Source organism: Hetaerina americana, unplaced genomic scaffold (assembly GCF_022747635.1).
Source record: "Hetaerina americana unplaced genomic scaffold, ioHetAmer1.1.p SCAF_307, whole genome shotgun sequence".
In the NCBI taxonomy this organism is placed as follows: Eukaryota; Metazoa; Arthropoda; class Insecta; order Odonata; family Calopterygidae; genus Hetaerina; species Hetaerina americana.
The window spans coordinates 153,469-224,763 of NW_027286883.1; the positions used below are offsets into that span (position 1 = coordinate 153,469).

Genomic DNA, 71,295 nt, shown 5'->3' on the forward strand with positions numbered 1-71,295 from the left:
AAATATGGGCTATCTTAATATTAGTTGATGTAAAAAAATTCATATTCATAATAGAAAAGTATTTTGAAGATGCATGTTGAAACATAATTTGTTTTCATTGAGTATATGCTGAAAATATTTCAGATTTAAATTACAATCATACATCTTTACACAATATTAAATTCCATTTTTGATAATTAGAAGGACATTAGTGGACTTTATGGCATCTGTATTTTCTATATCTGTAATGTTTGTGATTTTTCAGGACCATTCACAACATTACAAATTAGGCTTATCAACTGATGAAGAAAAGGTTATTAAGAAGGAGTGGGAAGTAAATGATCCTCAGGAGGAAGGCGGCCTGGAAGGAGATGCATTGCAGTTACAAGGTAGGGAGGGCTCAGAAGTCTACTGCATTTTTATTTTGGCTCATTCATGATGATTTGAAACTGTTGGTTTTTAAAGTTCTTAGCACCACTGAAATCTGAGGCAATGAGTTAGTTAATGCTGCCCTATTTAAGATAAATTAAATTAATTAATGTTTTTTTATTTTGCTGTTGTTTTATACATGCATGTATATGCATATATATATATATATATATATATATATATATATATATATATATATATGTATATATATATATATATATATATATATATATATATATTTATATTTATATATATATATATATATATGGGCTGTGACAGTCCATGAGGTAAAGTCTTAGACTACTGACCATAGGGTCTTGGGTTTGATTCCTGGGCAAGGCTCTCTGGGTACCTGCAGCTCCACCCAAGCTAAAGTGATTTTTTGGGTACCAGGTCTTCTTGGGAAACCATAACCTGCACAGGGAAAGGAACTGGCCCCCCTTATTACCCAGATGTGTGAATTTCACATGCCGTATAGGGCTTAGTACTAGGTGATCTCTACCTCACCTACTAAACCAACCTTTGAGTTGATAAATATATTTATGGTTTATATATATATATATATATATATCTCTGTGTGTGTGTATATATATATATGTATATTAATATATCTTCAATGTGTTACATATATATATTTTGTTCAAGCTAATTTTTGTTATAAATATTCTGCTGTGTATATATATATATTATTATTATTATTAGGTTATCTACCCGTTAAGGTAAGTTTTTGGATATATAAAATTACTAATTCATTAATTTGTAACCCCCAGCAAAACAAAACATATTCCTGTGCATCAGGTTCCTCTTGATCTCAGAGTACTTTCTTCCTCCCTTCATCTCATCCAACATCTCTATCCTCTTCCTTCCCTTTCCTCTTTTGCCTATTATTCCCCCCTCCATTACAGTCTTAAAAATCCCACTGCTGGTCGATATCCCTTTCATCTACTTCTGCCTCCATATGATTTCTCCCAAAAAACCTCTATCTTCGCCCACCACCAAGTATTTCCTCATTTGTTTACTTCTCTTTCCACTTCATCTTCTGTATTCTTCTCCACATCCACATTTAAAAAGCCTTCAGTCCACATCTATCCTGCTTCAATGACCACGTTTCTGTGCTGTACATAGCTACGCTCCTTATCAAAGTTTTTATGAATCTTTTCATAATATCCTTACTCAACTTAATTAGCCGCTGACCAAGCTTTAGTTTGTCAGCCAGCCAGGGATTGCAGGCATTGTTAATCTATATGGAAATTCAATGCAACAGGTATGAGATGAAAATCAATATTAATAAAACAAAGATTATGCAATTTTCTAGAAGGAAAAAGGCTAGGCTAAACATTAAAATAGGAAGGCAAAACTAGAGCAGATAAAACAGTATGTATCTCGGTAGTGTTTTGGACCAACTCGGTGAAAGTAGTAGGGCGGTAAGGAAAAGAATTGCAATAGGCAATGAGGCTTTCACAGGGAAAGGGTTGATGACAAATACAAAAGACATGATTGGAACCATTAAAGGGAAAATGACTAAGAAATCTAGGATCATGGATAAGTATAGAATATATAGATCAGTATAGAATAATATATAGTTGCAGGGATGAGGGCTAACAAGTGAATGCAATAGTATCAAATAAAGAGGTAAGAAGAAGCGTAGTCAACATAGGGCATGAAACAGATAGGTTATTACTAATAGAGATAAAAGCAGAACTGGCAAACTTGGTAATTATTCAGGTATATATGCCACCGAGCAACCATAAAGAATAAGATGTCAATCAAAGAGACTTTCACAAGGAAGTGAGAGTTGATGAGAGGGACATTGAGTAAGGATGTAATGAAAAGAAGCGTAAATCCGTGATATGGAGCGTGGCTTTGTACGGCGTGGAAACGTGGTCATTGAAGCAGGAGGATAGACGTAAACTGGGCGCTTTTAAAATGTGGATATGAAGAATAATAGGGAAGATAAAATGGACGGAGAAGAAAACAAATGAGAACATACCTGGCATGATGAGCAAAGAAAGAGGTTTGTTTGGATAAATCCTATGGAGGCAGGAAAAGTGGATGAAGGGGCTATTGACCTGCTGTAGGATGTTGAGGACTGTAATAGAGGGGTGAATGTTAGGCAAACAAGGCAAAAGAAGGAACAAGATAAGGATATTGGACAGGATAAAGGGAGGAAAAAAGTATTCAGAGATGAAGAGGGACCCGATGTAGAGTGAGATGTTATGTTGTTTTGCTGGGAGTCACAAAATGTTCCATTAGTAATTTTGTCCATCCCAAAACCTACCTTTACAGGTAGATTACCTAATAATAATATAAATATGTATAAAGGAGAGTGTTTGTTTGTATGTATGTAATTTGTTTACTTTTTTGCTGTCATAGAAACACAACAACCTCCTGTAATCCATCTAACCCAAAAACATTATGGGAAAAATATAAAGAATCAATGAGTGAGGATATACTGGCTAAAGTTCGAAGTGAAAATCCTACATTGGATGTTACGTTTAACTCCGACATTTTTAATAAAACTTTGATTATTTTGGAGGAAAAGTGTATCACCATGGTTAACAAGACTTTAGTGGAACTCAGTCTTTTTGCACCTGTACAAGATCAACAGGGTGTATTTTATCCAGATCATATACGTGAAACTAGCTACAATGTCTTAGACTTAGAAGCATACATCGCGGATAAAAAGCCACTTCTTAATGAAGATCAGAAATTCGCGTACGAAACAATAATGGATCAAGTAGATAAACAAGAAGGAGGTATCATTTTTCTTGATGCTGCTGGTGGCACGGGAAAAACATTTTTAATTAATTTAGTTCTCGCTGAAATCAGGGTTCATGGAGAAATTGCTCTAGCCATTGCATCATCAGGTATTGCAGCGACATTAATGGAAGGAGGAAGAACAGCCCACTCGGCCTCTAAGTTGCCACTTAATATTTCTCGACAAGAAAATCCCACATGTCATATAAATAAAACAGGCGGCCAGGCACAAGTTCTTATAGAATGTAAATTGATAGTATGGGATGAGTGTACGATGGCTCATAAAAAATCTCTTGAGGCCCTCAACGCAACACTTCAAGATCTTAGAGGAAACTGCAGTTTAATGGGAGGAGCTCTGGTACTCCTGTGTGGAGACTTCCGTCAAACTCTGCCTGTCATTCCAAAATCGACTCCAGCCAATGAAATTTATGCCTGTTTAAAACATTCTGTTCTATGGAATCATGTCCATAAAATTAGCCTTAAACAAAACATGCGAATCCTCTTAAGAGATGGGAATGCTCAAAACTTTGCAAATATACTTTTGGAGATTGGAGAAGATAGATTAGTTATTGAAGCATCTGGTATGATAAAATTGTCATCAGATTTATGTGTATCGGTGAAAACTGTCCGCGATATGATACAAGCAGTCTATCCCAATGTTAATCAAAATTATAAAAATTTAGAATGGTTGCGAGAAAGAGCCATTCTTGCTCCTAAGAATGATGATGTTAATGAAATTAACAAGGAGATACTAGCCATTCTGTCAGGAGACGTGATTGAATATAAATCGGTTGATACCGTAGTGGATGCTGACGAAGCCGTCAATTATCCAACGGAATTCCTAAATTCACTTGATCCAGCTGGATTGCCACAACATCGCCCTATACTTAAAGTAGGATCTCCAATCATTTTATTGCGAAATTTAAACCAAAACTCTGCAATGGGACACGATTGTGTGTGACAAAATTAATGAAAAATATAATCCAGGCAGTCATTTTAACTGGAAAAGGTGAAATAATTTTTATTCCACGGATACCTCTAATCCCAACTGATCTTCCCTTCAACTTTAAAAGATTACAGTTTCCAGTCCGGGTAGCTTTTTCAATTACCATTAATAAATCACAGGGACAGTCTTTAAAGTTTTGTGGTGTTGATCTAAGATCGCCATGTTTTAGCCACGGGCAACTTTATGTTGCTTGCTCCAGAGTAGGTTCGCCTAAAAATTTATATATTCTTTCTCCTGGATATGAAACAAAAAATGTAGTTTATAAACAGGTGTTAAATAAAAAAGATTCTTAAATTTGTATGAAGTAGTGTATTATTGTACTTTATAATTTGTTGTTTTTATTTATGTAGTATATTTATATTATTGTTTCTCCCTAACCTGTGCAAAGCCGGGTATTCAGCTAGTATAAATATATATATATATATATATATATATATATATATATATATATATATGCCAACGGACCATTACCTGCCAGCCACGCAGCTTAACCCCCCTCCCTAACCCCTCCCCCTCCCATTAGCCATATATATATATAAATATATATATATATATATATATATATATATTATATATATAATATATATATATAAATATATATATATATAAATATATATATATATAATATATATTATATATATATATATATATATATATATATATAAATATATATATATATTATATATATAATATATATATATATATATATATATATATATATATATATATATATATATATATATATATATATATATATTTATAATTATATATATATATATATATATATATATATATATATATATTTATATATTTATAATTATTTATATATATATATATATATATATATATATATATGGCTAATAGGAGGGGGAGGGGCAAGGGGGGGGGTTAAGCCACGTGGCTGGCCGATAATGGTCCGTTGGCGGGGGGGGGGGAGGGAAGGTGGCATGGGGGAGGTGAAAGAGAAAGGAAGTTTTTGGGGTGATCTAAATGAGGAGGTGGAAATTGGAAATAAAGGTTCTCAAGAACAAAGGAGCAGATCTACAGTTCATCAAAGAATTTGTGAAACTGCTAAAAGTGTGTGTGCATCAAAACTATTTCCAATTCAATGGTGATTTCTATCAACAAAATGAAGGCTTAGTAATGGGATTCCCCTTATCACCGCTCCTTGCTGATTTATTCATGAACAATTTCGAGGAAAAGTTTTTCAATAGTGAATCAATAGGCATCAAGAATTTGTTTTGTTGGTTTAGATATGTCGATGACATCTTTGCCATATGGACAGGAACCGATAGACAACTAGACAGTTTTTTGAACACTTTAAACTCGCGCAACCGCAATTTAAAATTCACATGCGAAAAGGAATCCAACATGAAACTCAAATTCTTGGACATTACAGTCTCAAAACAGAGGAATGGCTTTAGCTTCTCAATTTTTAGAAAAACCACTGCCACAGATCATATCATCCCCTCCGACTCACTTCATCACATAAGCCAAAAGTTATCCACTTTCCACTTCATGATAAAAAGATTACTAAACATCCCCCTTTCAAAAGATAGTTACAAAAAAGAATTGTCAACTATAAAGGAGAACGCATCCAAAATTGGCTATAGTGAAACATCAATCATGAAAATTCTTTATAAAAAACGCCTCGAAAGAACGAGAAAACTTCTTTATAAATCGAGTGAAGCTACGGACGGAAACCTTTGCTGGTATAAACTCCCCTACTACGGCTACATCTCCCAAAAAACAGGTAATTTCCTCCCAAGGGACAAACTTAAGATAGCCTACTACAACATCAATAATCTTGGGTCCTTCCTAAATAATACCAAGGACAAGGTGGATAGGGTCAACAAAAGTGGTATATACAAATTGAAGTGTAATGACTGCAGTGCCACATACATTGGACAGACTGGCAGATCCTTCCTCACACGCGCGGGGGATCACAAACGCAGCCACCACACAGGAAATTTAAAACAATCGCACTTTGCGAAACATTTGTGGGAGGAGGACCACTCCAGCGACTTCAACCCGGAAATACTACACGTCGTGGAAAAGGGAAGAAGAATGGACAAATGGGAAGAACTGGAAATAAGAAGACACATGAAGAGTGGACATTTAGTCAACGAAATTTTATTTGAAAATCACTCCCCAATTTTGGAAATCTTCTTCAGGAAATAACATGTGCCAAAAAAACCCCTGTAACATGCCTCTTTTACCCTCCTCCAACCTCCTCATTTACCCTACCCCAAAAACTTCCTTTCTCTTTCACCTCTCCCATGCCACCTTCCCTCCCCCCCTCCCGCCAATGGACCATTACCTGCCAGCCACGCGGCTTAACCCCCCCCCCCCTAACCCCTCCCCCTCCTATTAGCCATTCACCCCACCCATCCTTCCCCAACATTCCTTTCCGAAGAGTGCATATATATACACTGTGCCCGAAAAATGTTTGTACCTGATGATGATGCCGTTGCATTGAAACCGGTAGTACGAATAAAAATTGTGTGGAAGTTACAAAGTATATTCATTTAAACGAACATGAACCTCCACAAAGTTGAGCCCGAGACCATAGAATTCATGAGCAAAAATTCAGTTGAAAAATGCTGGAGGGAAATGAAGCCTTCTGTATGAGGAATAAAGGTATAAAGCGAGGTCATCAATGATGGCCATAAGTAGGTTAAGAGTGAAAAGAATAGAGACAGAATTTAGACAGTTGAGGAAGTGGTATGTGTCTTTCATGAAGGAGGGCAAGGAGAATGCAAGTGTTAGCAGGTGGTGGTCAAGGAATGCGGAGATTCTTTTGGTGAGAATATTAACTGGAAACTATTAGACAACAGGGCATGTTATGTTTATGTATTTTTGGGAGAAGATATAACTGGGATGTTCTGGGGCTTAAAGATGATGGTAGGAATATGTCTTGGGATATAAGGCCTTCTTCTGGTTCAGAGTGGAAGAGAAAAGACCAAAGTTCTGTTTAGAAAGATGGTGTTGCATTGTTGATAAGAGTGGCATATGTGGATGTATCATTGAGGTGACCAAGGCCTTTGAAAATTTAATCATAGATGTTTATAATTACAACAAAGGAGCCGTGGTGACAAAAATGTTAAGATAAGACTGAAGGGTTTTTAAGGCATGACGTATTTCAGTGGTGAGATAATTTTTTTGTCTGAGGGATTTTATGAAGAATTTATTGGAAACTTTTTCATGAAGGAGGTGTATAAAAATTTTGACAAGATGGTTTATAGAAAGGCATTTTTGTTCTTGAGTTGAAGCCAGGCAGCTGTTGTCAAGTGTTGGATTGGCATTTATATGACTGATACGGTTACTTTGTGATTTCCAGAAGGCATGCTGTTGAAGGTTTGGGCTGAAATTAAGGGTACTGGATGTTTGTGTGGATACTTTTTCATGTAAGTTAGGTAAATAAAAATGGGGAAAGAAAACTCCAATGGCCGTAAAAATTAGTTGCAATTCTCTCATCAGACCAATTGTTATGTTGATTTAACTGGAACCAAGTCAGGGACCAACCACAACCTCTTGACCAGAATATTTTCTGTGGTGATTTATGGGAAATATATATATATATATATATATATATATATATATATATATATATATATATATATATATATATATGTGTGTGTGTGTGTGTGTGTGTCTTTATGTATTTTTGTGTTTATATATATTTATATATATATATATACACATACACACATTTATTCATTGCATAATTCTTTCAGGCACTGATAAAGGACAGGATGTTGTTGGGAATATTTTTCACAAATGCCAAATTTGCAACATTGGATTTGCAGAAAAAGACATCCTTGAAGTTCATACTTTGCTTTTGCATCATGTAAAGCCAGAAGAAATCAGATGTGATGTTGATCCTGAGGCTTTAAATTGCACAAGTGATGTTGAAACAGATGCGATGACTTACAAGTGTGCAATTTGTTTGATAGCATTCTCAGAAAAGTGCAAATTGAAGAGTCACTTGTTACTACACACTAGAGAGGGGCTGTTTAAGTGTGAGAAATGCTCGAAAGGTTTTGATCAGAAACAGCTCCTTGATCATCACATGTTAAGTCATATGGGTGCTGATCACTTTGAATGCCAGACATGCAAACAGATGTTCACTTGCAAAGAACATCTTAGGGATCACATTTGTATTCATGTGGGAGATGACTTGCATAAATGTGAGGTATGTTTAAAAGGTTTCTCAATGATAGGAGATCTTATGCAGCACAAGTTGACACACAGTGATTCTCGGTCTCACAAGTGTGAGACATGTTCGAAGTCATTTTCGAAAAAGGTACATTTACAAAGGCATATGTTGATACACACGGGTGAACGACCTTACAAATGCGAGATATGTTCCAGAGGTTTTCATGAGAAAGAGCATCTTAAATGTCATATGTTGACCCATACTGGAGAAAGGCCACATAAATGTGAATTATGTCTGAAGACTTTCACTTTGAAACAATCCCTGAAAGTTCACATGTTAATCCATACTGGAGAAAAGTCATATGTATGTGAGGTGTGTTCAAAAGCTTTCAAAATGAAACAGCATCTCACGGAGCACAGGTTGACCCACATTGGTGCAAGGCCTTACAAATGTGAGTTATGTTCAAAGGCATTTTCACTGAAGCCAAATCTTAAGAGGCACATGTCGACACACACTGATGAAAGGCCTCACCAATGCGAGACATGTTCAAAAGGTTTTCACCAGAAGCATAACCTTGTGCGTCATATGTTGACCCATTCTGGGAAAAAGCCTTTTAAATGTGAGAAATGCTCAATGGCATTCACTGTCAAGCATCGCCTTAAGGATCACATTTGTAAACCTGTTGGGCAGAAATCCCAGTAATGTAAGGTCAATTCAGATTGCACTCTGGTGTAAACGGTACCAAAAGAAGGACCTGGAAACTACAGAGATAAAGCTCACCAATGCATAGTTTTTTTCAAAAAGATTTATGGAAAGAGGCAGACTCTAAATGTATATAAGAGTGCCCATAGATATCAACCAATTGCAGACTGATGACTTTATAATCACCATTGCACGTTCATTTCCTTCTGGAATAAACAGTGCTATGTGCTTTATTAATGTAGGGCCCTAGGATGCAGAGGATTCATTTGATACCCTAGGTCATGTATCTCTAAGAAATCATACCTAATTCATATATGATAAAATTATATTTATTCTTTTTTCTCAATATGTCAATTCCATTAAAAACTTGTCTAGAAATCAATGTATTAATGGGTGTTCTGTGTAAATATTACATGCAATAACTAACTAATACATGTGCATTTATTGAATAAATATTAAATTAATTATATGATGGATTAAAGTTCATTTCTCCTACCACCTTTTGGATTTCTACCAACAATCCCCACTCTCCGCCCCTCTCTGCACTTCCTTGTTTGTTTTCCTTTTTGTCCACTTTACCCCCTCCATTATTCTCCACATTTACATTTCAAAGGCTCCAAACTATACCTATCATACATTGAGCAGCACAGGTAATGATGTGATATATCCCATGTCATTCATCTCTTCCTACCACTGCCAATTCAAACTCTTCATCCCAAACTTGCAACTTATAATAGTATAAGATAGGTACAGGTTGTGGATTAGCCTCTGATTCCTCCAAACTATTCATTTTTTATTCATTATACTAATTAATTTTCCCTGTTCCTTTCTTTCAAGCAACCATTTGACATCTATGGAAGAGGCAAATACCTTCTGTTTGTATTTTATGTTCCTCTCTGATTGTGATCTAATTACTGTCTTGCCTTTTCCTTCCTTAACTGAAACTGATCATTCCCTTCATATTAATCATTTGTCCTGCAGTCCATCCTTTTGTTGATCCTGTTAACCAACTCAGCTCTGTGAGAATCTAAACTTACAAAAGTAATGTATATTCTTTGTGAAATATAGATTTATTGATTTTGGTCCTGGTACAATTGCTACAAATCTATAAAAAATAGTGCTCTCTCTGCATCTTAACAGTTGAAAAGTTTGCATATGCCATGCTGAGAAGGCTCCTTGAAACTCCTCTCAATGGGAAGTTGCACTACTGTCTTTCCCATTCATGAATACAAACTGATCATTCCTTAAGTATTAATCATTAGCCATTGTTCTACATTATCTTGTAGATGACCTTAAGTATCATGTTAGCAACGTGCAAAGCCAAACTTTCTATATTTCTTTATTCCTGACAAAATTAATCCTTCATCTTACTAGGGAAAAGAACCAATACTGATCTGAGGAACAATTTAGGCCAAATTGCTCACTGATACCAATACTATGAGATAATCTTTGAGTGGTCTTTCTTTTAGATATTCTTATACCCATAACTAGTTTGTATATATTCAAGTAGTTCTTCATATCTGACTTTTCATTATATATGACCATGTGATAGGGATGTAAAAAGGTGTATTCTTGTATGTTCATTGCCAAATAAAGGTTACTAATTTTCACTATTGAGAGTTAAATGATTACTGTTAACTTTGAACCATTCTAAGGTATCTTAATAAACTTCATTCCATTTTTCGATTTAAAAAATGGAACCACTTTTAAAGCGCTCCACTCAAAGAATTATTGGTACCTGGTTTTCCATACCCACTGCAGGGCCTTCAAGAAAGATATCATCAGGAAGGAATTAAATAGACTAATCGCACAGTGGCACTTGGAATATTTTTTAATTGTTCTAAAGATACATGGGCTGATGCATTCATAAATTTGTAGTTATTGTTCAAAGTTGATATCATATATCTAAAGCCTTGCAAATCTTTTGATCCGAATCTTTAAACAAATGAACGGGACATTGAAAAACTGATTCTTTGCATTCATGATGCAATTTTAACATTAAATGAAATGTGTAAAATACTAACACCTCATTAACATCTTAAAAAGTCCAATTACGATTTTCCTTTACCTATTTATGTGATGTAATCTAACCAATATAAGAAATGTGTTCATATGTGTGACCCATATTAAGACCTTCCATTTGATACCAAATGTAATTCACAACAGATATGAAAATAAATGGAACCAATGAAGAACAAAATGCAGGTGCATACGGCCATTTTTTTCGTCTTTGAGTTATTTTACTAGTTTTCAATACTAATTCAAGTAAGTGGTAAAAAATGCCAGTAAACACTTTGCAAAGTGCCACTTTTCCCTAAGGTTTTCCAGGCAATCCTTAGAAGCAAGGTTAACCTTCAGAATGTGCAATAAAACTGAATTTAAAGTCAACAGATTGTGTTTAAAGAGTTGTGGACTTTTGATGAATGTATTTGGCAAGAATACTAAATCACAATTCATGCTGGAAAAGAATATTAAGGACTCAATGTGTATTAAAGTAAATTGTAATTTATCACTATGATATATTGGCTTAAATAATATTTGTAAGAAATCTTCAGTTAAATGATTTAATATTTGTTTGATATACTTGTGCACTATTGTCAAAAAGTATACTCTTATTTGAGAAAAAGGATTTGGTAGTTTCTGTAGTTATTTTCTCTATATGAAATTTTTATTAGGTTATGGAGGATGCAACTTACCCCTGGTTGTTTTCTTCTAACTGCATCGAGAAGATTATGGAATTCGGGCTGTTAATGCATTGATGTGCAAGTGTTTGTCTGTCTTCTACGATTGCATCCAAAGGGGTGCAATTCTGTGGCAAAAGATTGCATAACCAATTGAGAGAAGGTGCGTTTTAACCATTAAAATTAACCAATTCAAAAGTGGGAACATTTTTGGCCAAAAATTAATATTTCATTGTATCTTCTTCAATGAACATGTAGTTAAACCATTTTCTCATCACAGCAATCATTGTAATCAATTGTAAGGATTTTAAAGGCTTGAGGAAGGACTATCTTACAACAAGGGAAAATGGAAGCATTGGAATTCTAATTTAATTTCTCAGAAAAATTATCGGTAAAGATAATTTTCATTGTTTTGGAAGGTTAAAAAATTCAGTTTTACTGACAATTTAAAATGAACATTAAAAATCTCTCAATTGTTGAGTGGAAAAAAGGATTTTTGAATGAATAATATAGGCAACAATTTTCTTTTCTTACTTCCTGAATGAGTTTACTCTTAATTATTGCCTTTAGTACAAGTTCTTTCCATGTACTTGCACTGAGGCTTCCCAATAGTTGTGTTTATCTTAAGTTAATTACCTCATTTTATTTTTTTAGTCTCTACTCTGGTTACCATTGTATTTCTTGGGCTACAATAATAAAATACAACAGCATTGTATTTCTGGGTCTTATCAAAACTTATCTTAAGTTGGAAACTGCCATGTAGTAGCATTTTATCCATTTTATGAATTATGGATGCAAACAATTAAAGTACCTCTAAGAATATATCATATGTTTTTCAACATAGGTGGGTCTGTAATGGTTTTTCTGCCAGAATTATATACATAATTTATTCAGAAGAATTTGTTAACCAAATAATTTTATTTTAAAATGTCTATTTTATGATATTAATGAATTATAACATTTTTGGTATGCAGCTTAGGAATGGCCACCCCTCCCACTAGGAGAGGTGGCCATTCCTATCTTGGGCATCTCCAAAACTTGCTGGTGCCAGAAGGATGGCACATGAATGAAGCCAAACTCCATGCTGCCCTGTATGGAGCCCAGGAGGGCATATTATTGATCAATGAGTTGAATTTGACCAATGTAATTATAAACATTAATTTAGATAATACCAGTGCATTGTATACATTGAAACAGGGAAACGGAGTCATGTTCTGCACCCAGCCATTGTTATGTTCTATGTATTATGAATTAATATAAGAGATAAAGTCACAATTGGTTACCTGGTCCTGGGTGCCCATATCCAAAAATCTGGCATATGATCCCTCTTGGGCTGTGCCGAAACTTTAATGTGTCAGTCGGCCATATTGGTTACATAGGCATATAAATGAGCGGGCACGGGGAAGTGGCAGTCGTGAAAGGAATTTGGTTGTGGCACCTGGGGCCAGCAGGAGGGATCTACATGCATACCCATTCTCAAGAATACCCTATCAGCAAAGACCTATTTATTATGCAGGAACAGACCAAAATAGAACAGCAGACCATCTTTGACTCCTCAATATCCACTGTGGCATTGGGCAAGGACCTATAATTCCAGATCGGCCCTATGGCCAAACAAATTGCTCAATTGACCAAAAGTCTGTGCAACCAAGGTGTCGCCAGGGCTATGCTACTCCTTTGCAGCCATCCTCCCAATATCAGCCAACAGCAGAATGGACCTACCGGCTGACAATGAGGTACTGCAGCTTTTCTAATCTTTAGCAGACAATAAGTCCAGTCACCGGTTAAAAGCAAGAGATTAGCACCAAGTGAGTCTTGCACTGACTATGGCAGCCAGATTGGACACCTTGGCCAATACTCAAAAGAAAGCTTTGTACAACAGGGCCCAGATCCAGCTAGCAGTAGCCACCATAGGATGAACATATGTGCTTTGCATAGCCACAGATGCCTAAATGAACCTGCCTTTCAATGACAGTGACTCGCATCCTAACAAACCAAGTGACAAGGACCATGACCAGAAATTGTATGCATGGATATGGCACCTGGAACTGGACCCCAACACCAGCCCAATCATCCCACAGGAGGACAAGTTCCCTGAGCTCCTCAACCCTATGGTCCAGGAAGAGAGGGTTAATCTGATAAAGGTACAAATAGTGCAGCCCATCTCATCATTCCATTACCATAAAAGGATGAATGAAATGATTGTGCGCATAGGGTCCAGTATGCCAAAGCCAACAGGGGCCCCATGCCTCAGTTTCCGCACCATACCTACACCAATCTTGGATCAATTCATAGCCACAATCCTAGAATCCAGTATTATAGTCAAATGGCCCATTAAGTGTCCCTTTAGATGTTTCACCATTCCCAAACAAGACAGTTGCAACCTCTTCATTCAGGACCTCAACCCATGGACCCAATTTGTCAAGAAACACAGTTCTACCTTTTGGGTCCTGCCAGAGCTCTTGCTCTAATTTTCACTAATGCATACATGGTGAAACTAGACTTAACTTGGGTGTTTTAATATAAATCCATCCACTTCCAAAATTGGAAATTCTATTGCATACATTAATAGGAGGCTAGGTACACATTTACTTAACTTTCCATCGGGCCTAGTCATACTGCAGCCATGGGCATAAGATGTTGCCTAATTCATTCAGGATAAACTCTCAGTGCAAGCTCTTAATCATTTGGATGATTGGCTTCTATTTAGACTATCTAAGTTTTTTGGATACTAAATATTTTAATATTTACAAGAATCAATAGGCTTCTCAGTCAACATGCAGGTTTCCACCCTTGTATGTGTTCAAGAGCTAAAGTACTTAGGGGTCAATGTCAACAGTCCGGCAATCCCTACGGCTAACCATAAAAGCCTTATGCTGAGTTTGTAATCTGATCATCATCATGGCCAGGTAATGTCAATGGACATCCCAAAGGCAGCGGGATCCCTAGCTTGGGCTTTTTGGATCCTGTGCATCCCCGCATATCTTATATCCCAAGTTTACATAAGGGTCAATAGTAGCTGGAAAGAATTGTTAAAAACCGACATCCTAGAGAAGGAAATGTTCCTTTCCTGACCAGCAGAAACCATACAAATTCACATGGATGCCACCTGAAGGCAAGGAGGTGTGGCCATTCTCATCTAGGGCATCTCCCGATCTTTTCTGGTGCCATAAGGATGACACATAATTAAAACCTAACTCTTTGCTGCCCTGTATAGAGGCCAGGAGAGAGTATTATTCCTCAATGACTTGAATTTGACCTATGTAAATATAAACATCAAATAAATAACACCAGTTTATTATATACATTGAAATAGGGAAACAGAGTCATGTGCCGCATTTGGCCGTTATTGTTTTCTATGTATTTTGAATTAATAAAAGAGATACAGTCATTATTGGGGACCTGGTCCTGGTTGACCATGTGTGAAAATATGGCCGCCAAGCCCACTCGGGCCATGCCTCCCTTTTAATGTGTCCTCTGGCCATATTGGTTGCATGGGCATATAAACGCATGGGTATGAGTGAGTGGCAGTCATAAAAAGATTTCTGCTGTGGCATCTGGGGCCAGCAGCAGGCATCTACGTGCAAACCCATTCTCAGGGTGACCCTATCAGCAAAGACATATTCATAATGCAGGAACAGACCAAAGTAGAACAGCAGACCATCTTTGATTCCCCAGCATCTATCCTGGCATTGAGCAAGGATCTAAAATTTAATGTAGGAACACCTTGAGGAAGGAATGCAACTCAGATGTGATATTTGTTCAGATGTATTTAAATTTAAAAAGGACATTCTGAAACATATCAAATTGGTCCATGTGCTGAAAAAGAAAAACCAATGTGAATGCTGCTCCAGAAACTACCAGGAATTGGGCAAAAAGAAAATTCAAATGTGTCAATACATGCTGGAGAAAGTCTTTTCAAATGTGCATTATGTTTGAAAGGATATCCTTCAAAGGCACAACTGCAGAGGCACATGTTGACACACACTGATGAAAGGAGGCAAAAGTGTAGCATATAGTATGGTCAAAAGCATTTGCTCTCAGTAATAATCTTAAAGCAAATATGATGGCATACACTGCTATGAGACCATACACATGTAAGATATGTTCAAAGGCATTTAATCAGATTTCTAAGCTTAAGCTTTCTAAGAGGCACATGTTGACACACACTGGTGAAAGGAGGCAAAAGTGTAGCATATAGTATGGTCAAAAGCATTTGCTCTCAGTAATAATCTTAAAGCAAATATGATGGCACACACTGCTATGAGACCATACACATGTAAGATATGTTAAAAGGCATTTAATCAGATTTCTAAGATTAAGCTTTCTAAGAGGCACATGTTGACACACACTGGTGAAAGGAGGCAAAAGTGTAGCATATAGTATGGTCAAAAGCATTTGCTCTCAGTGATAATCTTAAAGCAAATATGATGGCACACACTGCTATGAGACCATACACATGTAAGATATGTTCAAAGGCATTTAATCAGATTTCTAAGCTAAGGGCACACGTGGTGACATACACTGATGAGAGACCATACAAGTGTGAAATATGCTTAAAGGCATTTACTCTAAGTGGTAATTTAAAGAAGCATATGATGACAAATATTCTTGAGAGGGTTCACAAGTATGAGACATGTTCAAAATCGTTCTCCTTGAAGGAAACCTAAGACAACATATGAAGGTACACACTGTGAGGTATATAGCCTCTTTCTCCCACATTTTCCTAAACATTTCAATATATCCAGGGGTATGTTATCCACCCCCATATCCTTATTTAGTTTCATCTCCCTTAATGCCCTTTCTATCTCCTTGTCTAGTATGCCTGGACCTAAGCTGTCTGCCTCTATGTCATATTCTTTTGCAATGCCTAACTTTGTTGGTCTGAGTTCTTTACTATACAGTTCTTCTATATACTCCTTTAATCTCTCTTGGATCTTTCCTGCGTCAATTATTACCTTACCCGCCTTATCTGTAACTGCTAGCATACATCTCTCTTTTTACTTCTCGATAAAGATTTAACTATACTATATAGCCCATCAATTTCTCCCTTCCTCTGCAGACTTTCCATATCCTCGCACTGCGTCTTCCACCATGCTTCTTTTGCTTTATTTGTTGCCCGCCTTAATTTATTGTTTAATTCTTTGTACTTCAATTTTCCCAACTCTGTATTTACATTTTTCCATTTTCTCCTTTAATTCATCTTTGTAATCATCTCATCCGTGGTCCATGGTTACCTTTCCTTTTTCCATTAATGGTTTCAATAGTGTCTTTTGCAGCTTTCCATAATCCTTTCTTGATACTTTCTCATTTTTCTTCGATAGTACTTAGCTCTTTGCCATCCTCAATGATTTCCTCTACGACCTGTTTGTATTCCTTCCTTTTCAAACCATTTAAAGCATTTACATTCCATTTTCTAACTCGCCACCCTTGCCTTATCTTTTTGAAATGGACGCTACATTTCATAACAACTAAATTGTGGTCAGAGTCCGCATCCACTCCCGGGAGGCTGTGGGAATTTATCGCACTGTTCCTAAACCTGTGTCTAACCAGAATATAATCTAGCTGATACCTTTCTGAGTCACCTGGTATTTTCCATGTGTACCTGCATCTTTTGTGGTGTCTGAACCAAGTATTAGTTTATGAGTTATCCCTGTCTCCTGCAGAACTTGACCGCTTTCTCACCACATTCATACCTCATGCCCCAAGTGTAGTCTCCCACCTCATCACGTTCATTCCACATTCCTATTCTAACTAATATGGTCTTCTTCTCCTGTGTCTTCTGTCCTGTTGCTGCTGGTTTTCTCTGGTAAGGGATTCATGGGATGACGACCGCGGAAGCCTTGCCTCTCCCGCTGCCAGGCACGACACCCGGCCAATTGTGCCGAGCCCCATAGTTGCCAGGACTCAAAATATCTTTATTGTGCATCATATTTACCTTGGGAATGATAATTGAGGTGGTTTCCCATTGCCTTCCTCAATAGTGTTTTTAATGTGACACTATCACTTACTGGCCGTCCCACTGGGGTCAGACACCATTGAAGCTGCCTCACTGAGGAACAGATGCTGCGTGGACTACCTTTCATCGTGCTCTTAACCTTCGACCTATCTGTCATGGGTGACCCTACCAGGAGCAATAATTATTACTCCATGCCAGCACAGCTCTAGGGGTCATTGGAATGCGCAAGCCCTTTCGCCACATCATGGTTGTAGTCCGGGGAGGGCATTGCTAACATAGCATATCTTAAATACGGCATGGCATTTAACAATATTTGGCTTAGAATGAGACTGGAGTAAAAGTACAGGTGGCAAATTACACTTATGAAAATAATATTTGCACTTACCAAATTCACTTCTTCTTTATTATCTGAAGAAAGACTACAACCTTCCTGCATTGATGGGACCATTGACAAACCAATATCCTTTATGGAAGAAGCAGAGCATCCACTGGAAGCACCAACCTCCTCTTTGATAATGATCATGTCATCTTGGACATCCACAGCATTACTGTCATTAATGATTGTGTCATCATCAATATCTTTCTTGATCTCACTGGGAAACTAAAGCAATGCATAAACATGTTATAATTTCATAATGGCAGAGTGTCAACATTTCAAAATAAGCACATCAGGGCAACAAATCCTTCAGGTAAAGCTGTTTTATATAGTAGTAGTAGTGTTGAGGGGAGGCGACCAACTGTTAAGGTCATTTGCACCATAGGGGATGGACAGGAAAGGATAAAGGTTGGAGATAAACCCGGCGTCAGCATTAGCCTACTCTCTACGAAAGGCAACCAGGGGTCTGTAGGTTAATGTCCCATCCAACGGATGGCGTACTCACTCAAAGTGCCCTCCACAAAGCACCTCAAGTAGGGATCGAGATACCTCTGAAAAATATTCAACACCTCTTTGATTTGAACCCAAGCCCTCTGGGTGAGAAGCCAGTACCATAGCCACTGCATTAATCTCGATTCCCTGTTTTATATAATCCTGGCGCCAGAACCATGCTGGAATTACTTATTATGCAAATAAAAATAACACAAAAGACAAATGGCTATTGCTTGAATCAACTGTTCATAAAATGGATGACACATTATTCTATGTCTTCCATTGAGCGTAAGTTTTGGTAGGTACACAAAAAATTAATTATGAATGCTACTTAATCCTGCTTAAAAAGAAATAAAACCTCACACCATCGACACACCTTAAATGGTCAACTTTGGGAAAAATATCATTATTGACTGCAATGCAAAATTGCTGAATTGACTCACCTGAATCTCTACCTCATTGCAATTATTATCAGACATAAAATTTAGCAGATTGCCAGGACTATCAGTGAAGCATTCCAGTTGGAACAGAAGAATCAACAGCTTCTGTGACACTACTCAATGACCAAACTTTGATCAATGTTCCTTCCACAAACTGGGGAAAAGATGCAAAATATGTTCAAATGCATTCACTCAGAAAGGAAATCTAAATTATCATATTTTGACTCACACTGATGAAAGAAAACACACATGTCAGGTTTGTTGTAAAGAATTTGCTCACAAACATCACCTGGAGGTTCAATATTGGACTCATACTGATGAAAGGCCACATAAGTGTTCCATATGCTTGAAAGGATTTAAAAGTAAACCATCCCTTGTTAAACATGAGATTGCTCACAAGCAAGTGAAAGCCAACTGAAGTACCCTAATTCCACTTTCACACCTGTCTCCCAAAGAGTGCCCAAAGAACAGATGATAGATATGCATTAGAATGCAGAAGATACATTCATACTTACAAGCTCTTACAATAAATTTTGTCACACTGCCAAAATGCACACAATAAAACATTTAATATCATTAAATGTGACATTATTCTCCTATTTCATGTAACTTTCTTCAATATGAAATTGTATTTGTTTAATTTTGATAAAGTTGTGTGTATCAATTTTAAATAAAACCAATTCATTCCTCAATAACCCAAATTTCATTAATATATGTATGAGAATCTTTGATTTCCTATCTTCTAATTCCATTTATCAACTCTTGCAATTATTACTAATAATGTGACATATTGAAAATGTTCTATGAACATTCTCTGGTCTCCATGGCTATCTTTAAACTCTGTTGCCAATACATTAATAGTTTTGGGATTGTTATTTATAAGCTGATCAATATTTTGTTACATTAAGCTTGTTGCATAATTACGTATTGTCACAAGAGTAAGATCTCTGGCCAGTATTATCAATTGTAAAAACAAGAATGTATCAAGAGGCAAATTGATTGCTATTCATAAATTGCCTATAGGTTCTATAAGTTATGCACTCACAGAACTTAGTATTTGTAAAAATGGAAGTATACAGTGAAAATAGGGGCCAAATAGTTATCAAATGTGTATAGATGCCAAACATCTGCATAATCTATATACATATCATCTATAAGTAGTCTCCCAAAGAGTGCCCAAAGAACAGATGATTGATATGCATTAGAATGCAGAAGATACATATGTACTTACAAGCTCTTACAATAAATTCTGTCACACTTCCATATATAGCATCATTATGTTGTAGATTTTAACAATATTTTTTTAGATTCATCATAGCCTATAATAGCAGAATGACCATTAAAATATTGATAGTATTTCACGGTAAAATTTTGTTTTGCAAAATATTCTATTACAGGGTTTGTCCGGAAAATAAGTGTACTGAGCTCAGGAAAAAAAATTTATTACACTTTTACATATCTTAAGCTAATATTCCTCAAAATAGGACCCTTGTGAGTCGATACACTTGTTCCAGCAGCGTTCCCATTCCTGGAATGCTCCCGCGAAGGCATCATCAGAAACATCTCGAAGACATGTCGTCAACCTCTTCTGTGCCCTCCACGAACATCTTGTGCCACCGAAAGATCATGTTTCTGGACTTGGCTGACTCCCCATAACCCTGGTTAACCATACGGACAGTTTTGGTAGATGATTTCCCAAGCTTTACTGCAAATTTGATGGAATAACGCTGCTCCAAAAACTTTGGCATCGCATTCCCTGACATGGGTCGAGTGTGGAGGTTCGTGTTAACAGAGCTCCTCACTACACCACAGCTCAGAGCCAACTGCCTTTTTCAGCATCGCTTGCTAACATACCCCCCTCCAATTGCAGCCCATCAGAGTGGTGCTGGGTGCACCTGGAGCGGCGGGAAAAAATCAGTACATTTATTTTCCGGACGAACCCTGTATTAAATATTTTATAGCAATGTGGATTTCAATGGTATTTGGATTTTTGGATATGTCCCTGAGGATGATTGAATAGGCATTGAAATATTGTATCATAAAATATCGTTTTGTGAAATGTATTAGCATCAAATATTGTATAGTGTCCTTGATTTAAAGGTAATATGGTTTTTAGGAATCATCTCAGCCAAGAAAATCAGGAAACCAATAAAATATAAAAGTATTATAAAATATCATATATAATTATGTAATATCATACTGTGAATTATCTCATTGCAACGTCAATTTTAATGTTATTGGGTTTTCTGGATTTGTCTCAGGCCAGAATATAAGAACAATCATTTAAATTTTGTAAAATTATTGTATCATATAATAATGTTTTATGAAATATTTTAAAATATGATAGTGTCATTGATTTTTATGATACATGGTTATTTGGAAACGCCTCAGCCAAGAATAGCAGGATTATTAATAAAATATCACAAAAATATTGCATTGCAATATCATCACATAAAATATCGTATCACAACATCGATATAAATGATATCAGGTTTTTTAGATTCATCTCAGCCCAGAATAGCAGAATAACCTTGATAACATCGAGAAAGCAAGGTGATGTGTTTCCTGGTCATTCCTGGCCATATTAATTAAGTTCATCTGCAAAATAATGAATATTTGTATTTCCAAATGTTACTGGTGAATGTGTAAAAGCCAACATTGTTTGCATCATTACGTACTGTCAATGATGAAATGTGGCCATCATTTTCTGCTCCATATGAAGATATGAAAGCGCTCAATTTGCTTAAAAATGATAATCATTATGACATGAAAATAGCCAAAGCAACTATTTCTGCATCTCCAAGTCAGATATGCATATTATTTATTATCATTCTTTTGACATAGTACCTCTCCTCTAATCAATGGAGAAGATATTTTAATTGAATCCATTTAAGTTCAAGAAATCTTAATATTTAGGTAAATGAGAATAACCAGGCTTTGCTATTGATTGAAGACATCTGTTATCTCACGTGTGGCAGTTTATTAGTGAAGTTAGGAATGCCGGTGCCAGATTGTGGAAAAAATGAAGGATTTATTCAAGAATTGGAACATCAATATGATCAGAGTGAGTTACTAGATGTTAAATTAAGTTTATTAGTTTGTGGAATGTGTTTTTTAAAATTTATGTTTGTAAGATAACTTCAGTTTATTGAATTTCTAGTTGGGTTATATATCCCTTACACTGTTCTTACAAATTATGTTTTTATTTGGGAAAAATGAGTTTTGTGCATTCTTTTTGGTATATCTGATTATGAAATTATATATATTAGGTTGTAGATGATGTGAATCATTCATGATTGCTATGATCTACCTGGATAGAGAAGCTTACAGAATTTTGACTGTTTAAGCACTGAGGTGCAGAATATTTGTTGGTTTTCTAAAATCGCATCCAAAAGGAGTGCAACCCTGCAACAAAAGTCAGAATAACCAACCTAGAAGAGATCAGTAATATCCATTAATATGAATGAAATCAATAGCTAAGGCAAATATGGCCAAAAATTTATATTTTGCTGCATCTTTGATGATTATGCAGAAAAACTATTTTCTTCTCAGCACAATTATTTCTATCAATCATTATTTTAAAGGTAGGAAAATTTAGTATTTTTCTGGAAGATAATGAGAGATTTGTTGAATTTCTAAAATTTAATTTCTTTGAGACTTTATAACAAGAGGATTTTTTAAAATGTATTTTATATATATATTTTTTGAATTCCTAAGTTAAGGATAAGAATCAGGATAACATTTATAAAAAAACTTGGTTTTTTGAATCAGTGATTTCTTCAACAAATTTCAATTCTTGCTCTCATAACGGGTTTTTACCATTCATTTATACATTTGTTCTAAAACAGCACCATGCAAAAAACTGGTCAAAAATCAATTGGTTTTCTTCTTTTTGACTTTTTGTACATTCTTCCATTTTTTTTTTTTCAAATTATGCAGTTGCAATGCATCCCTTCCCAGGAGTCCTCAGGAGTTTGCTGCATTTTCACGTTGGCTAATTTCTGGTGATGTAGAACTGCTGTGGAATGAGGCAAAAAATATACCAAAAAGTTGAAAGTAAGTACCTTGTTTTGGCTGGTAATTTGCAAATACCATCTCAGCTAACCTTTTATTTATTTATGTGAACACATGTTGTGATAAAAGGGAAGTGTTGGGAAAGTAATGTAATTGAATTTCCTGCACCACAACTAAAGCTTTGAGTGGGATGATATTGGTTGAGGGACACTAACCAATATCCCACTATTCCAGAGGGACACTAACCTAAGCTATAGAAACTGACCTCATAGCTATTAAAGCAATGGAAGTGGCAAGATGTCAGTTATTATAAACCTTTACTTGTTGTGTTAAGAAAAATGGAATCGACAATTAATGATACCCCATTGCTAGGTTTTATGTCAAACAGGAAAAATCTCTTCAGGAGTCTCACAAAAGGATTCCTGAAGAATATTGGGATGCCACTCCCTCCTACTCTTAAGTTTGGAGCTTAAAGTGATGCCAGGAATAGGTTCACGGCATAGACCGCTCTGGGCTGCCTTCAACCAGCGAAACCATCAATAATGCAGCTCATTTTTGACCATTGTGGGACTCTGACCATGAGTTGAGTATCAGGATGGTTGCCAATGAACTGATCTTTTTTTCAACTGTTTTGCTTGGCATTGTTACTGAAGGTTTGATAATGAGGAAAGTGCACCAAATTCATGCCCAAGGTGTTTGTCACAATGCTCTACGAGTCTACAACTTCCAGGCCAAACACCAGGTGCCTACACTACCCCACACCACCTGTAGTCTTGATGCCTTCCTAGTGCCATGCCTGGTATTTTGTTTTGTTCCCCTTAAATTAAGACATATCTGAAAGGAACCCATTTTTTACCCATAGAATTAATCCAATCAGTGGTGACGAAAACCTTGCTAGAGGTCACAGAATATGCCTTCCAGGGTGCATTCTGCTCATAGCAGATTTGCTGGAAAAATGTGTGGTGGCCCAAGGATTGAGCCTTGAAATATTTTGACGTGTTTGTGCAAATCTGTTCAAACAATTACTTTTAAAAATAATTGCATTACTTTTGGAATGTACCCAGCAAGGGCATTTCCTTCTTTTGTTATTGTATTTCTTTTTTACTAAAGATCACTCTGATTCTATCTCTCCTACCTAATGTGGTTTTATCCCAGTAGGCTCCTCTCCCCTCCCATGTCATCAGCACTTTCTGATTTATTTTCCATTCTGTCCACTTTATCTGCTGAAAATTTGCTTTTCAAAAGGCATTAATGAATGCCTTTGGTCTTAGTTCAGTGGTTTACCCTTCTTTATTCTTCCCTCTTTCCTACTACCAGGATACCAACTACTATCCTCCCAAATGATGACCACAAGTCCTCATTTTCTCCCCTTGTTTTACATCTCATTTTCCTTATTTACTGTTTGTTAAGGTTTGGTATATTATCCCTTTGTTCCTGCCTACCTTACTCCTTTCCCTTCTTCTTTTTCTCATTCCTCAAACAGGTATAAACATGATGTATCACAATTTGAATCTTGTCTTGTACCTCAAGATAGTTTGATAAACTGAAATGCATTGAAATATAAATATTTTGGAAAAGTACAATTTGGAATTTTTTTATTTCTGTTAGCAAGAGTATCTGTAAAGCAGGTTTTTATGGAGAAGAGTACAATATACACGTAATTGTGCATCCCCCATCTTCAATAACCCTGGAATTTAACTTGCCATACATTTCTAATACTTCAGTTGATATTTAGTTATTTACCCTCATACATTCCAAAGATGACATGAATATTGTTGGCATGTAATTATTTGGTTTATATATTTACAATCCAGTACTGTTTTTCTCATTGCTTAGGCAGGGCTTAATTGGCCTTTCTTAATGGTGTCTTATAAACTTATTTTCTCCATGGATTTTCTTATTAAATAAGAGGAATACTAAAACACAGATAATCTCATGGCTGACAGTGAAATTTAAGGCAATAAAATGTAATCCTTAACACTTTTTGGTAATGTAACCTTAAGTTACTTTTATGATAATTGCAGTAGTCATAATTAGGCTTTTTATATAACTTTTATTGATCAGATATCAGTTACATTCCTTAAAGGTAGACAATTTCTCTCACAATATCACAAATCTTCTCTAATTATTTTCTTTTATTGCACACTTAGCCATCATAAAACACGGAAACATCTTAGGAAGATTTAAATACTGCCAATAACAGGGTTACATTCATTTTGTTACATTTTTTGTGAAATTATACATTAAAATTTGAGGTCAATGTTTTTTAATATACAATTTTTTAACAATTACTCTCTTATATGGGAATCTTCCATGTGTTGACATGTGGTTATGAAGGTGTTGCTTCAGACGGAAACCTTTTGAACACACTTCACATTTGTGAGGTTTCTCATCAGTGTGGGTCAATAAGTGATCTCTAAGGCGGAAGGTTGTACGGAAACCTTTTGAACAAATCTCACATTTGAATGGCCTTTCATTTGTATGTGTCAACATATGTCCTTTAAGAGAAACCTTTTGAGAAAAACTTTTCAAACAAATCTCACACTTGTAAGGCCTTTCACCAGTATGTATTAAATGGTGCTTCTTCAGATTACCACTGACCTTGAAACCTTTCAAACAAATCTCACACTTGTACGGCTTCTCATCACTGTGTGTTACCATGTGCTTTTTGAGGTCACCATTTTTAGCAAAGCCTTTTGAACAAATCTTACATTTGATGGGCTTCTCTCCAGTATGTTTCATCACATGAGTCTTGAGTTCACTCTGATTTTTGAAGTATTTTGAGCATTCTTGGCATTGGTGCTTCTTTTTCATAGTGTGCACTGATTTCACATGCTTATTGAGTTCGTTTTGGTGTCCAAATGTCATGGAACAAACATCACAATTCACTTGCTTCCTCTCCTTAAAGTGCTCACACATCCTGTGGGCTTCGAGAAGTTCTAATTCCTCAAAAACTTGGTTGCAAATTTGACATGCATGCAAAGGATTTCCTACGCCATCCTCATCTGCACCATCTTGTCCTTGGCCACCATCTGAAATAATTGGAACACAGTGCTGTATTCCTGAAATGAAAAGCTTTATGCTCATCTAAATACCACTAACATTAACTTATATATTAATATTGAGTTCATTTGCATATCTTTATATTATATTTCATCATTTTACCTTCACTTCTATTGGTATAACTTTTCTTCATATATGTTATCCAAACAATTAAGACAATCAATACAACGTAGATTTACAGGCAAACCTTATCAAATATCATAGTGATATTTGAAGGGTTGAACTTGATAATATATAATAATAATATAGTATAGGTTAAAATTTGATTAATGGAATATTAATCTTCTTCCTGTTAAGCCAGTCAGTTCTGGCTTGACAGCAGGTAACATGTAAACAAAAATGATAGCTTAAAAAGTTGTAATTATAAGCTACATTTGTATAAGTTATCGAGTTTTATACTATGCCTTAATTCACTTCTTAAAATAGCCACTCTTTTAATCTTTCTTTCAAAGCATGTACTGACTGTAATATCTTATATTTCTAGGTATTTCATGAAAAGTTAGAGGAACACTAACCTTAATTTTTTTCCTGCCTAGATTTTTATAATTTTTTGTTTAATACTTACTATTGTCCATCATTGATAATTCCTTTTTTTTAAAATCAGGTATTTATTTTATGTATAATTAAGTAATATCCTGATTAAGGTTATTTTTAGATGGACACAACTATCACATTAATAATATATTTCTCTTATTAAAAGAGTACTTAAAATTCTTTTCTACAACAAACCCATCATCAACTCTTTATGCTTCTTTCTTCTCTTCATTCTAACCAAAGTCTTAATCTATCCTATTCCAGTACTTATTTATTATTCAACCTGTATTCTTCCATCTATTGCAGTCTTTAAAATCTCCTGGTGGTTCAATATGCTTTTCATTCTTTTTTCATGCATCTTAATGTTTCCTCCAAACATTATTTACCTTTCCCCACCATACACAGAAATTTATTTATTTTCACTTTGGTCCATTTATCATTTTGCATCCTTCTTCTCATCAACAGTTTAAAGCCTCAAATCTAAACGTCCTATCATCCTGCTGCAAAAGCAAAGTATTCACGCCATATATAACCATGCTCCATATCAAAGTTTCACATTTAAGTTTTCTTAGCATCTCTATCATAAATTCTTTCTTCCTTTGCTAAGTCTTTTGCCTGGTGGAATTCGTCAACTTGTGACCCCACCACTTTGACCATAATTGTCCAAAACACTCCATAGATTCAGAAACCATTTGACCAGATCTAGGTTTTGCTCTCCTTTTATAATGTTAACCTTAGCCTTCCTTTTTTGGAGAAAGAATCAAACATTATTCTGATTCACCCAGTACTGCTAACAAACCCTTGACAAACCAATAAATTAAAGCTTGGCCATCAGTAAACCTTACTGCTTGCATGGATTCTTAGCCAACTTACACTTCCATTATCAGTTCATCAAATCTCTCTCTAATCATTTTCCCTAAAATTATATTACATAGCACCAGTTATAATAGACAAACCATGCCCTATACCTCTTCTTAACCCTGCTAATCTAGACTTTATATCTCTCACTGATAAGACTAAGACTGATAAGACTATAAGAAAAATGAACAGGTTGTGGTTTAATCTCTTATCCCTTAAATCTATTCCATTTTTCTGCAGTATATTGATCAATTTCTTCCATTTCACTTCATGCAAAGCCTTTGTAGAGCATTGCTCATTGTGAACCTTTTCCTGGTCTTACTTTAAGGCCTTCAACTACATCAAAACTTGTGAGTAGGTCAGAGCAGACTCCCTGTAAGCCTCAGGAATCAGTTTTTAGTCTCCTGAAGACATAGTAATTGGATAGCATTGCTTGATGGTTAATTCTATTTTTTTCCTGACATAGTAGGCATGCAGAGGTTGACAATAACTCTACTAACTAATGTCCTGCTGTTTTTGAAGTTTGGAGAGCACTGAGACTGGTTTTTCAGCAATACTTAGCATCTCTAACCCCTACTTCAAGTGGTTTGTCTCACTCTGATCAATAGCATCTGCTTAAGAAATTCAATACTTTTGGAAAGAATCCTTTAATATAAACAATAGAGGCAATTAAATAATGATTGTATTCATCAAGACAACGCATGGCAAAATGACCTATTCCTCTGAATTTAATGACTTTTTCACATAATTACAGGTAATTCCTTATGAGTAATCATATATTGTATTTATAAGTTATGATTTATGAATTTGGAAAAAAATTCAGATTTGAGCATTTAATGAATACTTTGTAAAAACACATAAAAGGAAATATAATTCATGCCAGCTTTCAGAACTATCTCAAGGACCCTGCTTTTACATATTCAACTGTTAAATTGTGGAAAAGTATGTACGTATGACTGTCAGAGCTTATATAATGATCCATATTATGGTTAGCCAAAGTATTCTTATCCCATACCCATCACTTCCTCATTTGTGTTCTTTTCTGTCCATTACCTATACTTCACACCTATATTCCTCAGTCTGAAATCTATACCTCCTAAGCTCTCACTTCAAAAATCACATTTTCACAGTGCATACATTTATGCAACAATTTCAGAGTCTAAAAATTTGTTTCCTCGACCTGGGTTCTAACTCGGATCCCTTAAATGCCCAGCTCAAATACCCATCTCACCTAAGGAGGCATTCTTTTAAACTCTGAATTTTTAAGGGCTTTTAAGGAACAAGATTTTGTGGCTAAATGCTATATATACAATGTCACGGGCACTCGTAGTCATGTGTGATGTATCACCGTCCACGAGGGTTATATTTCAGAGTTTAAGAGGATACCTCGATAGCTTACCCAGCTAAAGCACTTGGCTGCAGATTGAGAGTTCCAGGTTTGAACCCTGCTCAAGGTGAATGATATTCATACTCTAAAAATGTGGCAATGAAATGAATATTAAGGGATTAATCCATTAAAATTTATATTTGCAGCAATTCCTAGTTTCTTGGTACATAATCATATTCAATGACCAGTTTCATGATGAACCAACAGAAATTTCAATTTGTTGAGAGCAAAAGTGAACCTTTGGTCTAATACAAAATCTCAGAGATCAAACAGCAGATAGAGCAGTAAAAAAATGTTAATTCACCATAACCAAATGAAGCAAAAGCTGAGCAGTTGGCTGGAAACTCAAAGTTTTAGTTTTATGGGATGCAGAAAGGATTCTGTAGAATGATTATCTTCTCAATGCTAAACCAACTAATTGGTAATATTATACTAACATTCTGGATTAACTATATGCAGTCTATGCAAAAAATGTTCCAACTGGTGTAACCTGATGGCCATGAAATGGACTATATCCCCTCTTACTGGCAACACCAGTTCTTTGAGATCCAATAAGCCATTGACTACTTGATAGATCATTGAACTGTGCATATGGTGCTTGTTCCATTAGTTTCTGTTATTCTTACCCCTTGTTTTTAATGGAAATTGTTTGAAAAGCAACAAATCAACATCAAGTTTTTGTTAAAGTGCCTTAAAAATAACCAAGATGTTACTTAATTTTTAACAGCTGTTGATGGCAATGATGCTCTGAAGAAAAAAACCATTTTCAAGTGAATCAAGCATGTTGAAGATGACTGGCAGGATGCCACGGATGATGCAAGGCCATGAAGAGTTTCAACTACCAGTCTTGATCACAACGTTGACCATGTATATCCTTATCCTTTCCTTATCCTTTCCTTAAAAAACTATCCAAATGATAGCTGATGAACTGAATTTAAGAAAATCAATGGCGGTTACAACTATTTTAACCAAACATGATGGAAGGATGCTTTACCATGACAAGGTACCTGGACATTTAGCATTGATTTTTCACCTGTTTCTGGCAAAAAATTCCATGATCATCCTTGATCATCCTCTTATTTACCAAATCTGGCCCTTCTGTGACTTATTTGTATTCTTAAAATGCAAAAAAAGTCATGATGAGGCATAACTGAGAAGATGACTGAGGACTTCCAAAGATGTTTTAAACAATAAAATTAAGAATACAAAGTAACTTTCCACTCTCCTTTATTTGCGTACAACCGGTTTCAATGCTCAGGCATCATCTGATGACACTTGAGCATTGAAACCGGTTGTACGCAAATAAAGGACAGTGGAATGTTACCTTGTATTCTTAATTTTATTAAAATAAATTTCCACAAGGTTGAGCCAGGAACAATTGAATATGTTTTAAACAATTGATGAGTACTTTGAAACGGGGCAAACTTTATGTAGACTAAATTTTATAAAATACCATTTTTATAGCCTCAGTTTGACTATTTATTATATGCAGTAGTACATATAAAGAAGCAGGAACAAATGCATCATTTATATTAAAAAGTTTTCATCTTTTATCAAGAGAATAGAGATTATCTCACTTGTGTTGTTGCCATGGCAAAAATGTATAGCATACGACTATTTGGGACATCATCATATCAACTGATTTGGTAACATCATATTTCTATTTCTTTCCCAGCTTCAAAAATTTCCTAGATGGATAGAGATACTCTTTGAACAAATAATTAAGATTTGAAGTGGTAGAATATTGTTATGGCCCACTGGACACCTATTCCTTCTATCTAACAAGAAGGTTACTTCTTACCCCCACAAGGATATCTGGTAGAGATGATTATGGACTGAGCATGTAACCTCAAAAAATTAGGTCTTTTTTAATTTGCAGTTCAAATAAAGTCTGTGATATCATAGGTTTCATTTTACAGAGAGGGGACACAGTCATTGAAGCAAGATGAAAAGGATGTTTTTGAAGAGTTTGATAGCTTGGATAAGATGAATTTGAGAGAGAGAGGAGAAAACAAGAAAGTACTATTAGAATGGCCAGAAAAAAGAGGAGAATTCTATGAAAAGCACAAAGAAGGAAGGCATAACAGACTCAGTGCTCATCAATCAAACACAAATAATATCAAAAACTAAGAAACTGCCCTTGCAGTAGGCATTTTGAAAGTATTTTTATTTTCAAAATGCCCCCTGTAAGGGCAGTTTTTTAAATAAAAATACTAGGGCAGTGTTTTCAAATAAAAATAATTTTTAAAGTAATTTTTGACAAATTTTCAAAAACACTTAAAATGCTTTTAAATAATGTCCTTGGGACCCCACATATTTGTTCCAGTGAATATGCCGTGAATAGAATACACCCTGGAAGATATCTTCGGGGACCTCTCAAAAGGTTTTTATCATGGCTAATATGATCTCTTCCATGGATGAAAACTGGGATCCCTTCAGTTCTACCTTTACTGTGAGGTACTAAAAGAAGTCTGCTGGGGTGACATCAGGATTATAGGGAGGCTGCGGCAGGATTGGCACCTGGTATTTGTTGAGGAACTCAAATACCTTGGGTAAGAGCTGGGTATACACTTTCCTCGTATCTCAACCTTTAGTAACAATGCAGAACACAACAGTCGATGTAAATATCAGTTTGCCAACAATGATTTGGGTACTTAATTCATGGTCAGAGGGCTACAGTTGTCAAACATGAGCCAAATTGTGGTTGGTTTTGCTGGTTAATGGACACCTAGAGCATTCTTTGCCGTGAACCTATTTCTGGCCCTACTTAGAGGCCTTTAAACACCTGAAAACATTTGAGTAAGACACAGTGATGTTCCCATATGCTTCATGAATTTTTGCTTAATCCTCCTTGCTTCTGTTTAGAACAAAACATAGTGATATGATAGCATCGTTTGATTATTGATTCTATTTAAGTTGGCAGAAGTTGGCACTCAAAGGTTTTATATTATATTTACAATAACTGTCATCCTGCTACTTTTATTCCTTCAAAATTACTGAGATCTGTTTCCTGGCCAAGCTTAATATTTTCTTTACCTACTCCAAGTAATTTTATCCCACTCCAACTAAATAGTGGTGCAGGAAATCTAATTTTTTTTTTCTTTCAGATCACTCTTTAAATCACAATTTATGTTCATATAAGTGAATATTAGGTTAATGACAGGCACTCAGTTGATATTTGCAAATTACCAACCATATCAAGGTACTTGCATTTAAGACTTGTGTATATTTATATGGTTAATCCTACTGCAGTTCTATATAACCAGAAATTAGCCAAAGTAAAAATAGAGTAGATTCCTGAGCAGTCCTTACCTTGCAACTTCAACACATCTCCTACCAGGCATCCTTCTTTCTGAGGGTCATCAACGTCCCTTTCCTCCTTAATTATCACTTCTTCATTAAAGGATAAGTGTGATTCTTCATCTTGTGCATTGGCCTAAAAAATCACAGACAAACATTTAGCACTTAGAGCATATCCATCTAAAAAATTCAGCAAATGCTCATCCAATCATCAAACTTTGAATTAAAAAATGTGCAAAGCTCCATATGAATGCAAATTGGTTGGCAGGAATATTGAAATTTTCTTAATAACTAACAAAATCAGAAGAATAGGATTGGCAGGCCTTAAGTGGTCACCAGTGGAAAGGAAAATAGGAAAGGCATGGTAAATGAGGAGAAGGAAGGGGATTGTTGGGAGAAATACAAAGGTATCAGGATAAGATAAATGTAGATAGAAAGAGAATATTGATTGGTAATGAGATGATCAAGTCTGTGAGATATGAAGGAGAGAATTTTATGTAGGTCAGGAAGTATGAGCAGAAATACATAAAAAAGCACAGCTAGAGATGTTGAAAAAGATAAAGGAAAATGAAATAATACACAGATAAAGGTGAGCTTGTCCCAGATTCCTAAATTTTAGTGTCAGGCTCCATTTTGTAAGGAGAGGAAAGTTACTTTTAATGTCTCAACACAGTTCAAAATACTGTAAAACCTCTAGCAGGAGAAATTGATAAGAGCTGATAAAAAAGAAAAAAACTAACTCAAGACTTAATATGTCATAAACCATAGCCATCTTCAGAAAAGTACAAGGATAGGCTGAAAACTAATGCACAGATGCTTGTAGATCACAAAGAAAATGACCTTCAGAAGCACTCCAGGTCGCATACAGAAGTAACATTCTCCATTAACATGTATAAACAGGTTTGACATTGTTAATTTTATCCAGTATATTTTGAGAAGTAGAAGTATTAAAATATGTTCTAGTGCTATGTCAATGCAAGTTTAACAGCATGCTATTATTGACTGCTGCATTCATCTTATAGCCTTAGGTGTAATGTTTCACCTTGAGGACTGTTGGGCAGAGGAAGAACAAAAAAAATTACCAGGCACAAGATTGCAGGAATAAAGAGTTGCTGGCAACATTACAATCCAAGCAAGTCGTTGTTGTCTGTGAGATGGCTTGGACTCCATCGTTCACAAATTATATGTCATCTTAATTGCTTATTAATGAAGCCAAAAGGTAACCTATGGTATTCCAATATGGTTTGAGATACCTTTTGAGCTATTTTAAGTCATTTTGAATTAAATCTCTGATGAGTGAATTGCATTTTTGATGCAATGTTTATTGTGTGTGACAGTGATCAGATATCTGCTGCATGTTTCATCAATAATTATCGCTTTTCCAGGCTATTAATCATTGTATTTTATTATCCATTGATTAACAGTTGACATATCAATAGCATTATCATCATCAACAGCATTTAACTGATGATAAATCTCAGTACAGGACACTTTTTCAACAATTAAAAAGTTGAAAACAGCAAGCTGTTTTTTTTGCATTGACATAGCACTGGTTCAATGGTTCAATTCTTCCACTTTTCAAAATAAACAGGATGAATGTAAAAACCTCCAACCTTAAAGTGACTTTCACAAGCCACCAGGAGTACTCCTTAAGGTAATTTTGTTTGTGGTCTACAAGCATGTGTCCATTTGTTTTCAGCCTATCATCATCCATGAAGTTATCAACCGTGGCTAGAGATATTTAAAATCTTTGAATTCATAAAAAAATCTATGAGACTTAAGAGAAAATATTTCTTAACGGGACAACCATTTCCTTATAAATTGGAAATGTTTTATTGAGAACATGTGGCTGAAAATTTTAATTTTCTCATTGTTTTAAATATACAGTCTATTAAATATCTCTGTAAATATTTCTATACTTAAACACACAAGCAATCAACTGCATATTATAGTTCTAAGAAAATGAAAGGTTTTGCCATATTACCTTCGAAAAGACCCAAAGAAACTAATTAACCCTTATGCATTACATTCACAATAATCCACTGTTTACAGACATGAGAATATGGTCCCATTGCTAACATTTTCATTATAAGGTAATCGCCTAATTAAGGTAGGTTTTTGGATGGAAATAGCTATGAAATAAAAATTTTGTGATTCCTAACAAAATATAAATATAGTATCCTATTCTATATCAGAACCCTCTTCATCTCCGAGTACTTATTTCCTCCCTTCATCCCATCAAACATCCTTATCCAGTTCCTTCCCTTTCCTCTTTTGCCCAACATTCTCTCCCCTATTACAGTCTTCAACATCCCACTGTCGGTAAAAACCCTCTTCCTGCCTCTACAGGATTTCTCCCAGCAAATCCCTCTCTTCGCCCAACATACCAAGTACTTTGTCATTTGTTTTCTTCTCTGTCCATTTTACCTTCTCCATTCTTCTCCACACCCACATATCTACAATAGCCTCTAATCTACGTCTATCCTCCTGCTTCAATGATCACGTTTCCTTGCCGTACATAGCTACGCTCCATATCAAAGTTTTGATGAGTCTTTTCTTAATGTTCTTACTCAACGTCCCTGTCATCAACTCCCTCCTCCTTGTGAAAGCATTTTTGCCTAGCGCAATTCTTCTCCTTACGTCCCTACTACTTTGACCGTGCTGGTCCAATACACTTCCAAGATACGTACATTGTTCTACCTGCTCTAGTTTTTGCCCTCTTATTTTTATGCTTAGCTTAGCTTTTCCTTTCTAGAAAAATGCATAACCTTTGTTTTATTAATATTGATTCTCATCCCATACCTGTCGCACTGAATTTCCAATTCACTAAGCAATGCCTGCAACCCCTTGGCTAACTGACAAACTAAAGCTTGGTCATCAGAAAACTTAACTGATTTTACCATTTCCCCACCCACTTTCATTCCTGCCTCCAGTTCTTCCCATGCCTCTTTAATCATTTCTTATGCATACAGGTTGAACAGCACTGGTGATAATTGGGGACCCTGCCTAATACCTTTTCTTAACACTGCCCAATTGGACTCCCCGTTTCCCACTTGCACCTGGGCAGTCTGAGACATGTACAGGTCACGGATTAGCCTTATTTCCCTCCAATCTATCACTATTTCTGGAATACACTCATTAGTTTTTCCCAATTCACTCTATCAAACTCTTTTTCAAAATCTACGAAACAGGCAAATACCTCCTGGTTGTGTTCAATATTCCTCTCGATTAATAATCTCATTACTGCAATGGCATCACGTGTACCTCTTCCCTTCCTAAACCTTAACTGATCATCCCCTAAGTAAACATTTGCCCTACTTTCTATCCTTTTATTTATGATTCTCAGCAAACTTTAGCTGCATGGGATATCAAACTTATTGTCCTGTACTTCTAACATGATATAGCCTTTACCTTTTTTGGAATGGGAACTAAAACGGATGTCACAGTCTTCCGGCCAGATTCCTTCCTTATAAATACTGCAAATGAGTGTATATAGCCTCTTTCTCCCACATTTTCCTAAACATTTCAATATATCCGGGGGTATGTTATCCACCCCCACAACCTTATTTAGTTTCATCTCCCTTAATGCCCTTTCTATCTCCTTGTCTAGTATGCCTGGACCTAAGCTGTCTGCCTCTATGTCTTATTCTTTTGCAATGCCTAATTTTGTTGGTCTGAGTTCTTTACTATACAGTTCTTCTATATACTCCTTTAATCTCTCTTGGATCTTTCCTGCGTCAATTATTACCTTACCCGCCTTATCTGTAACTGCTAGCATACATCTCTCTTTTTACTTCTCAATAAAGATTTAACTATACTATATAGCCCAACAATTTCTCCCTTCCTCTGCAGACTTTCCATATCCTCGCACTGCGTCTTCCACCATGCTTCTTTTGCTTTATTTGTTGCCTGCCTCAAATTATTGTTTAATTCTTTGTACTTCAATTTTCCCAACTCTGTATTTACATTTTTCCATTTTCTCCTTTAATTCATCTTTGTAATCATCTCATCCGTGGTCCATGGTTACCTTTCCTTTTTCCATTAATGGTTTCAATAGTGTCTTTTGCAGCTTTCCATAATCCTTTCTTGATACTTTCTCATTTTTCTTCGATAGTACTTAGCTCTTTGCCATCCTCAATGATTTCCTCTACGACCTGTTTGTATTCCTTCCTTTTCAAACCATTTAAAGCATTTACATTCCATTTTCTAACTCGCCATCCTTGCCTTATCTTTTTGAAATGGACGCTACATTTCATAACAACTAAATTGTGGTCAGAGTCCGCATCCGCTCCCGGGAGGCTGTGGGAATTTATCGCACTGTTCCTAAACCTGTGTCTAACCAGAATATAATCTAGCTGATACCTTTCTGAGTCACCTGGTATTTTCCATGTGTACCTGCATCTTTTGTGGTGTCTGAACCAGGTATTAGTTTATGAGTTATCCCTGTCTCCTGCAGAACTTGACCGCTTTCTCACCACATTCATACCTCATGCCTCAAGTGTAGTCTCTCACATCATCACGTTCATTCCACATTCCTATTCTAACTAATATGGTCTTCTTCTCCTGTGTCTTCTGTCCTGTTGCTGCTGGTTTTCTCTGGTAAGGGATTCATGGGATGACGACCGCGGAAGCCTTGCCTCTCCCGCTACCGGGCACGACACCCGGCCAATTGTGCCGAGCCCCATAGTTGCCAGGACTCAAAATATCTTTATTGTGCATCATATTTACCTTGGGAATGATAATTGAGGTGGTTTCCCATTGCCTTCCTCAATAGTGTTTTTAATGTGACACTATCACTTACTGGCCGTCCCACTGGGGTCAGACATCATTGAAGCTGCCTCACTGAGGAACAGACGCTGCGTGGACTACCTTTCATCGGGCTCCTAACCTTCGACCTATCTGGCATGGGTGACCCTACCAGGAGCAATAATTATTACTCCATGCCAGCACAGCTCTAGGGGTCATCGGAATGCACAAGCCCTTTCGCCACATCACGGTTGTAGTCCAGGGAGGGCATTGCTAACATAGCATATCTTAAATACGGCGTGGCATTTAACAATATTTGGCTTAGAATGAGACTGGAGTAAAAGTACAGGTGGCAAATTACACTTATGAAAATAATATGTGCACTTACCAAATTCACTTCTTCTTTATTATCTGAAGAAAGACTACAACCTTCCTGCATTGATGGGACCATTGACAAACCAATATCCTTTATGGAAGAAGCAGAGCATCCACTGGAAGCATCAACCTCCTCTTTGATAATGATCATGTCATCTTGGACATCCACAGCATTACTGTCATTAATGATTGTGTCATCATCAATATCTTTCTTGATCTCACTGGGAAACTAAAGCAATGCATAAACATGTTACAAATTAATAATGGCAGAGGGTCAACATTTCAAAATAAGCACATCAGGGCAACAAATCCTTCAGGTAAAGCTGTTTTATATAGTAGTAGTAGTGTTGAGTGGAGGCGACCAACTGTTAAGGTCATTTGCGCCATAGGGGATGGACAGGAAAGGATAAAGGTTGGAGATAAACCCGGCGTCAGCATTAGCCTACTCTCTACGAAAGGCAACCAGGGGTCCGTAGGTTAATGTCCCATCCAACGGACGGCGTACTCACTCAAAGTGCCCTCCACAAAGCACCTCAAGTAGGGATCGAGATACCTCTGAAAAATATTCAACACCTCTTTGATTTGAACCCAAGCCCTCTGGGTGAGAAGCCAGTACCATAGCCACTGCATTAATCTCGATTCCCTGTTTTATATAATCCTGGCGCCAGAACCATGCTGGAATTACTTATTATGCAAATAAAAATAACACAAAAGACAAATGGCTATTGCTTGAATCAACTATTCATAAAATGGATGACACATTATTCTATGTCTTCCATTGAGCGTAAGTTTTGGTAGGTACACAAAAAATTAATTATGAATGCTACTTAATCCTGCTTAAAAAGAAATAAAACCTCACACCATCGACACACCTTAAATGGTCAACTTTGGGAAAATATCATTATTGACTGCAATGCAAAATTGCTGAATTGACTCACCTGAATCTCTACCTCATTGCAATTATTATCAGACATAAAATTTAGCAGATTGCCAGGACTATCAGTGTCCTTCCTCTGAAGCATTCCAGTTGGAACTGAAGGTTCAACAGCTTCTGTGGAACTCAATGACCAAACTTTGATCAATGTTCCTTCCACAAACTTTTCTCCAGGGCTCTCTGCATCCTGGTTTTCATGGCTCAGCACATCATTTTCCTCCTTATAAATCATAAGCACATGGATCAAGCATGGCTAAGTTTCATAGATGATAATAGGGTTTAACAAACACAAATCTCAATAAGAAATCATGTGATATTTACCCCTTAGCAGAGTATTATTAAGAGGAGAAGGACCTATCTTTGGCAATTGGGGTGGCAATAATATTGCATAAAAATTTCAATTCAATGAGACCTTGCAAGGGATATGATATTATTTATAGATGGATAGTTTGATAGAGGTCTTTATTTGAGCAAAATTGAGACCTAATTGTCCCTTCCATCATTTCATGCATCATTGCACACGTGCTATAATGACCATGATGGGGATCGAGATGTTGCGGGGGCTAACGTACTGGCTTCCCACCCCCCTGAGGGCGCGGGTTCAAATCCCGGCGGTGTTGAATATTTTTCAGAGGTATCTCGATCCCTACTTGAGGTGCTCTGTGGAGGGCACTTTGAGTGAGTACGCCGTCCGTCGGATGGGACGTTAAACTGCGGACCCCTTTGCGCCATTCGTAAAGAGCAGGCTAATGCCGACGCCGGGTTTCTCTCCACCCTTCATCCTCTCTCGTCCATCCCCTATGGCGCAAATGACCTTAGCTGTCGGTCGCCTCCCCTTAAAACTACGAGGGTCATCCGGAAAGTAGTACCCGTTCGTGAAATAAAGACACAAAAGTAAATATTAACAAACATAAAAAATTTTATTTGAAAGAGGATACTTTAAACTACTTCTCAACATAATCTCCAAGCAAATTAAGGCATTTGTCATAACGTGTGACAAGTTTCTGTATTCCTGCTGCATAGTCCTTCGCCGCCAGCTCATTGAGATACGCGAGGGACCCATCTTGCACAAATTTTTGCATAATGCAGACGGTGTTTAACAATTTCATGAACAATTGTTCGAGAAACATTGGGAAAATGCTCACAGATGTCATCAATTGTGACGCGCCGATCGTTCCTCACGAATTCGTCAACTGAGCTCACCAGTTGGTCTGTAATGACAGACGGTCTCCCCGAACGCTCATCGTCGTGTGTGTTCCCCCTCCCCATGTTGAAGTTGCGACACCACCGCCGAACAGACGACTCGTCCATTACATTGTCTCCATACACCTCCTTTAATTGGCGATGAATATCACATGGGCGAACGTTTCTTGCATTGAGGAATTTAACCACTGCCCTCACTTCACAACTGGCGGCGTTCTCAATTTTTTTAAACATTGTAAACAATCACAGAAACAACACAGGCAATGCTAGCGTCACGCAACTTGGCTCAGAGAAGGCAGACAAGCCACTGAAGCTATCTGACCTCGTCCAGCGGCTACTCGCGTCGTCAGCACTTCATGCGGCACGAACGGGTACTACTTTCCGGATGACCCTCGTACTACTATGACCATGATATTTATAATTACTTACATCAATACACAAAAATACTTATTCACATACTTTATTATGCACATTAATAGAAGTAGACAGAGTTGGTCATTGTTCAGGTCTATATGCCATCAAGCAAACATAAGGAGAAAGAAACTGATAAGATAAACCATCAGTGAAAGGATATAATAGGGCATGTTTTATGGCAGGAAAACATTTAATAGTGATTGGAATGCCAGAAGAGAAAAATGACGATATGGCGATGAGGAGTGAGACTCTGGCTTAGGTACAAGGAATGACTGCAGGAGGAAAGCAATGGTATTCGTATATGTGAAATATACCCAGTGACTCAGAAAGGAATCAGGTTATTATTGATTGCAGTTAGGCACAGATGTAGAAACAGCATGACTCATTTGCACAAATTCTGAGGATTGGATGCAAAATTTGATCACAATTTAGGCATTCTGAATTGCTGCATCCAATTCAAAAGGATAAGGCATGGTCAGTGCATTACAAATGGAACGAAAGTTCATTAACTGGATTATCATGGAAGGTGAATCAGCTGACTTAAAAGGAAATCATGAGTTATGGGAAGAAGCTAAGTACTATCAAGAAAAAAATTGGAATGCATTAAAAAACTTAATAGGCAACCCACAAGCAAAAATATCGGAACTTTTACTAGAAAAAAACACAAGGGAAAAATGGATTGGCAGATGAGATGACTAAAAATGTAGATTATAGAAATACATTGAAGAATGTGCACAAAGTTAAATAAAAGAACGCACAAATGGTTAAATAATAATTAGAGCTATATAACATTAAGTTAAAAAGAAACATTTTGAAAAAGCAGGACAGGGATCTGGGAAGTCTAGGCAAAGAAATGTTAACGTGATTATTTTCATTTATTTATGGAAGAAAAAGAAATGGCACTTACAAAACTAAAAAAATTCCTCTCGTGATAAATTCTCCGAGAAATTTAATATCAAAAGTTCAATTAATCCATCGTTTTCTTCCGAAAGAAATACCAAATTCGCTAACCTTTAAAATAATTACCGTCGATCACAATGACTGTACTGACACGAAAATAGATTTGCTACATATTAATAAAGGAACATATAACGAAATAGTAATTGTTGGCCAAATATGCCCTCGCTACTGACATGGTTCATTTTAGTGTACTAAACTGACCTCATGTTGATTGGGTATGACGTCTTTCCTCGCAGGATAGCACTCCTTTTGGATGCGATTATAGAACTCACACAAACACTCGGCACATCGACGCTTAAACAGCCGGAATTCCGTAAGCTTCTCCATGCAGTTAGAACACACCAACCAGGGGTAACTTGCATCCTCCACCACCTAATATATAATTTCGTCACCAAATTATTAGCAACATAGCGCACGGAACTTCTTTTTCCCAAATATAAACGTACATTTTGGCAAAAGTGAACGGAATACATAAACAATCTACTAAAACATTAACTAAAGATTTATTACAAGCATAATTTTTTAAACCCGTCACACAAACAATTAAACTTACTTTAACATCTATTAAATCCTCTATAGTCTTTTTCAGCTTGAATTGTAGTTTACTATTCTCGCCGAAAACATTCATCAACAATCCGCGACTGTTTAAACACAATCTACAGACTTCAAATTCGGCTTCATCGCACATTCTGACCGTTTTAAAGTAATCCGAATGATTTATTGGGCAACCTAGAACTATAAGTATAATGGTATCCTTCACAATTTACTTGACGTAGTATCTTAAGTTATTAAAACACCAATTCCACACAAAATCAACAACTTATCAGCTGGCCACTTGCATTTCGGACTTCATCTGTTCTTTCTTTTGAGAAGGTCCTTTGAAAATCAATGGATTGATTCGAAAAGAGAGGAACTTAATACGCGTCAGACATATGAACACATATCTCGGAATAATTTGACTTATCCACCTAACTGGGTGAACAAAAATTACTTTCATTGCTTTTTGATGTGTAAATTAGCTGATGGTAAATCACGGAAATCGTTTAATTTTAACTTTACAACGAAAAAGAAAGATTCGTTTCGAAGATTCGGGTCAAAAGAGGAATAATTCCATTGCTTACGAATTCATTATTTAAGGATGATTATGGATGTATGCATGCACGCCGTAGATCTATAGTAATTTGAAAGTATTACAATTCCTGTGTGGTATTTTCATCAGTTTCTTCACAAACCACATAAAAATTATTCTTCGAACGTTGACGCGCACCCGTTGTTTTTAAATGTCGAAACATGTGCTGAAGCCCATATTAACGCCTATGAATGGCTTAAAGTTAAAACTTTTCATTGACTTATCAATGGATAAAACTTAAACGACTACGAACATGGGTGTTAATGTATATTATGCACCATCTTAGCTATTTATCACATTGCCGAGCTTATAAAGAGAATCTTGATTATTTTATGAATCTAACTAATATCTTTTTCACTAAAGTTCTCCCATGAAATCATGCTCAATTACTTCCACCCACATGCTCCTAAAATTCGGATATCAAACTCATAGGTCCCTAATGTGGGACTCAATTTCAACGAGAATAGCAAATCGCTAAATGAATCTTTTCGAAATGCAGTTTTCGAGAGAAGCAAATAAGAGACTTTAGCACTTAGAAGGTATTACCATGGAATAAACTAAATATTATAAATCCACATTATATTCCAGCACATTTCCATATTACCGTAATGCTATGTCAGCGGCTACATGATTAAATCAATACTTATTCTTACATCCTGGCATCGTAACAAATTTGATTCATTTGAGCTGGATCTTCGAACTGAATGAACGGAAACATAACCAATTGACTCATTTTTGTTCGATGCCAATTAAAGTTTTAAGGATACTTTTGATTCTCCATCAGCTCAAATTTATCAACAAAAAGACTAATTCCGCTTTTTATTTCATTTCTTACCGGATTAGATATAATACTTCAGGGAATACTCGCCTCTATGTGCAATAATATAGGCCTCGCCTCTATGTGCAATATATATATGATCCTCTCTCTCCCAATGAGTCGGTCATATTTATTGACATTTGTGCTGTTACCCATGAACTGTTTTGATCATGAAAACAAAAGAAGACTGAAAAACAACTGTCGTAAGTCGTCATCTCTATAATGTCGTGTTGTTTTAATAATTGAACTTTTTAGCGTAATATGTGAAAGAGATCCTGACATTTAACTTTAGATTGTCCAGTAAATCATCCGGCGTAATCTTAAATTTTCAGAATGTGTGATGAAATTGATTTCGTAGTATGCAGGTTGTGTTTAAACAGTGGTGGACTATTAATAAATATATTCGATAACAATAATAAGTCGGAGTTTATGTTGGAAAAGTCTATTGAGGATTTGATAAGTGTAAAAGTAAGTGAGTTTTATGTGTGCCGTACTCTTTAAACTTTTGGAGATCTTTTCGGTGAACATTTTAAGGAAATGGTTTTAGATTACGTATGGGGGAAAAGGTATTAGCGATAAGTAGGCAAGAAGAGGTTTGAGCATTTTGATGTTAATATCTGTCTATGAAACGTTTTATTAGGTGGTGGAGGATGCAAGTTACCCCTGGTTGGTTTGTTCTGCCTGTAAGAAGAAGCTAACGGAATTTCGTTTATTTAAGCGTCGATGTGCGGAGTGTTTGTTTGTTTTCTACAACCGTATCCAGAAGGGGTGCAATCCTGTTGCGAAAAACTGGATAACCAATAGAGAGCAAGTAAGTTGTATCAATCAAATTGAACTTTATGTATTTAAGCATCTCATTGTATCTTATTTGATTAACATGCTGAACAATCCATTCCCGTATCTTATAACCTTTAGTAGTTTCTCGTAAGTATTAACTCTTCCTGTAAGGAAACATGGAATATTAAATTAATTTTTTTATTGTGTATTTCACATTTCCCGCAATTACATTTCAAAAGTGCTATCAATCATCCTCTGTCTTCTATGACCATGTTCTTTCGCACCGCACCAGGCTGGGCTCCATATCAAAGTTAATGCGAGTGTTTTCTTAACATCCTTAATTTACGTCCCTGTCATATCTACGCAAAAAATAATTTAAATAAATCAAGGTCAATTTTTATTTGACCTCTTCAAGCTACTGACCAGAAGGTTTAGGCTCGATTCCCGGGAACTTCTTTATGGGGACTGTGGTATTGGGTGGTTCTAACATAATGCGGTAATGGGCTTATTATTCCGTCAACTCTACCATCGCCTACCAAACCGACCTTCCACCAGTCCATTGGGTCAATTTGATTGCCAATAATGAATACAATGAACTGGAGATCCAACAGAATGAATTAATCAGATATGCATATCAGTCATAACCAATGCTGTTGCACAATTATTATTATTATTAATAATATTCTATTGTCTCAAAAGTTTGATGTCATTTTCCCAAGGTTTAGTTAAAAGCTAAAAAGCTTTCTTTACCAGTGCTCATTTAAAAACCTACATTGATATAGTGAACCATCATATAGTAATATGTATTCTAATTGATGAATGATAGAGGCATGCAATTCAACTACTGTTAGTAACTTGAATGGGTCAATGACTGACTCCCAAACTGTTCTTATGCCAGAATTATGTGAAAAAGTTCGGCCCCTAGGATTTGGTGCCGTGATTTTGAACTGTTTATAGACTGGCGTTATTGTATTGTAATGTTTACATGCTTTGAATTAGTTTCCTGGTGAGATCAAGAAAGAGACTGATGACGACGCCATTGCCAGTGGCAATGTTGATAATAGAGCTGTGGATGTCCGAGACGATGGGATCATTGTCAAAGAGGAGATTGACACTGCCAGTAGATGCTCTGTTGCTCCAGAAAAGGAGTTAGATTTGCCAATTGTCACATCAATGCAGGGTGTTGACAGCCATCAGTCCGGCATTGATGAAACGGGGAATTTGGTGAGTGTGCATATTCAGGTCTTATGCGCAATTAGCACAAGATGCACATTTCTAGTGTCTTCTAAAGTACAACATTGCTGTTTGAATGACACTCCGTATTTCAGATAGATTGTGTCTTTCCATCAGAGCTGATTATCTAACCCAAACCTTGTAGGAGTTATTAACTTGCTATTTAATTATATATTTGAATTAAAACTAGCCGCAGTTGATGGCTCCTCATACTCTGTGGAAGGTTGCTATTGCCGTTGTAATGTTAAGTTGATGTCCTCCTGTTTAACAAATCTCTTTTACACAGCACATTAGCACATTAAAGCAATTAGCACATTTCTAGTGTCTTCTAAAGTACAACATTGCTGTTTGAATGCCACTCCTTATTTCAGATATATCGTGTTATTCCATCAGAGCTCATTATCTGACCCAAAGCTTGTAGGTATTGGATTCTATAATATAATATAAATATGCTGGATGAGTGGAGCTTGCAAATCAGTTGTTTGGCCTGTGTCTAGAGTAGCAATTTTAAATGAATTTATTAAATAAATGATTAAATTACAAGTGGCATGATTAATGAGCACTTGCCTTTTTGTATCAATTCTTTATCTTTTTGGTGAGAACATGTGGCAGAAACTTTGATTTTTTTTAAATTATATATATGCAGTGGATTATGTATGTGTATTAGTGTACATGTATGTACTTACACATCTTAATGAACAGTTTAATTATAATTAGAACAGGGGAGCTTTAGCCCCATGTTTTCAGCCAAACACAAAATATTTATCATGAAAACCTTGCACTGTTATAAGATATGTATTCCTAAGTCACAGCAATTGCTATTTAATTATATATTAGAATTAAAACTAGCCACAGTTGATGGATCCTCATACTCTCTGGAAGGTTGCTATGGCCATTGAAATGCTAAGTTAATGCCCTTCAGTTTAACAAATCTCTTTTGCTTTTCTTCCATTAATGATTTAAAAGTGATTTGTACAAATTAACCTGTATGTATCACAATCCCTGCAGTCATGTAATTGCAAGTTATGTCTGTCATGCATTAGTTCCCCAGAATAAACAAGAAAGAGAATTTAAATGACCAGATCACCGAAGATACTATTGACAGTGTTGCTGTAGATGTCCCAGATGACATGATTGAAGTTGTCAAAGAAGAGGTTGACATTACCAGAGGATGCATAGCTGCTTCAGAAAGGAATGCAGATTTGCCAGTGTTCCCATTAACACTGGAAGGAGACAGTAATTGGTCGGACAATGATGAAGCAGAGAATTTGGTAAGTGTGAATCTTCATTTCGTCTGTCTGTCCAATGTAGAACTCAGCAAATTGCCATTCTAAAAACCATTATTCCGCATCTTAAATGACGTCTTTTTGAGTACAATTTAATAAGAATTGAGGTCACATTTGGTGAGATAAAAAGAATAAGAAATATTATGGTTAAATTTAAGAGAAAAGGGAATTTATTTTGATTGCAGGTTGCACTGTGTTTTCTTCTGCTCTAAGAGTCTATAATTATGTAACCAATTATGCTGATACTTTCAACATGTTCTGTTGTTCCTCCATGCACTGCTTGTTGTAATTAATAAGATCAGGCCCATTTGTGAGATTGTTCCGTTGGTTTGTTCTTCTTCCTATGGATGATCTGGTTCAAGCGGAAGTATTAAGAATGGCTTTCTCTTTATTGTTCTTCTCCCTCTTATGTTCAGGGCATACTTTAATATGTTGAGTAAGTAGGTAGGTGGTCATGTTGCACTGGTTTGGTCAACATCATCTGTGATATGGACATTATCTGGCAGTCAGTTTGAACATGTCTTCTCCACGTTTGCCCAACTGCGCCAAATACTGCCGACTGCCAATCATTTCCATAAACAGATATCATTTAATCGATCTGTGCTCTGTTCAACCTTTCAAATATTAAAGAAAGGATCTTTATCATACTGCACCAGACCTAACATCTCCATACTATGAGTTACTTCTATCTACAACTTCCTGGTACAAAACTGATCAAAATTTATAATATGAGTTGAAAACATTAAGCCCATACAGATCAATTAATTGTCAAGGGCATGCATTCGTGATACCTTTGTGACACCCCAAATTATAGACAAATTAGTTAGAAACAAAAAAAGAAAACTTGCCAATAAACATACTACACTTCTACCACAACGGAAAGACAACAATAATAAATTTATCGCATTACCTTTCTACCCCACATTAACCCGAGGCCTTGATAAGGTCTTTAAACAAATTGGTACCAAGGTCACTTACGCAAACCGTAACACTCTTCTTACGTGTTTAGGGAACCCGAAAGACACAGACAAATCAGGTATTTACGAAATTACTTGCTCACACTGTCAACTCTCCTACATTGGACAGACCAAACGTAATCCCAAAATCAGATTCAAGGAACACATAGGACACTTTAAGAACGGACCTTTCGATAGATAGTCGCCAAACACATTTTTGAAATGGAACACTCTACCACTCCCAACGACTTAACATTATTAAAACCGGTACAACACTATAAACTCGATGCCTGTGAGAGCTTACACATACACTTAAACAAGAATAAACTTATGAACAATGAACCAGGCATCATCAACAGTTCACTTTTTAACTTTGTTAGTCATTTCAGAAACAGACAGCCCCCTCCTCCTAATAGCCACCACTCTTCCCCCACTCCTTCCCACGTGACCTCAACAAACTCCCCCCCACCTACGGACCATCACTTAACCCCTTCCCCCTTGCCCCTCCAGGTATACTACCTTGATCAAAAAGTTCCCGGAATAACCACCGTGTGGCGCTCCCATCGTTCCGATTTGAGTTCTGTTTTTTTTGTTAAATTGGTACATCTGTTGTTGATATTCCCTTTAAATCTTAGTGTCATAACTTGACATTTGCAAAAGTTACGTAGCCAAGAGTACATCTATCTCTGTGTGTGTTGGCGATTTTTTACAATTTCAGAAATGGATTTAAATTTGCAACAACGAACTTGTATTAAATTTTGCGTAAAAAACGAATTTAGTGGCGCACGGACGTTGGAAATGTTGGAAAAGTGTTTCGGCAACGATTCTCTAAAAAAAACGGTCGTTTACCAGTGGCACGAGCGGTTCAGAAGTGGTCGTGAGTCAATCAAAGATGATGAACGCAGTGGCAGACCATCGACATCGAAAGTCGGTGAAAAAATTGATAAAGTAAAAGAAATGTTGGTCAATAACCGCAAATTAACCATCAGAGAAATAGCGGAGGACTTGAACATTGCCTATGGATCCGCCCAAGACATTGTGGTTAATGAATTGGGTTTCCGTCGTGTAGCAGCAAAGTTGGTGCCAAAAGACTTCAATTTCATGCAAAAAAGAGACCGTGTTGACGTCGCAAAAGACATAATTTGCGAGGCTGAATCCGATCCCACATTCATCAAAAGGATGATTACTGGAGACGAGACGTGGGTTTATGAGTACAACACGCAATCCAGACATCAGGCAAGTGAATGGCGTTCACCAAATGAGCCGAGACCAAAAAAACCACGTCGTTTTCAGTCAAAAAAGAAGGCAATGCTGACGGTTTTCATGGATTACAACGGTGTAGTGCATCATGAATTTTTGCCAGAAGGCCAGACAGTAAACAAAGAGTATTATTTGGGCGTTATGAGACGTTTGCGTGAAGCAATTCGCCGAAAGAGACCAGAAATATGGGCAGAAAACTCGTGGATTTTGCACCATGATAACGCACCGTCGCACAGTGCTATCATTATTCGTAATTTTTTGACGAAAAATGCAACAAATACCATCCAACAGCCACCGAATTCACCTGATTTGGCTCCCTGTGACTTCTTTCTGTTCAATCGAGTTAAAAAACCATTACGGGGAACGCGTTTTAGCAGCCGAGAGGAAGTAATGGAAAAATCGCAGGAAGCACTGATGGACATACCGAAAACCGAATATAAAAAATGTTTCGAGGATTGGATCAAGCGCTGGCATAAGTGTGTTGCAGTCGATGGGGATTACTTTGAAGGGGACAATATAGATTTAGATGAATAAACTTGTATTTTTAATTTTCTGAATAAATTCCGGGAAATTTTTGATCAAGGTAGTATATACCTCACCCCCCGACCTGAACACCCACTTGACTTTGGACAGTGCCTGGTGCACATTCCTCTTCTTAGTTCAAGTGCCCCATTTGATTTTCTCCCCGTTGATGGTCACCTGGTAAGCGAAATACCGATATAGGAGTTCTTCGTAATTATTTTTATTGGCCTTAGGATCTTCTTCCTTGAGATTATTTCTATCCCTCCATAGGTGGCCAAAATCATTTAACTCCCAACTTTGGTGGGGAAGATGAATCTAGTGTGGACAAATTTTGTCCAATTAGTGACGTGCATGACTGGATGAACAATATTCCAACTGTTCCTATCTACCATCTAGTGAAACCACAGCCAAGGGAAGAGGGCTTTAAAGAATAAGCAGGGAAAGAAGACCGTGGTGAGCTTGACTTTATTCTGGTACTGTAAGGAGACATAAGAGTTTAGCATAATTGGGAGCTGTAGTTCCCTCGGGGACCCCAGTCGATGGTGAAATGCAACTACTTTCATAGTTTTATTACTTACTTGGCCTTTGCAGCGTCCTTTAGGATGAATTTAGGCTTATCATAATACCATGACCATGTGGACAAATCTGGAATAATGCTAGTTCCTCCCGATTCCTTGAGGATCGCAATCAGGAGAAAAGCACAGGAAGGCCTGGCCATCGCCAACACTTGGCACTGTGTCGAAATGTTGACCCATGATAAGATTTCGGGTGTTGTCCGAGTAGGTACAAAGCCATAAGACACCTTTTTGGGCTTTGCCAAGCTGGCACCAGGGCCCTGACTGATGCATTTTGGTATGGAAGCACATGTGTTTGTGGAAAACATGCACAACTACCTCAGATTCTGCTTCCTGATAAGGTGGCTGACTGGGTTCAGGGATAGTAACACAAGGTTGTAAAGGTAGTGTTGGAGATTGGGGCAGATTCTGGAACTGGGTCCAGAGCATGGATAGTTCTGGGTCATCGTCTTCACTATCCGACCCTTCTGGCTCCGCATCCTCTTTGAGCTTGTCCTCATGACCACCATTGTCTTCTATGATCAATCTATCTTCATCAGTGTCACCGCTAATAGTTCAATCGGGTTCTATGGCAGCCTGGAACCCTCTATAAGCCTATAAGCAAAGGTTCATGTCCTCCCACTCTCAGTTTCCTTGTAGTGATGTGGCTGCAGGCTTGGGATATATTTGGGATCTCTGCATTCGTCTATATTAAGGATCTGGAATATGTCCTTTTTTCTAACATTATTCAACGCTTGGTAGTCTATACAGACTTGCAGAGAGGGGGAAATAATTCCCTGTGTCAACACCTTCTGAACTGCCTTCTTTAGAGTCTGATGTTACTAATGGGAATGCAATAGGGTCCTTTTTTATGAGTTTGGCCTCGACTATGTCAATCTGATGCTTGATTACGTTCATGCACCCTAACTCAATATTTTTATGCAGAAATATCTCCTTGTACTCAATGACGAGCAGTTCGAGTGGATCAAGGGAATCAACTGGCATTTTGCTGAAATCGAAAAAGGTCATAAGTTTATCTATTCTATTGCTCCTGACCAAAAATTATCATGTTTTTATTGACCTTCAAGAACATTGATCTCGTGTTTTTGCTCTTGAAATAAGTCAACTTCTACATAAAAGTCTCGTTTTAGAATTGGTGCGTCAGCTTTCAAGTTGAAAATGACTATAGGAATCTTTCTCTCTTTGCTTAGTGATAGTATTGTTGATATTATGATTAGATCTCTCTTTTCTCTTAATATTTCCACATCACTTCAATTTGATCCATTGCATCTCACACTATCAATTACAATTGAGAATGAAAGTACTCAAATTGATTTTTTGATAACAATCTTTGGCCCTTCAATTATTATTTCTAAATCACCCGAGCTTCCAGTCACACAGCTAGACCTCTTAGTCAGCTCTTGGCCCCTGCTAATCCCAGAAGTGGCAACAGTATCACTCTTGTTAATAGATGAGAAATCACAGTCACCCTTGGACACTTCATTTTTAATCCCATCATGCCTTTTGTGATACAGACACTTAACTGGCGGGTTGGCCACATGCCTTTGTGGATCTCCTGTGCTCGACTCAATTATCTCTTCATTCACGGGCCCCATATCTCCTTTTGGCATTCCCAACTCAATCAACTCGTAAGAGACTAATGTTGCATTAATTTTATTTCTCACTGGCAAGAAGACCTCTGGCCTTACTGTTTCCAATGGGCAGGATTCCCGCATATCTAGAAGATCCTGAATATCACCTTCTTCCAGCAAAAACCCTTTTTCTCATCACCCAGAAAATCATATTCTGGGAGGCTTGAGCTAATAATGTCTTGGTTGAGGATATCTCTTGTCATCAAAAGGACAGATTACCTTTTTAAGGGCAGTACGTTATTCCCTTGCTTAATCCTGTTCTTTGAGCTCTCTTGGCTCGAATCTAAGTATGTTTCTCAACCCTCACTAATCTTCAGTTTTCTATCCTGGAAGAACTGACTTCTCCCATAGCGGGCCATGAAGTTGAGACCTAGGATTCCATTGTAATTAATGTTTCTGAGATTTGCAATCAAGTTGTCATGAGGGTATAGGTTCCCAGTTATAACAAATGGTATTGTCCATAGACCTAAGACCACTAATGGGTAGCCTGAAGCACTTCTTACTCTAGAATGATACCTGGATACTTCAAATTGATGAAGAGGAAAACTTTTTTCATGAAAGATAGTGATTGTTTCTCCCATGTCGACCAAGAAATGAAATACTCGGCCTAAGATTTTCACAGGAATAGTTCAGCCTGCTTCTGGCTTAACAGCTAAAGTGATAATAATGAAAACTTCGTTGCAATTTTCCACAGTTAAAACTTTATTGCCGACCATGGTTTCGATACACTGTATCATCTTCAGGTGAGGAAAAGTACAAGGAGAAGGGATATATATACCAAGTTTCAAGAAGGGGTGGCAGGGGAGGAGGGAGCGGGGGGAAAGGGGGGGTTTTGTCATAAAAAAAAGGCAGGAAAAACCAATAGAACCCCTGAAGTGCGGGCAGCTCACTCTTCGGGGAGAGGAGGGGGGGGGAAAGGTGTCGTCATAAAGGGCACTGAGGGAAGTTAATGGACAAAAGTGGGGAGGGGCAAGAGAGGAACTGAATGTCGTTAAGTAGCTCTATCTTCTGGTTTCTCCGTTGGATAATCTCTAAACTCTTGAGAGCGTCCAATTTCTTGCTCTTTTGGAATTTGTGCAACGGCTTAAATTCAAAATCCGGGGAATGGTTCTTCTCCAAGAGGTGGGTGGCAAAGATGGATGTGGTGTTGCCTAACGTATAACATTTCCGATGCTCCTTGATGCAATGTTATATGATGATTGAAGGCATGGGATGAAGATGCCTTATCCCTTGAAAAACTCTCTCAGTCACAGGTCTACCGTTGAATTTCTTCCGACGTTTGTACTGTGACTCGCACTTTGTGGAAGGGAATGATATTGTCCTCTGAAAATGACTGCTTCTTAGTCAAAACACTTGTGTAAGCTTCTGGGCATTCTCATTACCCTCCTGATAGAGTGGGAGTGTATGCAAATAGCAAGGATCAATGCTGCTTAGTACATCCAAGCTAGTGAGTGTGTGATTATTTTGCCTTTATTATTATACGTGTGACTGACGAGCTACTGGTGCATGGGGAACCTCTCCTAAGCCCTGATTGAATGTAATCGCTTGTGACTAGCAGGGATTAATGCTAAATTGTATGCGATTAGTTTTCGTTTATTTTATTTCTCAATTTTATTTAACAACGTATGATTGTTGGGCCCCTGACACAGAGGTTAACCTCTTGTAAGCCCTGATTGAATGTTAGTGCTTTATGACTAGCAAGGATCAATGCTATATAGTACATCCGAACTATATAGTACATGATTTTTTTTTGTTTATTATATTTCTTAATTTTATTTCACAACATGTGATTGTTAGGCCCCTGACGCAGAGGGAAACCTCTCGTAAGCCCTGATTGAGTGGGAGTATATGCGAAAGCAAGGCTAAATGCTGCTTAGTACCACTATGCTAGAGAAAGCGTGATTAATTTTCATTTTTTATCATTCCAAATTTAATTTTATTACGTGCCTTTCAGTGCTTGAGACTAGCATTGATCAATGCTGTATAGTATATTCAAGGTAGATAGTACGTGATTCATTTGCAGTCTTCCATTTCATTGTTCTAACCATTTGTGTTGTCTAAATCTGTCAATTATTTTTTGGTTTTTTAATTTTTTATTATTGGTCTTATTTTCAGTTAATTATTTATTTTTATAATTTATATTGATTTACTGCTTGTATCTTCTCCAATTTCCCTCACCCGTCCTTTGCCCATTTATAAGAGTATGGTTGGGGTCTACTCTTCTCGTTGAACTTCTCATGACTCTGGAAGTATGGTACTTATCCATATCTTGACATATTGGCCACCTTCTTAGTAGTTAGGCTAGTCTAGTTAATTCCTGGAGATGATGGAAGCCCATCATCTCCAGGAATTAACTAGCTTGTCAGAAGCAGAAGTTCTGACTTCCTCCATTATCTCCTCAAATCTCCTTAAGATAATGGTAAACCAAACAGTGCTTAAATTAACACTTGACCTGGCCTTTGTTGGTTTTGAGAGGGCAAAAGTATTACCTTTGTATAAGTATGCCCATTTGCGGGTGTTACGTGAAGGCGGAGCGATCACTTTGATAATTGTGCTACCAATAACACAACAGCACACAACAGTATTTTCACCCTCTTTTCAGCACATTCTTTCCCAATGCTGACAGCTAAGGGTAGTCTGGGTGTTTTGGCGTGGCCAGAATTGCCATGCCTTGCAGACAGTAATAAAGAAGATGTATTCATCTTAATGCCTTTTAACTATTCACACCACTGCACTAAAGGAAAAATCTATGTCTGCCCGCCTAGTTGTTTTATTCAATCAATTTTTGAGGTTGTGCATCCGGGGTCAAGGGAGTTTACATGTGTCATCCGGATATTTGGCCTATGATGCTTTGTAATGCCTACCCAGAAAAATGGAGCCATTTTATGATAGCTTTGTCATCCCATGGAAATATCAGTTGAACCTTTTAAAGCTTTTTTTTTATTAATTCAACATATATCATAATTGCCAACCATTGAGACTCACTCCATAATATTTTCAAACAAATGGAAAGACTGAATGCACACAATATATTCTACAGGGTGGCACCCAAAAATGGTAGGACTGACTGTCTCTGGCATGAATAGAGCAGTGGAGGGGGGTCTGTCTGGCAGGGTAAGGTGGAGGGGGGTCTTAGCAACAGACCAACACCAACCTCAGTCACCTGCGGGCTGTCATTGAGTAAAGACACCGTTTTTAGTGAAGCAAGTTTTTTGTCCCCATCAAAAAACAAAATGAATCTGAATTTAAAGCGATGTTCTTCCATGAAGTTTTGTGCGAAACTCAGGTGGACGGCAACTGAGACCCTCGATATGATCAAGCAGGCCATTAAGCCATTCCACAGTATTTTAGTGGCACAAGTTGTTTAAAAAGGGTAGGGAGCTTGTTGAAGACAACCACTGTTTCAGACGGCTGTCAACAGCAAGAACCAACACAAAAATGGACAGAATAAGGACACTGCTGAACACAGACCAACACTTAACCAGTGTTGAACAACAGGTAACCCGTGTGCACATTTCTAAAAAAGTGTTAGCCAATTTGCACCAAGATGAAAATTGTTTGGACAATGTGATAACTGGTGATGAAACATGGGTTTATCAATATGACCCTGAAACAAAAAGGCAATCCACAGAATGGCACACTTCCGTGTTCTCATGTCCAAAAAAGGCTCGCATGAGCAAATCAAAAATCAAAAGGATGTTGATTGTGTTTGTCTACCATCATGGAGTGGTTCACAAGGAGTTTGTCCCACCAGGGGAGACTGTGAATGCGAACATTTACATGCAGTTGCTCACCCGCCTCCGAGAATGCGTGAAAAGAGTCCAACCAGCCATTGCAAACTGCTGGGTGCTTCATCATGACAAGCACCGTGCCATGGCGCGCTCGTCATCAGACAGCTCCTGGCCAAATACGGCGTTGCCACGTTGCCGCACCCGCCCTATTCTCCCGATCTGGCACCACCGGACTTCTTCTTCTTCCCCCTGATGAAAAGACAGCTCAAGGTGTGACGTTAAGCTTGGCGCAGTGTCACCTGCTAGTTCGAATACACGTGCCCATCTCGCAAGCCGGAGAATGGCGCGGCGCTAGCTGTAAAAAAAGAAAAAAAAGAAGAAAGCCGAGCGTGTGGCACGCTGGGAATGCCGGCCAGCGCGTGGTGAGGAGAGTTCGTGGTGAGACATCCAGGAAGAAGGTCGTGTGCTATAATCGTCGAGTCACCGACAGCCTGCAAACACCGGTGGTGCACGTGCCAATAACTGACCTCGCCATGTGAGCCTCCCGCAGGCCCCAACCGGAACATCAGGAGCCAGCAGCCGCCGTGCCTGCAGCGGCCCGAGATTGGACCGCAACCGCAAGGCAGCCATCTTTGGCTGCAGCCGAGCAGCCACCCAACACCGTGGCCCAGCAGGCATCGGCGCCACGCATCCGTGTTGCTTGGGAGTGCCCACACCTTATCGTGTGCTGAAGAGCCGCTGCCCATCCCGGGGCACATGAAAGGTGAGCAAGCCCCCCCCTGGGACAAGGAGTGTGATGGGCCAGTTGACAGCCAGCGGCGTGACTCTGCGGCTAGCCATGTGGCTAGCCTGGCACCCTCAAAAGAAGTAGAGTCACGGCCTCCCTTGTGTCGCGGTATCGGGGAAATTTTATCTTTAAATTAAATACCACATCACAAAGGGATGGCATTTTGACTCAATAAAGGAGGTTCAAGAGGCTTCCACGAGGGTCATCAACGGCATCCCCAAAGAAAATTTCCAGCGGGCATATGGGAAATGGGAGCAACATTATACTGCGTGTGTAGCAGCTCAAGGAGCATACTTTGAAGATTATTAAGTCCATGTAAGTATATCGTCAATGAAATTCTTGTAAAAAAAATCAGTCCCACCACTTTTGGGTACGACCCTGTGCATCTCAATGAATAATATCAAAAAGATGTGGAACGTCTTTTGTTGGGAGAAAAAGTGTCTGCTGTCAAAATTTCAGGATCATTATTTATAATAACCCTCCCTGGACTAGAACCTTGACATGGTAGAAGGGCTTGTACATTCCGATGACCCCTAGATCTGTGCTGGTAGAAGCAATAATAATTGCTCCCGGTTGGGTCACCCATGCCAGATAGGTGAAAGGTTAGGAGCCGGACAAAAGTAACAGATTCATGCAGAATCTGTTCCTTAGTGAGGTGGCTGCAATGGCATCTGACCCCAGAGGGGCATCCAGCAAGTGATGGTGTCACATTGAAAACACTATTGAGGAAGGCAACCGGAAATCACCTGAATCACCATTCCCATGATTAAAATGATGGACAATACAGAGATTTTGAGTCCTGGCAACTACGGAGCTCGGCCTAATAAGCCGGAAGTAGGAATGAAACTGTGCGGGGAATTTGTAACATCAGTAAGGTTTGCTAATGACCAAGCGAGGGGTTTGTTGGGAGAAATCCTATGGAGACAGCAAAGTGGATGAAAGGCGTGTTGATTGGCAAAAGTGACATGTTAAATAAGACTGTAATTGAGGGAAGAATGTCAGGCAAACAAGAAAAGTAAAGGAACAGGATAGTGATGTTGGATGGGATGAAGGGAGAAAGAAAGTACTCAGAGACGAAGAGGGACCTGATGTGGAGTGGGATGTTGTGTTTTGCTGGGGGCCACAAATTTAATTGACTCCATAGGGGCATGACTAGTTTCCATTATCAGTACTGAGGGCCATTAACGTTGGCTGGGAAAGCCTTGCTTCCCTGAGTATGTCTCCTGGCTGAATGTCAGAGGACAAAGGTCATGCCCAGGAGGGGGAATAAATTTGGCTGTTGGCAAGGCATCAGGGTCAGTTGGGCCATGCATGTCATGACCACGTCTAGCTTGAGGCTTGTTACGCTAGCTGTGACTTTGGCTAGATGATTGGACCTCTCCCATTTATCCGTGAAGAACAAACGCTCCGCCTGGGAACTCATTTTTCATGCCTGTGTTTCTTGCTACCTCATCTCTACCTCCGGTCCTGCTGTGGCTGATTGGGGTAGCATTTGCCGTGCCTGCATCTACCACTGTTCCACTGACACCCAGTCATGCCGTCTTCTAATAGTGATCCCATTCCGGTGCTTGGCTCTCTCCCTCCCTCTTTCTCATCATAGAACATAAATGATATCTTATTTAGTACAATGTGACTTGTTTTGGGAAGTATATATGTATATATATATCTATATATATATATATATATATATATATATATATATATATATATATATATATATATATAATGTTCCTTCGTATTTCAGCCTAAATATTTCCTAATTATCCTACCCCTCAATGCTCCTGATGATGCCAAATGCCCGCTGCAACAAAACCACCATCATCAGCATTTCAATCCAAAGATAAATTTACAATAGACCTTTATTCTTCCTTATTGAGTGTTAATTTCCTCATCCTCTGATAGGTTCCCTGTTTAAGATACTCTTAGTTTGCCCTATATACTTCTCTATTAGACTTCATTATGGGATCTTTCTGATTTTTTTTTTGTATTATGTTTACCACTAATGTTCTTATGCCTCAATATATATCGTATTCATCTTTCTTTGCTCTAGAGATTCATCTTTTATTCTTCTTTATACCTCATCATTTTGCAATTCGTTTCTCCATTAAATCCTAGGCATTCTTCTCCACTGCCATGTTTCAAATATTTCTATTCTCTATAGGTTCGCTTTCCCAAAATCCATGTCTCTGATCTGTGATCCGTAATGTTCCATGTACCACATGAACAATTTGACAAACTGCTTCCTAATTTGCAATTTTATGTTCTTTAAACATAATAATTGCCTCTTCTATTGGAATGCATTTTTTATTTAGATTATTCTTTGCCTGATGTCTGTCAAGCTTTTTCAATCTCATGTTATGAAATAAATGTAGGATTTGACTTGCTCTAGTATCATTCCTCCAATTATTATATCTGCATTCAGCTACCCTCTTCTACAAACAAGGATATTGTTTTTCTTCTTGTAATGCTCAAGTTAAATTGCCAAAGTACTTGTTCCCTACTTTTCAGCTTTGAATGCAGGTCCTCTCATGTCATTGCTATTACCGTATCTGCATACCTATGAAAGTTTATTTCTTTTCCATTTATCTTGATTCCTTTGAAGCCAAATACTTTGGCCTCTTATAGATATATATCAAATAGTGCTGGAAAAAGGTTGTTTACTAGTCAAACTCAATGTTTACTTGTGCTTCCACTTTCCTTCCATTTCATTTGCATGGTTCTTACATGATTCTCATAGAAATTATTCAGTACTCTTCCTCTGCTATACAGTAATGTAGTAGCTGCTTCTAGGATTGTAAATATTTTCTTCAATTGACATTGTCTAGGGGTTTCTCCAAGTCCACAAATGCCATACAATGGCTTGTTTATATAGGCCAATTAATGTGCAGTATAAATTTTATCCTGATATCTCGGTTATTTTTTAGTAATAATTTCTGAGCTATCATAATTTCACATATTAATTAAAAGTGATATTGAAAGGATTGATTCATAAGTAGACAATTAATTATTTGAATAAAGAAAATTCATTTAAATGAAGTAGTTATCACTGGAAATATTATTTCCAAATTTAAAATGGACTATACAGCTTTGTACAAATTTAAAATTCAAGATGGTAGAATATGGCAGGATTTTGATGGATATATTTCATTTTTATACGCCTACAAAATGGTGTTTCTCTTGATCCTTGCAGGACAATTTGGAAAGTGGAGAATTACACTCTTCTTCTGTCAAGGAAGTGATCTCTGTTAAAAGGGAGAATCAATGCCAACAGTGCTCCAGACACTTCCAAAATATTAATGAACTCCAAATCCACTTGTTGACACATACTTCAGGGAGGCCTTACAAATGCGAAATATGTTGGAAAGCATTTACAGAGAAGGCTTACCTTAGGAAACACGTATTGACACATTCACACGAAAAGGCACATAAATGTAATATATGTTCCAGAGCATTCTCTTTAAAAGGTTCGCTAAAAAGACACATGTCAGCACATACTGTTGAAGCATCATTCAAATGTGAAATATGTTCAAAGGCATTCCGTCGAAAGGAAGGTCTTAAGAATCACATCCTGACACACACAGGTGAAAAGCCGCATAAATGTGACATGTGTTCAAAAGCTTTCTCTCGATTAGATGCCCTAAAGATGCACGTATTGACGCACACTGCCGAAAAGTCATTCAAGTGCCACATATGTTCTACAGATTTCTCTCAATCAGGCACCCTTAAGAGGCATATGAGGACACACACTGGTGAAAGGCAGTACAAGTGTGATATATGTTTAAAAGCATTCTTACAAAATGGAGCTCTGAAGAAACATATGTTGACACACACTGGTGAGAAATCCTTCAAGTGTGAGACATGTTTTAAAGCTTTCTCTCAAAAAAGTTCTCTTAAGGTTCACATATTGACACACACTGGTCATAAACCACACAAATGTGAGGTATGTTGTAAAGCTTTCTATCAGTTAGGTGATCTAAGGAGGCACATTGGGATTCACAATGGTGACAGGCCATACAAGTGTGATATATGTTTTAAATCATTCGCACAAAATGGAGCTGTGAAGACACACATGTTGACACACACTGGTGATAAATCATTCCAGTGCGAGATATGTTCCAAGGCTTTCTCTTTAAAAAGCACGCTTAAGACTCACGTGTTGACACACACGGGCGAAAGGAGACACAAGTGTGATATGTGTTCCAAAGCTTTCTCTCAAAAAGGTGATCTTAAAAGACACAAGTTGACCCACACTGGTGAAAAGCATTACCAGTGCCAGATATGTTGTAAAACATTTAGCCAAAAAGGAGTCATGAAACGACACATGTCCATACACTTTGGCGAGAAATCATAAGAATATAAGACATGTTCTAAAGAGAATTCACTTGAAGACTCAAACATGTGAATCATTCTATGACAAATTTGGAAGAAAGGCACCATTAAAAAATATATATAAAGCAACCTAATTAGATAATGGACTGCACAGAAAGATGCAATAACCAACTGAGGTGCTGCCACTGCAAATTCCTATCCATTTCCCAAAGAGTGCATTAGCAACATAATTGGAGTGCACTAGAATGCTTCAGATTGATTAATAGTTGTATACTCTTCCTGCTAATATATTTCCTGTCCAAGATGAAATTATAGTTCACTTGATATCTTTTGCAGAAAAATTAAAAAATCGCCAAAAACTAATTCATATATTCTATGTTAATTTTTCTAAGATAAGATTTAATGAGAAGAAAATAGTGCATCTATTAATAATTTGCTGTACTGTTACAATATATTTGTATAATATCAACTATGACTGTTAAATGTTACTGTTTTGTAGAGAAATAAAACCATTTTTCAAAAATCTTCTCATTTTATATCTCTTAAATTATGCAATATGAAAAGTGAAACATACCTGGTTCATCATGAAAGTAATATCTATGATTTTTTTGTAATGCAATTATCAATGGCAGTGTGGTGCATGACTCTGGGAATATATATTTAGGGTTCTGCCCTTCTAACTCAGTGTTCACCAAATTGCACCAGGCAGTCTTTTCTTTTGTTTTTCCTTTTGTGAAACAGCAGAAAATATCTTTATATCGCTGCCTCCATCAATGAATGACCTTGCCTCCTACATATGATGGTCCAGATCTTGGAGCAAAAGAGAATAATGGAAGTAATGAAGTAGACATGGGTCTATACAGGACTATCAACCGCCTCCCATGAAATTTTTGTAATAACTCCTGTGTTTATTAGGCTAATATATATCAAGTTTATTCAGCTGTCATCATACAAGTGTACACTAATCTCATAAGGTTCAATCTCTCCTTAAAGGCAATCAGTGCTAGTATTATTTGTTCCTGCAAGTTGATAGTAATAATCTGAATTGGGAGATAATTTCCTTCAATTGACTTTCAAAAATAAAAAAAAATATACGTAGAGGGATTTGGAAATTGGCTGTCAGCAAAGTAATACATATAAAGATGTAGGTATGTTCATGTATGTAGAGCTAGAGATACCATGTTTGGCATCTTTGAAGTCCAGGTACTCATTCTATGCATATATGTTTGTGGTATTATTGGGTTAAGACTGGTTCTGTCATCTTTGCTCACTCTGCAAACTGCTATAAAATGGAATGCAATTTATAAATCAGAATCTGTTCAAAATATTTGGGTGCAGTGTGTGTGCAGAGATGGAATAATAAATCAAGAAAGAGAGAGTAAGCATGAGTGGATTAAGTCTGACTTTATAAAAATTGCAACAAAGCAGCAATGTACACTCAATTGTGAGAGAGATTACCACTGCAGCAGTCTAAACTATCCTTGTTACCAGATGACTTGACAAATTATTTGTTCCTCAGGACAGCATTAATATTTCACCCTTTCATGAACAATACCACTAATGCACCACACTTACTCATTTTATATAGTCTCTGCTCTGCACAAATACCAAATGAATGAACATCAGCTACTTAGAAGTTTATTCCTAGTAAAATATCATCACTTTATGGATTTTAAATTTGATGGGATATTCAATTGTATGACTCAGTTTGTCTTGCTATTGTAAATAAAAAAAGTTGCTTGTTGCCTTTCCAATATTTCAGCTTGCATTACTGACCTAGTGTATGTGTCTGTGCAGCATAAATACAGCAAACATTCAGCTCCCTTGACAATTACTCACTACATGCCAAGTTACTAGAGTAAGTTACTTTCTTGACTGGGTGAAGTTCACTTAAGTATTTCAGTTTACTTCTCTCGCCAAAAACATTGATCAACAGTCGGTGATTGTTTAAACAATATGCCGACTGCAAATGTGGCTTTATCACACATTCATGGTGGTTTTAAAGTAAGTGGAATGGTTTAATGGACAGCTTAGCGTTAAAAGTATAATTGCATTATTCACAATTTACTCCAACTAGTATTAAACGTTGTTAAAACAACTGTAATACAAAATAAACAACTTCCCAGCCGGAAACGTGCTGCTTAATAGCTGACAGACGATTTGGTGATGCTATAATGTCCTTAATCATTAATAACCAATCTTATTTGTTCATGTAATCAGATTTGTGGGTAATCTGCATATTAGGTTAACATCCACATTAACTGACAGTTAGATATAGCAAGACATAATGAAACCAAGCATAGATATTTGTCTTTTAATATATTTATGTGGGTGTTTAGGGTTGTCTTGTTATGACTGTGTACTGTGGCCCGGATGGACCATTCATTAACTCTCTTAGTGCGGCGGGGATTCCAGGGGTACTAGTGAGAAGTGCGGAGGTTAATTTAAGAAAATGTATCACCTTAGGAAAAAAAAATTATTAAGTTATTTGTTTAGATATCAATATGCAGTTTTTTTATTTTAAAATAAAATATTGTAGTTAATAATGTTGTAATACATTTACATCATCTGAAAAATAAATGTAATTATTACAGTATCATAAATTTGAATAATATTTTTTTTAGCAATAATATTTCGATTTTTAGACACAATACTAATATTAATTTTAAAACATTTTTCAATAAAACTACGACACTTAAATATAATAAAGAATCAAAAAGACATGTAGAAAATATTATAAATAAATAAAGAAAAACCAGTGAATTGCAAATTTTTTTGTCAGCCTCTGCATAGTTCGATTTTGTTGAAAAGGCTGATCTCACCTTAGTCAAATTGGGACTTTTCCCCTTTCCTTGAGACTGCAGCAATGTGCTTTACAATCTAAAGGTGGAAAAAACCAAGTTCTAACTCACAGAGAACTGCTGACAATGTAATCCATTACACAGGGTGCAAATGATTAGATAGGATGGATGGCAAGAGAAACCAAAATGATTACAAAGCAGTGCTCTCATTTCCATCGTCTCAACAAAGTCTGAATAAGCAGCTAGCTATATATCAACACCATAACACATTCAAGAGATAACAGATGATCACAGATTAATTAGTAGTCTTTCAGTGGCTTCTCAAAGTGGAAAGACCACTCAGAAAAAACGAGCAAACAATTAGGCTAAGCTTTCCGACATGTACAAAACTGAACGAAATATTATAGTAAGAATTATAATCTTTGAAAAGCATTTAAAATAGCTAATAAAAAATTTGAAAATTAGTTACGTAATTCTATGGAATTCAACCGATCGATAGCACAAAAACCATAAATTATTAAAGAAAAAACCATAAGTTACAACGATTTAAACAATAGCCTACGCAAGAGCCGATATATCGGCCCGCCGCACTTTTCGCCATGGATACGAAAGCCGATATATATCGGCCCGCCGCACTAAGAGGGTTAAATCTGTTGGTGGCAAATATATGAATAATAATTCATTTGGTGTCGCCAAAAAGTCAAGTATCCTGTAATAACGTTATTCACTGCTTTGCTCTTTTTGAAACAAATGGTTCCCAACTAAATTCTTCAAAGGTATGCATCACATTTAAATGTCGTCCCTTATCAATTTATAAAGTGTGTATTTGGCAGATTGACCTTAAAAGTTTCCAATTCTCTAGTTGACCTTTTCAACCTGGTTTCAAATAATTGCTTTCTGTTTCAAAAGATCACCTAATTGCCAGCCCTTGTGGGCAGCATGATACCATCCTTGCCTCCCAGCCCAGAGGTTGTGTGTTTGATTCCACTCTAGGGCTAGGCTGTATGTAAAAATCTCAAATGTAATGATTTTAATGTAAGGTTTAGGTGTTAAAAAGGACTAAAAATCTCAACCTCGTGCAATTAAGTTGGGAATAAATTTAAAAAAATAGCCACACCAAGTGAAAACATTCTGTTACCTTTTCATTAAATTTTGCTGCAATCAGTCTAATCAAACACTCCTCCTTTAAAGCTGACCCTCAATTACTTTGGATTTTTTTCTCCAATGAAAAGGTTTATCATAGTTTAAGACTCAAGTAACTATCTTTAGATTCTTAAATCGATCTAATCAATACTAAGTATCTTTGTTTTCCTTTATTCTCATAACTTCAGGGCTCTAAATTTTCTGATATTTAATTCTAATTCCACTCCTTACACCACACCAATAACGAGACTACATCTATAGAGAATAGTCTGTTATATCCTGGTGTCCTTATTTTTGCTAAATCTTCTAAAGAGAGAATTCAAATCATCCCGTGCACCTAGGCATAGACTGCTGTAGAAAATCCCACTCGGAAACATGGCTTATCTTTGGTCGAGTAGTAAATAATTTTATAGCGTAAATTATGAACCGTTGAAAGTGGAAGGATTTTTAGCTCATTTTCTGTAATCAATGAGTAAATGCAGTTAAATAAACGTTTCAAAGTAAATATTTCATCTGTGTTGTGGTATTATCTGCGTAATGATTGCACTAGTTCTGTTGTAGCCTGTTCCAAAGATGTAATAGATACCCTTAAATGAAATCGTTGTTGTTGACTGAAAGCAGGACGGAATCATGCTTCAAGGCACAGAGTAAAGCATGTAGACCAGGAACCCATAAGTTTCTCTTATGGCTTTCATCTCTTTGCCATTAGCTAAACAATTAGCTAAAAACTTAGATTAAATATACCAAAAGATCTGATTTTTTTCTATGGGCAATATTTTTTAATTTTAATATGTGGTAACAGGCATAGCTGTAACTTAAATGGAAATTCATCTGTATAAGTCTCTCCATGCAGTTACTGACAGATTTTGGGATTTTATAGATTTCTCCTTGGGCAATCAGTTGTATTCCCAAATGCTTTCTGCACTTCTTCAGTCTATGTACTAGGCAATCAATTGCACAATGTTTCTGGTGATTATTTGTTTCTCTTTTTATTTGGAGATACACTGAAAATTTGAAACTCCCTGAGAGGATCACAGTTAAAATATTTCTTTTTCTGTAAAGCAAACCCTGGTGTGAACCCCATTCCATTTTGAAATGAAAACAGTTGGACTGCAAGCAAATTATGTAAAGCAACAAGCCTTTTGAAAATTTCTCTCTTTAACAAGTATTGAGTTATGTTTCTTGGGGCAGGCCTACCTTTCAGTGAGGGCTTGGTTAAGAAAGGAAGGTCAAGGGGCTGTGTGGGATGCATTGTGTGATGATGGAGTGAGTAAGGCGAAGGGGATATTAATGATTTCAATTATCTTCTGGTTTAGCTAGTAGTGAGCAGTGGGATTGATAAACTTAGGGAATATCAGTCTAATTTGTTGCACAGGTGAAATTTCTCTTTTGTTTCAAGGAAGCCAATCAATGTCTACTTGAAGGATTTTAAAACTGAAGGGTTTATTGCTAGAGGACTCCATCTCAAATACCATGGCATTTTATTATTTGTTTTTATGCTATCGGTATATTCTGCCATTATAACATTGAAATCCTTGTAAGTTTAGGTAATGTAAGGTTCTCAATCCGCTGACTTAGAGCACTTTGTGAAGCTCGCATTTCTTTCTTGATTATCTGTTTGTGTGGAGTTACATCAATAAGTGGCAATATTATTCCCTTCTTTTGTAGGATATGTACTAAATATATGTGGTCACCCAATTGGTAGCTAGCCATTGGTTTGTGGTTTGGAAGATTTGAAATAAAATACAAAAAGGGGCTCTGTAGCTATTTGCTGCAGCAATATGACTACTCTTATTCCAGTGTTTTGAATGTTGGATAATCCAGGAAAAAAATTTCAAGCCTAATGGATACTAAGAGCAGACAACACCAGGTGAAGGCATGGTTTCTCAGGGAACTCCTTCTACACTGCTATCTACTCCTCAAACAAGGCCTACACTTCTCTCATTCCCCCTCCAATCTTGACATTGTCTTTCATATGCCATGTCTTGAAGTTTACGATATTGTACACAGTATTTATTGACAATGCGCCCCAGCTGACCCTAACAGTGCAAGTTTGAGTTTTTATTAGGGCAGGACGATAAAATATTAGAAAAAAACTCGCTTTAACAGCTTTAATGAGGAATTCTCAGTAATAGATCTGTGTTAATATCTTGAGAAGTCTAGTCCCAAAGCTGAACATGTACACCTACAAAAATCTCTGTGAGAGTGACCATTTTCCTCTTCTACTTGTAAAAGAAGAAATTACACTCAATATCTCCAAACCTCCGTAAAAGTGGCTAATTAACCGTGTGGATTGGCCTCTCTTCAAGCAAATATTTGATTATAGACATGATCCAAGTTTCGATGCATTGCACAATATTGAGAAACTAAGTTCACCACTCTTGGTGGCAGATATCCAAAAAGTCTTGGACCTCAGGGAACCCTAATTGAGCTCCTGTCCCTTGGTGGAACGGTGGATGTAAATGAAAAATCTGGGCAAGACAAACACGACCAATAATTTCAAATGATATCCAATGTCAACAAATCTGGCATCAAATTGAAAATAAAAAAATCCGATTTGATGAAGGACGATCGAAGGTGGGGGCATGAAATTAATAATTAAGACTAAGCAACGGTTAAATGCACCGAAAAACGAATAATTATGGACACTTCTACTGTTAACTTGCGAATAACAATCGCCGCGTTCAAATCCCTGTTTCCAAGGAACTAAAACCAAACGAATCCGAATTGACGAAGGACGATCTAAGTTAGGGGCGTGAAATTAATTCATTTGACTGAGCAACGTTTAAATGCACCGATACACGAATAAATATGGACACATCTACTTTTAACTTTTAAATAACAATCAACGCGTTCGAATCCCTGTTTCCATGGAATTGAAAAAAAACAAATCCGATTTGACGAAGGACGATCTAAGTTTGGGGCGAGATATTAATGATTAAGACTAAGCAACGGTTAAATGCACCGAACAACGATAAATATGGACATTTCTACTGTTAACTTGTTAAGGAAAATCACCGCGTTCGAATCCCTTTTTCCATGGAATTAAAAATAAACGAATCCGATTTGACCTTGGACGATCTAAGGTAGGGGCGTGAAATTAATACATTAGACTAAACAACGTTTAAATGCACCAAAAAACACATAAATATGGCCACTTCTACTGTTAACTTGCGAATGACAATCGCCGCGTTCGAATCCCTGTTTACATGGAATAAAAATAAACGAATCCGATTTCAGGAAGGACGATCTAGCGTAGGGGCGTGATATTGATAAATTAGACTTAGCAACGTTTACATGACCCGAAAAACGAATAAATATGGAAATTCTACCGTTAACTTGTGAATGAAAATCGCCGCGTTCGAATCCCTGTTTCCATGGAATTGAAAATAAACGAACCGATTTGACGAAGGACGATCTAAGCTAGGGGCGTGAAGTTAATACATTAGACTAAGCAACGTTTAAATGCACCGAAAAACGAAAAAATATAGACACTTCTACTGTTAACTTGTGAATGACAATCGCCGCGTTCGAATCCCTGTTTCCAAGGAATTAAAAATAAAGGAATCCGATTTGACGAAGGACGATCTAAGGTAGGGGCGTGAAATTAATACATTCGACAAAGCAACGTTTAAATGCACCGAAAAACGAATAAATATGGACATTTCTACTGTTAACTTGTGAATGACAATCGCCGCATTCGAATCCCTGTTTCCATGGAATAAAAATAAACGAATCCGATTTCAGGAAGGACGATCTAAGGTAGACTAGGGATATTAATACATTAGACTAAGCAACGTTTCAATGCACCGAAAAACGAATAAATATGGACACTTCTAATGTTATCTTGTGAATGATAATCGCCGCATTCGAATCCCTGTTTCCATGGAATTGAAGATAAACAAAATCCGATTTGACGAAGGACGATCTAAGGTAGACGCGGGATATTAATACATTAGACTAAGCAACGTTTAAATGCACCGAAAAACAAATAAATATGGACAATTTTACTGTTAACTTGTGAATGAAAATTGCCGCGTTCGAAACCCTGTGTCCGTGGAATTGAAAATAAAGGAATCCGATTTGACGAAGGACGATCTAAGCATGGGGCGTGAAATTAATACATTAGACTAAGCAACGTTTAAATGCACCGAAAAAACGAATAAAAATGGACACTTTTACTGTTAACTTGTGAATGACAATTGCCGCGTTCGAATCCCTGTTTCCATGGAATAAAAATAAACGAATCCGATTTGAGGAAGGAAGATCTAAGGTAGGGGCGTGAAATTAATACATTAGACTAAGCAACGTTTAAATGCACCGAAAAACGAATAAATATGGACACTTCTAATGTTATCTTGTGAATGACAATCGCCGCATTCGAATCCCTGTTTCCATGGAATTGAAAATAAACGAATCCGATTTGACGAAGGACGATCTAAGCAAGGGGCGTGAAATTAATACATTAGACTAAGCAACGTTTAAATGCACCGAAAAACGAATAAATATGGACATTTCTACTGTTAACTTATGAAAGATAATCGCCGTGTTCGAATCCCTGTTTCCATGGAATTGAAAATAAACGAATCCGATTTGACGAAGAACGATCTAAGCTAAGGGCGTTAAATTAATACATTAGACTAAGCAACGTTTAAATGCACCGAAAAACGAATAAATATGGACATTTCTACTGTTAACTTATGAAAGATAATCGCCGTGTTCGAATCCCTGTTTCCATGGAATTGAAAATAAACGAATCCGATTTGACGAAGGACGATCTAAGGTAGGGGCGTGAAATTAATACATTAGACTAAGCAACGTTTAAATGCACCGAAAAACGAATAAATATGGACATTTCTACTGTTAACTTATGAAAGATAATCGCCGTGTTCGAATCCCTGTTTCCATGGAATTAAAAATAAACGAATCTGATTTGACGAAAGACGATATAAGGTAGGGGCGTGAAATTAATACATTAGACTAAACAACGTTTCAAAGCACCGAAAAACGAATAAATATGGACACTTTCAATGTTAACTTATGAATAACAATTGATGCGTTGGAATCCCTGTTTCCATGGAATAAAAATAAACGAATCCGATTTGAGGAAGGACGATGTAAGGTAGGGGCGTGAAATTAATACATTAGACAAAGCAACGTTTAAATGCACCGAAAAACGAATAAATATAGACATTTCTACTGTTAACTTATGAAAGATAATCGCCGCGTTCGAATCCCTGTTTCCATGGAATAAAAATAAACGAATCCGATTTGAGGAAGGACGATGTAAGGTAGGGGCGTGAAATTAATACATTAGACAAAGCAACGTTTAAATGCACCGAAAAACGAATAAATATAGACATTTTTACTGTTAACTATGAATGACAATCGCCGCGTTCGAAACCCTGTTTCCGTGGAATTGAAAATAAACGAATCCGATTTGACGAAGGACGATCTAAGCAAGGGCGTGAAATTAATACATTAGACTAAGCAACGTTTAAATAAACCAAAAAACGAATAAATATGGACATTTCTACTGTTAACTTATGAAAGATAATCGCCGTGTTCGAATCCCTGTTTCCATAGAATTGAAAATAAACGAATCCGATTTGACGAAGGACGATCTAAGGTAGGGGCGTGAAATTAATACATTAGACTAAGCAACGTTTAAATGCACCGAAAAACGAATAAATATGGACACTTTCAATGTTAACTTGTGAATAACAATCGCCGCGTTGGAAGCCCTGTTTTCATGGAATTGAAAAGAAACGAATCCGATTTGACGAAAGACGATCTAAGGTAGGGGCGTGAAATTAATACATTAGACTAAACAACGTTTAAATGCACCGAAAAACGAATAAATATGGACACTTTAAATGTTAACTTGCGAATAACAATTGATGCGTTGGAAGCCCTGTTACCATGGAATTTAAAATAAACGAATCCGATTTGACGAAAGACGATCTAAGGTAGGGGCGTGAAATTAATACATCGGACTAAGAAACTTTTAAATGCACCGAAAAACGAATAAATATGGACACTTTCAATGTTAACTTGTGAATAACAATCGCCGCGTTGGAAGCCCTGTTTCCATGGAATTAAAAATAAACGAATCCGATTTGACGAAAGACGATCTAAGGTAGGGGCGTGAAATTAATACATTAGACTAAACAACGTTTAAATGCACCGAAAAACGAATAAATATGGACACTTTCAATGTTAACTTGTGAATAACAATTTGTTTCAAGGGGCGTTCCTTTTTCGTCAAAAAATTACGAATAATGATAGCACTGTGCGACGGTGCGTTATACTGGTGCAAAATCCACGAGTTTTCTGCCCATATTTCTGGTCTCTTTCGGCGAATTGCTTCACGCAAACGTCTCATAATGCCCAAATAATACTCTTTGTTTACGTTCTGGCCTTCTGGCAAAAATTCATGATGCACTACACCGTTGTAATCCATGAAAACCGTCAGCATTGCCTTCTTTTTTGACTGAAAACGACGTGGTTTTTTTGGTCTCGGCTCATTTGGTGAACGCCATTCACTTGCCTGATGTCTGGATTGCGTACTCATAAACCCACGTCTCATCTCCAGTAATGATCCTTTTGATGAATGTGGGATCGGATTCAGCCTCGCAAATCATGTCTTTTGCGACGTCAACACGGTCTCTTTTTTGCATGAAATTGAGGTCTTTTGGCACCAATTTTGCTGCTACACGACGGAAACCCAATTCATTAACCACAATGTCTTGGGCGGATCCATAGGCAAGTCCCTGCTATTTCTCTGATGGTTAATTTGCGGTTATTGACCAACATTTCTTTTACTTTATCAATTTTTTCACCGAATTTCGATGTCGATGGTCTGCCACTGCGTTCATCATCTTCGATTGACTCACGACCACTTCTGAACCGCTCGTGCCACTGGTAAACGACCGTTTTTTTTTGGGAATCGTTGCCGAAACACTTTTCCAACATTTCCAACGTCCGTGCGCCACTAAATCCGTTTTTTACGCAAAATTTAATACAAGTTCGTTGTTGCAAATTTAAATTATTTCAGCAATTGTAAAAAATCGCCAACACACACAGAGATAGATGTACCCTTGGCTACGTAACTTTTGCAAATGTCAAGTTATGACACTAAGATTTAAAGGGAATATCAACAACAGATGTACCAATTTAACAAAAAAAACAGAACTCAAATCGGAACGATGGGAGCGCCACACGGCGGTTATTCCGGGAACGTTTTGTTCAAGGTAGTATATATAAATATAAATATAAATAAATATATATATATATATATATATATATTTATATATATATATATATATATATATATATATATATATAATATATATATATATATATATAAAAATATATATATATATAAAAATATATATATATATATATATATATATATATATATATATATATATATATATATATATATATATATATATATATATATATATATATATATGTATATGTATATATAAATGTATACATATATATATGTATATATAAATGTATATATATGTATATGTATATATATA

The 71,295-nt window shown here is 36.9% G+C and overlaps 3 protein-coding genes across 3 annotated transcripts in view; all 3 read left to right on the forward strand.

Annotated features, from left to right (window-relative positions):
* LOC139691228 (uncharacterized) overlaps positions 1-8,320 on the forward strand; it is an 11,707-nt gene extending 3,387 nt beyond the window's left edge. Inside the window, exons 4-6 of the mRNA XM_071588973.1 lie at positions 245-368; positions 7,909-8,193; positions 8,283-8,320. Coding sequence (XP_071445074.1) covers positions 245-368; positions 7,909-8,193; positions 8,283-8,320 — 447 coding nt within the window. The remainder of the gene's footprint in view (positions 1-244; positions 369-7,908; positions 8,194-8,282) is intronic.
* A 47-nt stretch (positions 8,321-8,367) lies between these two features.
* On the forward strand, positions 8,368-9,422 carry LOC139691224 (zinc finger protein 724-like). Its single transcript, XM_071588970.1, has one exon. The coding sequence runs from the start codon at positions 8,388-8,390 to the stop codon at positions 9,030-9,032; it is 645 nt and encodes a 214-aa protein (XP_071445071.1). The 5' UTR covers positions 8,368-8,387; the 3' UTR covers positions 9,033-9,422.
* Positions 9,423-44,628: 35,206 nt separating this feature from the next.
* Positions 44,629-59,412, forward strand: LOC139691229 (zinc finger protein 431-like; the record flags this gene model as incomplete). Its single annotated transcript, XM_071588974.1, has 3 exons — positions 44,629-44,715; positions 45,768-45,995; positions 58,663-59,412. Coding segments are annotated over exons 1-3 (1,029 nt in total), but the record flags the coding sequence as incomplete, so codon positions are not given.
* Between the last annotated feature and the right edge of the window lie 11,883 nt (positions 59,413-71,295).

Excerpts from the sequence above, each read along its gene's own strand:
- LOC139691224 (XM_071588970.1), top strand. The coding sequence starts at position 8,388 with ATGATAGGAGATCTTATGCAGCACAAGTTGACACACAGTGATTCTCGG.